The following is a 72,089-nucleotide window of genomic DNA, read 5'->3' as shown; positions in this document are numbered from 1 at the left end:
CAGATCCTAGAAGTACCCTCTGATGTCAGGTGTACCTAGCCTAGAAGAGATTCCAATTACTCATCTTCAGTGTTCAGTCAAAAAGAGTTCTGCCAGCTCTCATTAAACCCTTAGGTTATATCTTTCAGTCAATCAATCCATCATCTTCCCATTGCTATTCATATTATAGACCTTCATCATCTCGATTAGATTATTGCTCCTCTCGCAAAGTAAAATATGAGTCAGTAGAATCACACAGAAACCATCACAGCCTTATGTGTTTGTGTATTTTGTAGGTCTTGTCTAAAATATCAGCCATGTGTCTGTCAAGATAAGCATGTGAGGTGCTGCAGCAGGAAAACAAAAGGACAGATCAAAAGGCGTACAAGTCTTCATTAGAGGGATGGCCACAAACTAGCATTTAAGATTTCCCTTTTAGAGATTCTTGGTATGGCACACTAGTCAAGTAAAACACACAAACAATTATGAGATAAAATTTAAAAATTATCAAGTTTAATTTGATTGTAACTATTGCTGTTTCTTGACTGAATATTTTGTGATTAGCTATGCTTACATTCTCACGCATATAGGAGGGAAGTTAAAGAAATCATATATAAAATTCTAGATTACTAGAGTAAATACACTAAGAGAAAGGGCCTATACTACTTAATTTAAATTCTAGATTAAATAGTATAGTTTTAAAGGAGCTTTTAATTTTTGTTTTATTTATTTAAATGCTTGTCTGCACGTATATATAATACAAGTCCATCTGGTGGCCACAGAAGCCCAAACTGGCATTGGATGCCCTGGAATTGGAGTTATAGATGGGTATAATCCACCATGAGGGCGCCTAGACCTGAACCCGGGTTCTCTGCAAGAGCAGTAAGCATTCTTAACTAGTAACTTTGTCTCCAGCTCCCACAACTAATATATTAATTCCTTTTGCATCTTATACCAAGAGGGCATTCTTCAATTGTTACAAAGATTGTACACACTTTCCACAGACTATTTTTAGATATGTTGAGTAATTATTAAGAAAATTGTTTATGGAAATAGAAGGCCCTGGATCTGATTGTGAAGACATTGGCATTTAGAATCAGAAAAAGTGTGTTACATAGAGATCATGTGTTATTAAAAATATAAACTATATCTCAGTGTCTCGGGAATGGCTGCTTTCACCAGTCTGTGTCAGGGAATTAATTTTCAGTCATATACCCCTGCTGATACATCTGAAACCTGAGAAAGTCCAATTTCCTTCCTTCATATGTGTCTAATAGCGTATGAATAGTTCAAGTGTCTGAGCAAAGTCAGAGTGTGAACTGCAGACTCACTTCCTAGGGACAGGGAGGACAGTGACTTCCACCTGCTGCTGGCAGAAAGGCTTGCATCTTCTTCTCCTCAGGAGAAGTTTTCACACCTGGCTGAGGTGCAAATTGGAGTCAGAACAGAAGGGCCCAATGGGAATAGTATGGACTACTGGGCATAGCGCAGTAGTCTGCACACCCTCACCTCTACAAACCACACAAATGATAAAAAACAAAAAACAAAAACCAAAAAAAACAAACAAAACAAAAACAAAAGCAAAAAACGCCACCCTGTGTTGCTGGGGAGAGGATGGGGCAGCTCTAGCCCTTGCTAGACTGATCACTCCCTCTTTTCACTCTTGGCATAGCTCCAGGTTACAAACTGTTCCAAAGGTGGAAAAAAAATCCATTTAGAAGTTTAGAAGGAAATAAGAGAGAGGAAATGCACGGTTTGAAAGCCACCACAAATTTGTTCCCCAGATAAACAAACTTGGAGAGTGGGGAGAGAGCTGTGTCCACAACAGCATGCCTCCAGATGCTGAGGCTATACTGATTGGAGAAAACTTGGCCATCAACAGCTCTTAAGTAGGTAGACACTGTGTATCCCGTTCAGGCCTCCTATACTCTGGAAATCATAGAGATTGTGTGTTCTGAAAAAAAAATTACCAATTAAATGTTTTCTTAGCTGAGCAAAATCTTAGTTCAGATACTTCTGACAAGCAAAGTTATGTTGTAACTTGCAAATCTTTTATATCAGGAGGTAAGAGTCATGGAGGGAGACAAGAGAGCAGATTTAAGAGAGAAAGCCAACAAGAATCTCATAAAAATCATTATTAGCTACCTCTGGAAGAGTAAGTTAATATTATTGGAACATACTACACAAGGTATACTATAGCCTTATGCTACAGTTCATTCAGATCACACTCTTCTGTATGTGCTATGAAGTGGGGATCTTCCATCCAGTGCTCTATTGTTTAGAAATTCAAACTGGGTTGCTGAGGTTCTCCACTGAGTCCAGCTGAACACACTTATTTTCTAAACTCAGTACTAGCATGAAGTATACACCAGGGCACACAGTATCTAAAGACAATGATCATAATAAGTGCAGGTTTTTTGCCACTCCTGGGTGTCCCACAGCATGACTGGCTGCTCTTGGTCTGCTTGTTATGATCAGGTGTGAGCTTCATGTCAATACCCACTATAATTTTCCCAGCTTAGGATGCTCTTCAGTGGGACTCCAGCCATAAATAATAATGAAGGAACTTTCGTCTCTTTGTGCCTGGGTAGTAAGGCCTTTCCCTTATCCTAAGGTTCATTTGTAGTGTGCTTTTATTATCTACTTAACAGTATGTTCAGAGAAATGAGAAGTTCTATAATAACTTGGTGGATATATTAATCCATTATATAAACTTGATACCCTCTTTAACATATAAGGCTTAACTTAGGGCAGCAAATAACAGCCAGAAGGCATGTTTTTGTTTGGAGGAAGGTGTGATCATTGTGGAGATGTGAATATTCCTAAAAGAATCTCTTATGAGGTGCCTGTAATATGAAACGCAGGAGAGAATAATAGTGTCTTCCTTGTAAAGGGTCTGTTATATTTGGTAGGTTCTCCCAGCTATAGGCCCTAAGAATCCTAACAATAAATAGGCCACAATAATACAATAGCGGCATTCATATTTTGAGAGTAAATAAAAGCTGTCTAATTGGCTCATATAACTATAACAATACTAAGAGAAACTTTGGTTAAATGTCCAATAATATAATTCTTCTGGAAGGACATGAGGGGAAATGGAGCATAATAGAAAACTAAAGCATATACTTTTAGTAGCTGTGTGAGTTCAAATTACAGAACAGCCTCAAATTACAGACAGTACAATGCCTATTTTAGATTTAAAACTTCTTTTCATTCTACCTCATTCTACTTCATAGATAATACAGATATTTTCTGTATCTGTATTATCCAAATACACATATTAAGGTCAATTCCTAATCTTAGGTATACCTTTATTTTCATTAATTTTATTATAGTAACCACTGAAAATGTTTAACAAAATGAGTAAATTTTATCTTCTCCTAAGTATACACTTCTGTGTGAGAACTGTATATACCCATTAGATTTTCTTCATATATAAGTAAGGTGAGGAATTAGAAATATATTTTCTTCCTTTGACTTTGCAGACTTCAGTTTGGGAGAGAGAGAGAGAGAGAGAGAGAGAGAGAGAGAGAGAGAGAGAGAGAGAGAGATTCTGCCATTCAAATCCAAGCCCACAAACTCACAAACTCACCTTTTTTTTTAAGACATATTCTTATGTACAGACACATAAAAGCCACATCCCAGTCTCCAGTAAAGATAGATGGTACAGCTTCAAGATTAATATTACCAGGGAAAGAAGCTAGGGATATGCCAACAGAGGATTAGCAATAGAGATAGAGAGACCAGTGTGAAAATGCTATCCACAGAGAGAAGACATGCTGAGAAGAGGGAACTCTAGTGGCTTGGAGGACCGTCATGTGTTCATCTTAGTAACAGTACTCAAAGTCAGTGCTGAGGAACCGCTGGTAACTGAGTTTATATAACCTGATAGACACATGCAAGTGCTTTTAAAAATGGCATCCTTTAAAAGACAAATTGTTATTAAGCTGTGAAAAATACTATGTTATGTGTTAATCTGGCACTGATAACATTTGCTAATTAGAGCTATTAATTTTATATTGTTAATGTATGCCATGATATTCCTTACTAAAGAATAGATGTCATGAAAATATTCTCCAGCTTACACAGAACCTAGAATTTATAAATATATATAATTATACAGCTAACCAAACAGGACTTCCCACAATGTTTGCTCTTAGGTCAGATATCCAAGTACTGGATACATTCACTCCCATAGGGATTAGCTCTTTATTTCTCATAGTTGATATCACTTAATCACTGATAGTGACCAAATATGGGTTGATCATCCTACCTCAGCATACTCACCTACTATTTGAGGTTCCTAATCACTGAGCTCGCTATACCCTAGGGAACATATACTGAACAGGAACAGCAAACCACAGCCAGGGATACTGTGGTTCAAATTAAAATGCTGTTTTGTTGTTGTTCATCATTATGTGTGTTGAATACTGTGCCTTTACCTAAGGGATTATGTGAGGTTTGTAATATTTATAAAGAGAACAGCGACTCATCTCAGGGCCATTTCAAGACTATGTATTATTTATTTCTTGATCTACCCCCTCCACTGTTCAATATCTTTTAAGAAATGTAATTAATAAAACATTCCAATTTGAACAGTGTGCATTCTATCCACAAAACACAGTTATTTGGCCCTTCTCTGTGCAGGCATCGATGGTGAAATCACTTATTACCAGAAACCAAAGAGTCAACCTCAGAAATTTTGAATTAAAAGATTTGAGGGGAAAGGGTTCATTAAATTTTTCACTTCTTTTCCTAAGTGAGGCTTCTCAATTAAGCATAAAGAGACTGAGAAATAGGGGGACTCACACATAAAAAAAAAAAAAAAGGTGTGTCAAGCTTAGTTAGAACACTAGTTAAAGTCTTTCATTCAAGAGCTGTCAGGAAATCATTATCATCCCTTTCCCCTCTTTTCTCTGAGTTTCTTTTTTTTTGTGACTGAGTTTTAATGTATTATTAATAAAAGAAAAGGAATGAGGAATGTGTGACTGTTATTGTACAGCTGCAGTGATTCCAGGTTTGGGTGGAAGCATTAGGCGGTACTTCATCCATCTTTAATCAACATAGGTGCTAGAGAATAGATTTGTCAATACTGGGAGCTGAGCAGGGTGTGGAAGACAGCCGTTAGAGTGGCTCACTTAGCCCACTACATAAGACAAAGGATGCATGGAAATACAGACAGCTACAGTTCAGACATAAAATGTTGTTCCTGTCTTGTTTGGGTTCAGAACTGAAACGAAACACGAAAGATAATGAAAGGCTGTTTGCTACCTTGTAAACTTCTCTGTCCTTTTACATTTTCCAAGAAAAGAAATGTTCCTATTCTCATGACCACTACCCTAAAATTCATAGTCATCATCATCATTACCACCGATCGCCAAAACACCATCACCACCACAGTACCACCACCATCTTTATCATATCATCATCATCATTATCATCACCATGATTAAAATATGATGGCCTAGAAAGGCAGCAAGAAAGTCAAAGTAGTGTCTCTTTTCCTTATATTAAAAAAAAATCATTGTTTTTTAAAATGAGCTATAAGGTTCTTTTTTTTTTCAGTTTTTAATTTATCCCTTAATCTTGTTTTACAGTCCAGACTTTATCCCCTTCCTGGTTCACCCTCTAACTGTTTCACATCCCATAGCCCCCTTTGCCCCAGTTTCTAAGAGGACACCCCTACCTCCAACCCCCACCCCAGCAGATCTCCCTACGCCCTTGGACCTCAAGTCCCTTGAGGGTTAGGTGCATCTTCTCTGACTGAGTCCAGACCCAGCAGTCCTCTGCTGAATATGTGTTGGGGGCCTCCTATCAGCTGGTGTATTCTGCCTAGTTGGTGGCTCAATGTCTGAGAGATCTTGGGGGTCCAGACTAGTTGAGACTGTTGGTCTTCCTATAGGGTTAGAGAGATGGCTCAGAGGTTAAGTGCATTGACTGCTCTTCCAGGGGTGCTAAGTTCAATTCCCAGCAATCATATGGTGGCTCAAAACCATCTATAATGGGATCTGATGCCATCTTCTGGTATGTCTGAAGCCAGTGACAGAAAAATAATTCTTTACTTTTTTATTGTTTTTTAAATTATTTTTTTATTTTTTACACTCCAAATTTTATTCCCTACCTCCCGGTCCACCCTCCAATATTCAACATCCCATACCTCCTCCCTGGCCCCCTGTCTCCACGAGAATATTCCCACCTCCCACCCCACCAGACCTCTAAACTCCCTAGGGATTCCAGTCTCTTGAGGGTTAGGTGCATCATCTCTGATTGAACACAGACTAGGCAGTCCTCTGCTATATATGTGCTGGGGGCCTCATAACAGCTGATGTATGCTGCCTGTTTGGTGGTCCAGTGTTTGAGAAATCTAGGAGGTCCAGGTTAATTGAGACTGCTGGTCTTCCTACAGGATTGCCATCCTCCTCAGCTTCTTTCAACCTTTCTCTAATTCAAAAAGGGGTCAGCTGCTTCTGCCCATTGATTGAGTGCAAATACTGGCATCTGACTCTTTCAGCTGCGTGTTGGGTCTTTCAGAGGGCAATAATGATAGGACTCTTTTTGTGAGTGCTCCATAGCCTCAGTAATAGTGTCAGGCCTTGGAACCCCCCTTAAACTAGATCCCACTTTTGGCCTGTCTCTGGAGCTTCTTTTCGTCAGACTCCTCTCCGTTTCCATCGTATATAGTTCTTTCAGATAGGATCAATTATGGATCAGAGTGTTGACTGGGATAGCAATCCCCTCCCTTATTTAATGCCCTGTCTTCCTGCTGGAGGTGGACTCTATAAAAACCCTCTCCCCTCTGTCAGGCATTTCATCTAAGGTCCCTCTGTTTAAGTCCTGAGAGTCTCTCACCTCCCAGGTCTCGGTACATTCTGGAGGGTCTCACTACAAAAACTCATTCTTAAAAGAAATCTTGAATTCTTTTTGTATATTTTGTATATTTCAATAGCTGAATCTATGGCAGTGATTCTCAACCTGTGGGTCATAACTCCATTGGGTTATATCAGATATCCTGCATAATATGTACTTATACTGTGATTCATAACAGTACCAACTTACAGTTATGAAATAGCAACGAAAATGTGGGGTCACCACAACATAAGGAACTGTATTAAAAAGTCACAGCATTAGGAAGCTTGAGACCCACTGGTCTAGGATATGAAACTGCAAGTCTACCATCACTCCCAATGAGTCTTAGAATCTTAGAAAAATTTAAATTCCCTTTATCTTCCCAAGTGCATATTTATTTTTTTATTTTATTTTGCTCGTGCTGTCATAGTCCACCTTCTTCCTTTGCTTTCTCTTTTAATTACATATCACATTTATTTGAATATTAAACAAAAGAGAATTTGTGCCATATTTTGGATTTCAACACTTTAAAAGTTAATAGGTTCGTAAAACATAGTAAAAGTTTATTTACAAAAAATAGTTTGAAACCATTTTTCCTCTAGAATATTTCATTTAGCCTGAAGAACTATAGTTACTCTACTGCACTTTGAAATAACCAGCTTATTATTACTATGTAGATGTATTATAGTAGTCATTAACACTTCTTAGCTATTATGCGAGTATGACTTAGAAGACCAGGAGTCCTGTGGGCAGAATATAGACAATATAAGATGACAAGTCTTAGACGTAAAGGTGCTTATGTTTCAGATTACCAGCCTGAAGGTAAACCAACCTCAGTTTAAAAAGGTGAGGCAAAGAAGATTGCTGATAACAAATAAAGAACCAGACTAGGTTTTTGTTGTCATTATTATCTTTTTCGTGTCAGTTTCTCAGTATACTATATGCTAAACCAAGTTACGATTTCATTAATTTCCATGAAGCCATGCTCATTTAAACATATAGCTATGATGAATATTTTGGTTATATTTCTTAGTGAAATTATTTTGATAAATATTTACTCCTGAGACACTTTTACATCTATAGTCTTTAACCCCAACTTCACTGTACCCTCTGCCTTTGACATAGATATACCAGATCACTAGGAAAATAAGCAAGAACCCTACTACTTTCTAGAAATATGCCTTTTTTCTTCCATTTTTTTAAAAAATGGGTTTCTCTGTGTGGCCCTGGCTTCCCTAGAACTCACTCTGTAGAGCAGGCTGACCTTGAACTGAGATATGCTGCCTTTGCCTGCTGAGTGTTAGGATTAAAGACATGTGTTACTACTGCCTGACTATTTTTTTAAGTTTTATTTTTTGTGATTAACTCAGTAAGAGTAACTATTGTCCTAAAAAATCAGATCATCTTCTTATTTTAATTTATTTTTACTACAACAATGAACAGTAAATTAAAAAATTGTAACTCTTATAGTAAAAATGTGTGTGTGTGTGTGTGTGTGTGTGTGTGTGTGTGTGTGTGTGTGTATGATCATGCAGAGAAAATAAAGCAGAACTACAGGCTTCTGTCAACATTAGGTAGTAGGCCAGACATTGTCAAACTAGGTGGGGATGTAGTGTAAGCACCTGAGCTGATGGTCCTAAGCAGGACTCAAGTTCAGCTTCACTAAGCACACCTCATGTGAGTATGTCTTCCCCACTAACCACAGCACTCCCAGGCTTGTGCTGGACACTTGCTGTGATGATCCCGCTTGGCAGAGAACATTTTTTTCTTCTTCATTCTTGCTTTTCATGTATGCAATCCTGACTTAGCTAGTCAAGATTTGTCTGAGAGAAGGGGCCATGATTAATATTTCTCAAAACCATCAAAGACATGGCCTGACTCACTGTAAATGTTCAAAAAAGAATTTGGTTAAATAGATGTTTCCAGAAGAAGTACTTTTCTCAATGAAAATTAATAAGCATTGGGTATCTAACTTCAAGATGAAGACATCAGATTTGTAGAGGCAGAGTTCTCATCAGTGTCTCTTTACAGATTTAGTTTCAACAAAAAAGACAAGGGCATTCCTTTTGACAACATGTATTCTGTCTAGGTCTAGCCTTTCCAAGGTCACCAATGTGTGCACAAGGTCATCAGTATTTCAAGTATTTGAAGGCAATAATTCATGGTTTGGCTTTATCCATACCAGTGCTTTGAATCTGACTCCTTTTCTTATTCTCTTTACAGCTTACTTTGTTTATCTGTAAAATGAAGATTGAGGCTTTTAAATTCCAAGAGTCTGCATGGAAAAACTGAAGAAGGACCCATGAGAGTCTTTCCACAAGCCATGATGTAGATAGACTACCCACATATTAAGAATTGTTAGATGAGGTGGCTTTCTTTCTTTTACCCAGTTCTACTGTCTCTTTATTTAATAAAGCAAATACATTCTCCCCATTCAACACCCAGAGTCTTCTCAGATTTTCCACTATAGTCTAACTTATCCATTTGCCTCAGTTATCACTGAGCTCCTCCCTAAGACAAACTTGAAAGAAAGTGAGCTTTATTTGGACTATCTGGCACAAAGGTCATGCAACTATGAGATTTTATGATAATCTGTCCTTTTTCTTTGTCAATAAGGAGCAATAAAAAAAGCAAAAAGAATGGATAATTTGAAAGTGAGAGTAACTAGATCAAAAAGTGAAGCAGGAGTGAACATTCCTAAGATTTCACATTAATCCACGCTATGATTCCTTGAAACACTTGTCCAAAGTCTCACCCCTTTTAATTTATATTTATAAACTTATTTTTAATAGTCTGTTTATGGGGGTCATGGTGATACTTACAAAGAACTAGTGTTTATGTTGTTTCTATTCAGAAAAGTGTCACACATGAGGAAGCACAGTGTCTTTTGGCTTGCCCCTAGTCACTGCCTTCTGGGTTCTTAGGCCATAGAGTACAAAAAATATTTTGAACAGCAAAAGGGTAAACCATTAGAATGTGGTCTTCACTAGAGTATCAGCTACTTTGTTCTAAATCCTTAATCATAAGGTGGGAAATAATTGAGTGAATACAAGTTTTATTAGAGTCTATGCATAAAGTGATATGAATACACAAAATATCCTCTTGTGAGAGTTCCAGAAAAGTTTTTGAGAGCAAGCAATGCTTAAGCCAGATATTAAAGATGAAACAGTTAGTTGGGTTGAAAGCAACACCTAGCAAGTGGAAATGCATTCAGAGTATTGGAAGCGACTGGCTACGATGCTGAAGTCATGCACAGGATGCATGCAGCAGCACAGGTCGCATGTTAAAAAATGAAATGGGTAAAAGTTAGGTTATATATATATATATATATATATATATATATATATATATATATGTGCATATATATATACCTACAGAAAGGTCACTGAATGATTATAAATGTCAAAGAGGAACTTTGTGTACTTCATCTTTAATTATGTCCTAGTGGATATATAGGAGAAAGGATTCAGAATTTGACACAGGGGGTGTTATGAGAAAGGATGCTCAAACCAGAGATGATTCTTTAGAGACTATGTCAGAAGTAATAAAAATTATGATAAAAACCTGCACTCAGAAGTTATTAGGGATGATGGTACTGATTCCAGGATACGTGCAGTGCTATAGGATATGAAACTTGTTCAATTTCATTTTGGGGGTGAATAAGATGAAAAACAAAAGATGATTACCAAGATTCTGGCTGAGAGATGGGGTGAATAATAATGCCATCCAATGAGTTCTGGAACACTACTAGAATACATCACAGGATCAACAATAAGGTGAAATTAAAATATGAAATGCTACATTTTATGTGATATACTTAATCAGAAATATCTGTCATAAGTTCACATATTCAAACTTAAAACCATAAAACAAGTTATGGCTAGCACTATAGATGTAAGTATTATTAACCACAGAAGTCAGGATGTGAATCACAAGAGTAAATTTCATTTCTGGAAAGTAGGGAGTGAAGAGGTTTATGTATCCAGGATTATACACTTAGCATAATAGCATATAAGACACGGGGTAGAAAATAGTTACCAGTGACAAGGGCTGATCAAAACTGTCAAGTCTATTAGAGTTAATTAATAAAATGATAAAGTCAATAGTATATATTGTTCATAGAAGACACACATATAATAATAATAATAATAATAATAATAATAATAATAATAATAATAATAGGCTTTTAAAGAAGAGAGCATAGAAGATTGAGCTAAGAGCAGCAGTGTAGTGAAGCTATTGATGATCTGTCCATAGCTGGTTAGACTGGCCTGTCAGATTTGGTAGTCAGTCCTTTGTCTGGATGGTTATCATGTCTGGACCACATCTGACCTCCTGGTTATTTGACGATAATCCCAGATGAACACATCTACCTTTTTCTCCACACATACTTTTCTGTGTACAGAATTTGTTTTAAATATCCAATTGTGATTGGCAGTGGTTATTGTAACTACTGTTTATTCTCTGTATCTAGACCAATGATTGCTTGATTAATTTAAGACCCAGAAAGTCTGATTCAAAATCTTGATACCTAAATTATTCAAAAAAAAGCATCCAGTCTAGGATATTTTGTTTGTTTGCTTGTTTGTTTGTTTGTTTGTTTTACTTTTAAATACCCAGCTTATCACTAGCCAACCACTGATTCAGTTACCATTATTTTGAGACTGTTTTCTTGTTTGGCAATGCATAGGGTGTAGGGAAGAAGTAGATTAATGTTCCTGTTATATTGAGTCCATGGCACATCCACGGCTTAAACTAGCTATTACCACATTCCCAAATTGTTTCTATATTGTCTTTGGGCCTCATATTTTCTACAGGGAAACATGACCAAACATCCTTCCCAGCTCACTGCAGTCACAGTCTCCACAATCAAGACAGTCTCAACATGTACTGATGTAATTTACCATGTATATGACGTTGGTGGAGATAATTCCCAAAATATAAAAGACAAGTGATGAGCTAGGTGATTTTTATCAGGGGACCTAGATTTTAGGGCATGGGATTGGATGGAAGTTTTTACAGATGAACTGGGTGCTTGATGCACAAATGTACAGAGTTCTCCTGAGGAGTACAAGGGCTCCTGAAAACATAGCATTAGCTTTAATATGAGCAAGCTTTGGCCTCCCAACAGATGGACAGATCTGGATATAGGATAATTATTCTCTGACCTTTGTGACTACAACATGTCCTCAAAGGTGTTGCAATATGGTGTAAAATAGTTGTCTTATCACCATCCAAAGGTTTAAGCAATATCTGAAGGTCTCATGATAAAGTCAGTGCCACGTTGATGTGCCACCTCTGTTTGTAACCTATCCTCAAGAAGCAGAGAAAAGTGAACACTCATGTTTCAATAGCTCCTTGGTTTTCTGCAGCCAAAAACTGGAGGCCACCTATTTCCTCTACAGTGGATCTTCCCCCCTTTGTGTTTTTTAATAAGGTTAATTTCTCACAGGCACACCCAGAGGATAACCTGACTTCAACAGTCCCTCCCAGACGCGTCTAAAGCTTGTCTCCTAGGTGTCTGCAGAGCCTGAAAGTGGACAATCGACATTAGTCATCACAGGGAGGGATGAACTCAGGCCGGGGGTGGAAGGTTGTGAAGGTAAGTTTATTGATGGTGGCTGTTTTATTTCCTTTTGCATGAGAGTCCTTAGTTGAATGGGACAGGTGAGAACCACACAACAGTAAGTTAGCTGCAGATAAGAAATTTCAAGCATCCCTTAAGATTCTGTGACAGAAGTCACCTACTTTAATAACTTCCACACTTTATTTTTCACTTTTTCCATAACCAAGCTTATTTGTGTTATAGATGAATCTGCCAAAGGTAAACTAACAACATTCAATGCAAAAAGGAATTATTTTGCTAAAAATATAGACAGCCTACCTTATAATATGCAGCAAGGCTATACAATTGTATGCACAATCTTCTACAATCACTCTCCTTTTGGTGATGAGCCTATAGTGGCCACTGAGTAAAGTACTTGTGGGCTGAAGGGTTTAAGTGTAAATATCTTGGCCAAATATCATCATTGTCTCCTTTGGAAGTTATTTTCCTCATTCAGAATCCTGGGCACCAACATTCCACATGATGATATTATCCATTAATGAAAAACTAGATTGGATATTCATCTCTCATTTCTAAGACAGTCTATATGCATTAACTATTTTTTACTGTAATTTGCTTTTTTGTGTGGAAGATGGAGAAGTTAATGGGCAGCTAATTCACTTTGATGACCATGCTGGTGTACTTGAGGGATTTTTTTTTTTTTTTTTGCACATTACCACATTTTTTGATATATTTATTTTTTGCCTTGACTGGTTTGCATACAGACAGTTATTACAAGCTGGCAGGATTTGCTGTCCTCTGCCCTGCTTAGATGATGATGATGTAGAAATTCATGCTTGCTCAGTCCTTACCAACAACGACAATAACAATGCATATGCAGTGTGTATTTTCCTAGCACAGCAAAGAAAGGAGAAACCCAAGAGAGCCTACACAGCTACCAGAGCATTTCCTGGGAAACTAGAACAAAGTGCTGTAATTTCAAAGATGCTGTCAAAGGTATCATGCCTTGCAGAGAGGTGCTGAAGAGCATATCCACTAGATATAAACCTCTGTTAGGTCAGCTGGGGGACTCCTCCCTAACAGAGGTCAAAGAATACTGCTTTCCAACTCCTTAATACCAAGGAACTCAGTCCCCAGTGGACATATTCCAACAGCACTCAGCTACTTCCATTCCCAACTCCAGGGCAGAAGACCAGGAGAAACCAGTCTCTTACGTAGGGCTGGCATTCTCTCTCATTTTTGAAGTCAGACATTTATGATGAGTGACATTTGGAGAATGCTGAAGTCCCAGAGATTTTGTATGATATAGGAACTCATTAGTAAATGTTTTACATTTCAAGATTTGCATGGCAGAGGATGGAGATATTTTCAAGAATGTATATAGTACTGATCAGGAAGAGATTTCTAACATCAAGGGAAGATATAGAAAGATTGTCAAACAGCTTCTGCCCTAGGCTGCTGAATGGGAATGGGAACCAGGGTAAATGACCATTCCATTTACAGACATTTGTTATTCAGTTCTTCTATGAACATATGACCTCACATGGGATAAATAGCATTTATATTATCAAAGGTCAACCTCAAAGCTTAACAAATTTTAATCACTTTGCTTTGTCATATTTAAACTGCAAATGGTCTTCCCTAATTGTATTAAAATGACCCGGGTCATTTATCAATCAGCTTGTCCTTACACCAAGCACCAACCATTTATATTCTCAGGGGATATCAAAGCCCTGACCTAAGAATACTCTAATTCTACATCATAAGCAAGGTTCTAGTGAATATATACTTTATTTTTTGACATTTTGTATTGTATGTTTTATTTATTTACATTTCAAATGTTATCCCCTTTCCCGTCCCGCCCCCCAGAAAACCCCTATCCCACCCTCTCCTCCTGCTTCTATGAGGGTGTGCCCCCACCCATCTACCCACTCCTGCCTCTCTGCCCTCGAATTACCCTATACCGGGGCACCGAGCCTTCACGGGACCAAGGGCCTCTTCTCCCATTGATGTTGGGCATCAACGGATACACACTTCTATGCATGCAATTGTGCACAGAATCTGCATCTTTCCTGAGAATTTCCCAGAGGTTCCAGATAGCTGCAAACTCTGAACTATGCTATGCAGACCAGGCAATGATGCTTATATGAGTGAAGATGTGACCTGAACACGTTCCATTATCTTCTTACTCAGCACAGTGTCAGGCACAGAATTCATAGGAAACAGACTGCATTTTACTAGTATATTGACACAGAACTACAGTAGCAATTATCTTCCCTGCTGTTTTAAAGAAGTTTCCTAATAAACAAACTAAATTGCATGGTGGTTAATTGACTAGTTAAAATCCACATGCTCACTTTCCATGCTCTTACTCCTCCTTTATCACATGCAATCTTCTATGCTGCATATTTGCTGCCCTGCATATCATTAGGCACCAAGACGTTTACCTTATTATCCATCATTCAAATGACCTGAGCTATAAGGATAAACTTTCTTGAGCAGAAGCATCATGTAATATCTAAACTTGACATCTGAGCCATCTTTATTTTTTTTTAATTCAATTACAGTGTAACTGGAAAAGATAACACCAATTAGAAATGTAACATATAAAAGTGATTAATATCCATGAGTACTAACCAGTCCTATGAAAGCTAGTCTCCACCCCTACTCAGTTTTACCTCCCATCAGACACTCAATCATAGTTATTATATCCCTTTAAATTCCAAATCTGCAAACTTGGCACTTGTGGTTTGATTTATTACCCAAAGTCCAAGCTCTGCTGAGCCCCTCTGGGTCATCATTGATAAGGTATCTGTGAGGTCACCATCAAATCTCAACGAGATACAAGCTGACAGAGTGGCACAAAGAAAAAATCTAGGGGACAAATAGCATTCTCTTCCAATGTTGAGCCTACTGCATTTGGCAAAAATAAGGAAATAAATTACATCAGGATAGATTGTTATCTCTTATAGGTTTTCTTTTTGCTTGTTTGTTTTAATGCAATTGAGAAATTATGTCTTCCTGAATGAAAATCCTTGTTCGTAGCATCCATCTGCTTTCTAGTCAAAGCCCAGGGTTGACACTCATCATTAGAGGGAATAAAGGTCATTGTAAATTAATGAGATTTTTATTAGAACTAGAGGAAAGTGAGCAAGGATAGAGACTCAGAGTTTTACTAGAGGAAAGGAAAGACATAGATATGGGTAAAGATTGAGGCTGTAATAAGTTAATCTACTCTAAACTTCCTGGCAGGTGACACACATGCACACACACAAATGTAATATGCCCTAAGCAGTTCAATGGCTGGACTATTCCCAAACTACACGTTGCTAACGCCACCTCTTCGATATTCCTGAATTCTTACTTACTATATTTCATCTCTGCTGCACCAGAGCCAATGGAGAAGGGGCCCTTGGGGATGCTCTTCCCCGATTTTTACATGGTTGTATGGTTTCTTTCCTGCAGCAGCTCTCAGGTTTGCTCTGTCTGCTTCCCTTGTCATGGTGATTCTAAAACCCCCTCCTTCACATGGTTCCCTTTCAAGGGAAATCTAAAATCCACCTCTGTCTCCCTTGCCAGCCAATGGCCACCAGCAACTTTATTTACCAATTAAAACTAGGTAGGGACAGGGACAGTCAAGAATCTCACATGGAGACTTAGGAATTCTCATGTAATTTGGGAACCTGACTGGCATAATGTAAGCAATACACCAAATCCACAACAAAAACAGCCATTACATCCATGTCAACCGGAAGGGATTGGTTTTGTTTGGAGCAATTTCAGTGATCCCTAGTTAACACAGCGCTGGCTTTCAGAACACCTCACTGAAACTTCTTAATTTAGTAAACACTATGGATCAAAAATTTTATTTTTGTTATTGAGAAAAATAAATTTTTATTTTAGATTTTTTTCTCTAAAAGTTAGCAGGTCAGTCAGGGAAAAAAAAATTAAATATGGAGAAATATTTAGGCAGAAGCTCCTCGTGGAGTGGCATCAGGATTAAGTATAGCTTGTATAAGCACCTGAGAAAGGATGGGCTTTCAGACAGGTTTTCGAAGGAGATAAATCTTGAACTCTGTAAGGGAATTAAGTCCACAAGGGTTCCTGTGGACTGAGTATGGGAAAGCAGTAGGACCTCGATGGGAGAGAAGAGGGAGCAGAAGCCCACTCTGCCCAGTTCAAAGGCTGCAGTCTTGGGAGTTATTTAAAATGTAAGTGAGCACCATGAACTGCGATGTGTATATTTATTGGATAAACAGCATGCTCAAGAAGTGACACAGAGTGGAAGTTAAAGTATACACAATGAATAAGTATATGGATGAATGGGAAGAGGTGGACTTTTCAGCTTGTAATGACCTCCCTATAGGTCCTTACCACTACATGACCAGATACTAAGCATCTATGATCTGACATAAGGAACAGTTGACCAAGTCTGGCTGTTCTGTGATTTATTTCCAATTTGTCTACTTACCAGATAGTTGGCCTTGCACTATTGGTTATAGCAACAGTGTTCCCCTTGCCTTTAGCATCTCTGGGATAAATAATATACACCTCTCACTATTTCTGTGAATATGCATCAGGCAGGGCTGGCAAATGTTTCAATTTCGAGACATTATAACTTGTTATTGAAATTAGGCACACTAGGAAAGATAACTGACCTAGAAATAATGTCTTTCTACAAGTGAATCTCATTGATAAGGTGAAACAGTTTAAATTAGATAGATTCTAATTTATGGAAACAATCACTATAGTATTGTGATGGCCGTTCCTGATATATACAGAGATGTGGTTCCTGTTTTAAGTTACTCAGAAAACAGATTTTCTGCTAGCAATTTGGACATAATATCAAACATTTGGAATAAGAGGAAAAAACATATAAGTTCCTTTTTTTTTAATCGCTCTCCATAATTTGCCCTTTGAAACAGTCTTATGTAGCTCTGCCTGGAGTTGAACTTCTTACATATTCTGAGCTAGCTTTGAACTTCTGATCTTCCTGCTTCTACTTCCTGAGTGCAAGGCTTGCACATGTGCATGGCCATGCTTGACTTGCTCCTACATATTTCACACTGAACCTGGAGCACGTGTCACTCTTCTGAGATTATGCATTTTACTACAGGAATAACAAGTATTAAAAAATGACTATTAAGTAATAGGCTTCTCCTTGGATTAGAATCAGGATTTTTCCTCAAAAGTTTCAAATAGTCAGCCTAATGCAAACTAGAAATAGTCTACAGTCCTTGACAAGTTTCTGGATATCGGAGTTCTTCACAATTGTTACTCTCTTTGCTGCTCCTATTATACTCCAAACATTCTTTGGTACCCCCTCTCTGAACTTTCCTTTCCCATTCCTGCATGTCTCCCCACTTTTATTTTTTTCTTTTTTTCTTTTCTTTCCCTTTCAGTATTTACTAATAAATTTTGCTGTGTCTTAGCTTCTTGTTTGGATATATTAAATCAACTTTTTAAATTAAAAATGATATACAAATAATTGGGGCTGACCACTTGGAAATAGATACTCTGTCAGAGAGCCCATTCATAGAGAAAACTGATTTTTCCACTCTTAAGAGCCATTGATTACATATAACTCTTCATTTAAAATTGTGTCTGTGTTGTGTTTTTAAATATGATCAAAACTAAGTAAATTCAGGAGACTTACACACACACATTCACACACAAAGAGAGGGGGGCATGAATTTGAGAGGGAGTCATATGACAATTAAAATCTTGGAAGGGATTAGAAATGACGTAAATTCAGTACTGATGTATGTAACATTCAAAAGAATGACTTTAAATGCAGTCTCCTTGATGGTTTGAAAACCAGTTTCCCGTCACTGTCCAGACATCAGTATGGCTGTGTCCGCGATGGCATTCCTAGATAAGAGCTATATTAGAATAGGGAGCCTCTGTAATCAGATTGCCACACATGCATTATGCAGAAAATGGAGTACCTGAACTGGTTTCCTGTAAGGAGATGGAACTCTGCTCAGCTGCCTGAAGCTGAAACGTCAGTTGTTTAATACCTTCAGATGTAACCCAATCATTGCTTGACAAAATTTTCTGGCCCAGTCAATTTGATACATAAAAGTAACCTTCAAGGTTTTAAAGATACAAAATTATCAGTCTGTAGTCAGTGACTCAAATGTTCCAAACATAGGAATACATGCCAATCATTCAGCATATATGTTATGTCAATACACTGACAGGTGTCTTCTTAGGTCCACTTTGTTGTAAAAGATATCATCTTTAATACCCAATTTTTATTACACCCGTCCCTTCACAAATGTGGCTTGAATATAGAGAATTAGTCTAAAACACCCAATTTTCACATCTTGTGTCTTATTAATCTTTTGCTGACCACGCAGCACCTATTCTGAGGCTCCAGTGGAGATAACAAAACCACTCTCAGCAGTAGCTCATTAAAGGCCAAAGAGAAATATCTAGAAACTGCTATGTGAACACTTCATCCATCAGCCTCCATGCCAGAGCTCTGCATCACGGTTCCTTTCCCCTGCCTCGTGAGCCTGTCTTGTGTTGGAGCCAGTGGGTGATATGTCTAGGCATATCTATTGTCATCTTCAGAGTTCTTTTCTTTATTATTAGCAATATAAGAGATGATAGAATTGTTTTCTGATGTTTCTTGAATCTTTTTATCCAAGAAAACAGGACGATAACATAAATGTTGGGAGGGAAAACTACAACTAACGAGCTAGAGCTGTGATTTTTTTTATAATGCTGCATCATTGATTTGAGTGGTTTCTCAATTTGCCCAGGCAGCCATGTGAGTGTCTCAGATATTGCATTCTCCAATGTGAGGTTTGTTTTCTCAATAAATACATGATGATTAGTTCATTTACATATTTGATGATTTGAGGCCTGTATTTGATATATTACATATCTCAGACTGGCCTCAACCTTGTAGTCCTCTTCACTTAGCCTCAAGAAGACTGAAAGAGATCACATGCATTTACCTCTGTGCCTGGTAAACTAAGAATTCTTTGAAAAGTGATGGAATCAATTTGAGAATCTCAGTATGACTGACAAGTGTTCTATTAGTGTGCCACATCCCCATCTGCTTTAATATATATATTAAAAGTGTGTGTGTGTGTTTCACATTGTTTTCCATGATAGCTTACTTAACACAGTAATGTGAGACACCAACAATATAGTCAATTTCTTCTTCCTGATGATGGAGCATCAGGAGGAAACAAAGCCCTTAGATAATAACCAGAAGGAAGTGTTAAAGTATTGAAATACTTCCCTTCCTGACTTCCTTTCCTTCAATAGAATCGAGGTTTGAACCCTACACTAATGGTCTAGTAACAATTCAAACAATATGAACATTCTATGTAACTGTCAGGATATTTTAACACTCTAAGTTTCATACATGCTATCCAAATTTCACCATAAATATTTTATATCAAACCTGTTATCAGGTGTGAACCCCTTAATTTCATTGAGTTCTGACTTAAGCCCTAACACAGACTTGATGATCTTAGAGAATACATTTCTTTAATTCTCAAAGTCAAAAGGCAACAATCATGCTTTCATTTACTTGCTTTACTTATATTTATTTTTGACAAAACCTTGTCTATAAATGAGCACTGTTGAATCAGCACTACGCACATATTCAGAGGGAATCACACAAGTAAGTAAGGTCTACTTGAATGAATGCCATGACCAATGTTACTATCAGATGTCCCTAGTTATAGCAGCTGAAATATGTTCCTTATTTATTTACTATTTATTCATCTTATAATTATAGGTGGAACAACAATATGAACTAACCAGTACCCCCCGGAGCTTGTGTCTCTAGCTGCATATGTATCAGAAGATGGCCTAGTTGGCCATCAGTGGAAAGAGAGGTCCATTGGTCGTGCAAACTTTATATGCCCCAGTACAGGGGAATGCCAGGGCCAAGAAGTGGGAGTGGGTGGGTAGGGGAGTGGCGGGGGGAGGGTATGGGGAACTTTTGGGATAGCACTGGAAATGTAAATGAAGAAAATACCTAACAATACATACATACATACATACATACATACATACATACATACATACATACATAAAAGAAAGGCAGGAAAGAGACTCCAGGGAGGAAAGTGGAGGACAGAACTAATGCTTAGTAGCTTATACCTCAGAGTTTGCTCAACTACCTAGGCATGGTACCATCTAGAACAGTGACCTTGGCTCTCATATATCAATCATCAATGAAGAATATGCCCCACAGGCTTACCCAAAGGCCAGTCTTGTTGGGGAAAGTTCTCCATTAATGTTTCCCTTTGCAAAGTAACTTTAGCTTGGGTCAAATTGAAATAAAACCAGATGTCATAGAAGAAAGCAACCCAAGCCCATGAACCTGCTTGAGATGAAAAATGGATAAGCAACATCGTAAAGATGAACTCAACCACTGCTACCATCGTGGGCTTTGTCTCTGCAGACATGAGGGTAGCATCTTACTAAATGACTGAGATACCAGGTCAAATAACTTAGTATAGTGTTTGTTAAATATAAATGTGTATTCAGTCACAGTCATATGGACCTATTAAGACTAGCAAGTGAAAGACAGGAAGTATTCTTCTAGATAAGCATACTAAATCAATAATTGGTCCATTCCACTTGTCTTCACAAGATGATAATCCCGTTTCCTTCTTCTGGTTTAGCTTATAAGGGGCCATCATGTATGTACTTATTTGTGAAGTTGTTTAATAGAATATCTGTCTACCAGAAGTTACATGTATGCCTATAGTTCATGTTAAGAATCAAATAAACTACCACCAGAAATTATGAGTATAGGTTGAGTGCAGGCATTGAAAACCAAAATACGTGCAAAGGAGAGTAAAAGGGATGCATGCTAGAAGCCAAAGTAAAGGATAGAGATGAAAGGCAGGACATTGCAAATGGTGCTGTCACAGTCCGATGGTCTAAGTTGTGATATAGAGATGTGTGTAGAACATTCTCCAAGAGCATACCTTATCCATGGTTTCTATTGTATTAAACAAGTTAGGCGAAAACAAGCTTAAGTAACATTTCAAGAACAAAGCAAGCACAGGGGTGCAAAGAGCAGCTTCTCAACTCTTTGTGCACAGCAATATGTGTGCTTAGTGGTTTGTTTGCACAACGGTATGTATTTCAAAATGTGTTATGGCTTAAGGTTTTTCATCCCAAGATCTTCTCAGTGCATGTTTTCATGTAAGCATGGAAATCTAAATGTGTGTTCATGTTTTATGCCAAAATAATATATTTGACTTCCTGTCATCTGTCATCTGAGAGATTGGAGCTGAAGATTCAATGCCAAAGATTGTCTAGACCAGTAGTCTTCAACCTTACTCATGCTGTGACTTTTTACTACAGTTCCTTATTTTGGGATGACCTCCAATAACAAATTTATTGTTGCTACTTTATAAGTTTGCTACTGTTATGAATCATAAGTATCTGTGATTTCTGAAAGTCTTATGTGACCCCTGTGAAAGGGTTGTTTGACCAGAATTGGTCTTGAAACACAAATTGTGAACTGCTGCCCTAGAGCAACTTGTTCCATTCTACAAGGTTACAGTTGGCCTTGGCTGAACTCCCAAGTCTTCATGCCCAGAACTGTCATCAACTTAAGCTGAAATCAGCAATTGAAAGCATTCCCAACGATCTCTAGAAAAGGGGTTAGAGTTGTATGGGTACATAGTTTTACCCTGCCTTTGTTATTGTTATGTGCTTGTTAGCTTGCAGGGTCTACTTGGGTTTCCCAGATTTTTCTGAGATTTTTGTTTAGATCATTGGAGATTTCCACTGAGTTCTAATTATTAATATTACAGAGATCTCTTCTATACCTTTTTAGCTTTTGTTTAATGGCAATTCTATAAACACTGTACAACACTGAACCCAAGACAATGATGTTTTCATAATGAATGGATGCGTAGATGATAGATAGGTATGCATATAGGTAGATAAGTAGGTAGATAAATAGATGATAGATGATAGATACATAAAGATACACATGTGGATCATAGACAACAATGAGATACTAAAAACATAAATTTATACATATGAGACTTTTCTATTGCTCTGATAGAATATCCAGCAAAAAGCATCTTAGGGGAGAAAGGATTTTGGTGTGGCTTTGTTGTTTGTTTGCCTGTGTGTTATACTTACAGGGAACTAGAGGCCATTATGGCAGGAAAGATGTGGCACCAACAGAAATATAATAGCAGGAAGCTGATTAATCACAGGAAGCTGAGTAAAAAGAGCAAGTTGCGGGGGAGGGGGTAATTATAAAAGCCCAATCCCCATTGCCAATGAGGGACTTCCTCCAGCAACTCTCTTCCTTCTAAACTTCCCATCTCCTGTCCAAACAGCACCAGCACTGTAGAACCTCATGATGAACATTTCATATTCAAACCACAACAGTAACCATTCTGGAGCAACTTCTGACATATGCCTCCAACACAGCCAACTTCTCATTTTCATTGCATTGCATTGTTATTGTGCCTTTAAAGAGCATTATCCTTTGGCAGAAAAACTACTGTCATTTAAAACAAAAAAGATCTCTCAACCAGATCGCCACCATCATGGACACGAGTTGGGTGCAGCCCATTAAGGTGGCTAGGGTAACCAAAGTGCTGGGCAGGAACGGTTCGCAGGGACAGTGCATGCAGGTGCGAGTGGAATTTATGGATGACACCAGCCACTCTATCATCGGAAATGTCAAAGGTCCTTTTGAGAGGTTGACCTGCTCACCTTATTGGAGTCAGAAAGAGAAGCCCGAAGGTTGTGCTGACCTTGCTGCTGGGTTCTGGATATCCACTACTTAGCCCACAGAATGACCTGCAACTGTTAAATAAAGCATTTATATTAAAAGAAAAAAATGAAACAAAAAACATTGAGAAATGTTAGTCATATCTTCTACAATAAAACATTCATATAACTACTTGTTTGTTTTCATTTGTTAAGCGAATCATGTATGGATAAAATGACCTTGCATTGTATTTGTAAACTATTTCTTGTGGGTCTTCTCTTTCTTCATTTGCTGTTTTCTTTCTTTTATTGTTAAAAACAAATTTGGGGGAATCCATTCTCAGTGTCCTCTTTATCCAACTCTTTCCTTAAGGATCCCAATGAGGTTGCTTTCTTTTTCTCATACAGTTTCTGCAGATTTTAAGAAGCTTGGAAAATGCTCTCAGCTCTTTGTGTAAATTATTAAATACAGAAAACTGGTCTGCATCTCTCCATAGATTTGCCTAGGTCTCTTTTTCCACTACTAAGGTAGCATGGTGGAAAGGATGGCCATAGTGCTAATAGTTTACAGAAAGAAAAAGGAAGACCAGATATCTTTGAGGGGAACTAAGGGTCTTACTTGTATCTACACTCAGAGGTGTTCTTGGAAGAGCACAGGATAAATTTCTAAATAGAATAAATGAGTGCAGAAGATTGTTTGGGGTCTTCTGTTTTTAAGAAAAATTTATCTCTAAGTAAAGGCATTCTCATTCATGCATCTTTGTATTCATATTAGGATACCAAAGTGTCAGACATGACATGCAGTGTATGCCAACAGCAATTTGGAGGAGTGAGCAAATGACAGGAAGTGGGAAAGAAACAAGGAGAGTTCATACAAACCACTGTCTTAACATAAAATGATTTGAACGAGTGTAATTACAGTGTTGGCAGTGCATTTTCCAATCAGAGATGATCCTCTAGATTCCATAAGAATTGGAAGAAAGGAAATTATAAGCACACATTAAAATATAGTTTCTTGGGTTTACTAGTAATTGCAGTTGCACCTAAATTGGGGCGAAAAACAGGTATTACTCTTGTTGGAAACATTTTAAGTCATTGGAAAATAGTATAATGCCAAAATACAAGAAAACAACTTGTCTTTCATGCTTATATTAGAAGCTGTCCTCAAACAGTGAGAAGCTCAGGAAACCCTTTTATCTGTAAGACAATCATGGGAGAAATATGAAGTATATAAACAGAAAATAAATAATGTACACTTGGCCAAGAAGGCACATTGTATGGGCCATTTTAGACACAGAAAAATCAGAAATAGTAGCAGTAATAAGTGTGCTGTAATGAAATGCCTGATGCTAAGCGTTGATTAAACTATAAAGAAATAACTCTGGCAGAAATAGTGATATTAATCTCATAGCAAGTAAAGGATTCACATAAACTCCACAATGAGAAAAGACCAAGTAGGAGAAACTGTGACCTCTTACTTTTGCTTCCAAACTTACATAATTCACTAGGGTGTGAAAAAGTGTGTATAGTGAATATTTAATCATTTTCTACAATTTTGTCCTTTTCTATTATTTCCTATCAGTGATAAATTATGTCAGTCAGCCATAAAAAATGTTTTAAAGACATCAGTGATTATATCTCATAAATAACCAAGAACTTTTACTTCTTCAGGCATCAATGGGAGGAGAGGCCCTTGGTCCTGTGAAGGCTCAATGGCCTAGTGTAGGAGAATGCCAGGGCTGGGAAGCAGGGATCGGTGGGTGGGTAGGGGAACACCCTCATAGAAGCAGGAGGAAGGCGGATGGGATAGAAGGCTTCCTGGAGAGAAACTGGGAATAGGGATAACATTTGAAATTTAAATAAAGAAAATATCCAATAAAAATGTGTATTCTTAAAGTTTGTGAGTAATCTATAAATTGTAATTAAGTTTTTAAATTATAATTTTAATTAAATATTTTTTAAAAGTATAAACACATGCATGTCTGTCTTTCTGCTACTTATAACTCATCATCCTTCTCATTCACTCTATCCCCAGACACATGTGGTCCTTCAGTGAAACATCTATTTCCTGATGCTGGATTCATAACGCTATGACCTCTGACAGGCCTACTGGTCTCCAGATGCCCTGCCTGGTTGCTAAATTATACATATAGAATTAGTGGAGAGAAGATTTAAATGTCCCTAGTTCAATGTTACCATAGGAAACAGCCATTTGTGACTCATTGATATTTGTTTGGGGGAATGATATGGGTATGTGGTACATGTATGTAGGGGTGCATATATCTGATGGTATATAGCCAGATTAAAACATAACTCCTCACCCTACTCCCTCGAGGAAGGTTTCTCATTTAACCTTTCACTTTGCATACAAAATAGCATTCTGCAAGCTAAAAGGATCCTTTTTTATGTTTTGTTTTTGTTTTGTTTTGTTTTGTTTTGTTTTGTTTTGTTTTTTTCCTGTACCTGAGGACTGGGGTTACAGATATATGTGGTCATGTGGTCTGGCCGTGATTTTTATATGGTGCTAGAGATCCAGACTCAGGTCTTCATGCTTACAACAAATATGCTCTTGTCTTCTGAGCCAGGTCTCCATCCATCCTCTATATAGTCTTACCTAAGTTCTGCGTGTAGTTTAGAAGGAAATAAATGTCCATCCTTTACTCTCTCACACCATCCCATTTTCTGTTATTTCTGGTCATGTGGGTAAAAGACGCTTTACCAATTCACTTGATTAAACTTTTGTGTAAACTTTCAGAGTCACTTGATTTAAACATGACATAGATTAAACATGTCGGTAGGGTTTTATTTGGGAAACAACTAGTCATCACCTGGTGTTGTTAACTCCTCTACATATATATGTACAGGAAATATATGCATCCCTCAAATTTCACATGGGTTTCTCATATATTTTTATATAATCACAGCAACTTAAAGATTTTTTTTTCCTTTTCTCTGTGTGTTGTCATGATTTTGAAGGTTTTTAAGAGTTTATTTTGGTCGTTACCTAAAAGTAACTATAACTTTCTATAAATAACACTTGTTTTATAAGTAAAATCTATTAATCAAGAGTAAAAATTTATATCTTATTTCCTCTTTCCCATTTTTAAACCACCTTATTTAATTGAATTATGCTAAAGGAATTATTGCCAATAATATTTCCCTGCATTTGCTTGGTGTTAGCATTCTAATATTCTAAGTGCTTAATATTCTTTCTGTAAGGACAATCCCTACACGTGTTATACCTCAGTTGCATAATTAAATTAGTTTGATGACATTTGACTGCAGACCTGATTTTAATTTTCAGTGAGGTAATGGTTTAGAAATGGTTGGTGAAGAGTTTCTTTATCTTAGTCCTCAGATGTTTGCACTGAGTCCCCCAGGAAAAGTCGTACCAACATAACAATTTCAATGATCATCCTAAGAGAATACACGTATGTTTAAAATTTGCATCCCTATCCCATGACAGGGGCCAGTGTTTGTAGAGGAATTCGAATACTTTTTAGTAACAGGAAGAATCTAAAGGCAATAACATGGAATATTTGTTGAATAATAAGGTTCAGAAATAGGCTACCACCGTATTTGAAGCTCTTCCACTTACTATCTAAGGTATCTAATATATTCTGTTAAATGGAGATTAAAAAGTTGTATGTTTCATGAAGATTATAAAGGAAATAAACATTTAGAATGGTTTGGTCATATAGTATATACTCAAGGAAATATACTTATTATGCCATTATGATTCTTAACAGTTGCTGGTTGGTTTGACTGCAAAATAGCAGCTAGTTTCTTGAATTTTCAGCCTTAAGATCAATAATAACATTAAATGGGATTATTTTGTCTGTGTACTATGATGTCTATTAAATGTCTTTATCCCTGTCTTTTGTCTCCTGGATTTTCTTTCTTTGAGTAAACATGTTGAGTTATATATATTTTTAACTATGATATATTTTGTGTGTACATTTTAGTGACTGTTTTCTCTTAGCCTCATATATATAATGCTAAAATGTGTTTATTAAAGGAATATATATTCGGAGGAAGGTACAGTTTGAGAAATGTTCACAGTCTGCTCACATGTGCAGTCAGGGTCCAAATCACAGAGTAAATAAACAGTCCTGAAGCTTAAAAGCTGTTCTCGCTCCCATCACTTCCCATCACATCCAAGTGAGGCTGTTCCCTGTCTCCAAACATTGCAAATGAGTGCATCCTTGTGTCTTTTTACACTGAACAATCACAATCATACAAAATGGTGGGTTTTTGTGGTTTGATAATTGGAAATTTGTCTTGCTGAGCTTTTTAAAATGAACATCAATTTAAATAATCCAATAAACGTAGAGCTTAATAAATAAATGGAGAAACTATAAAATTACATATGATCAAAATAAGGGTGAACTGCTAACCACCTTAATTTATTTGTGATATGTTTAAATAATTATCTCCTAAAATAGTGTTTATTTTTAAAGAAAAATATTCTGATAATCAGTATATTTCTAGTTGTCCTGCCTATCTCGCCTAACTTCTATTTAGTTATAAGAAGTTTTATCCAGTAGCATTCACCTGTTGTCTTCCTGACAATATAACTTATTCTCTGGATTGTCTACAAAGGCATGTTTCTGTTGATCCCCCAAACTCTTTTTTTTTTCCTCTCCATCTCTTTGTTTCAGAGCTCTCCTCTGGGTTCTTCTACTATGTTTGAATCCTCTTTGTTCCCGATGTCTGTCTGTGCAGGCATGTGTCTTGCACTCAGTACATGCCATGGGAATAATACAAGTTCTTCAAAACATACTTGTGTCTGAGCATAAAACAAGGTACCACAAAGTCATCATTAGCAACAGGAACATAAGCTATTGGAAACATTATTTTAGGTGTGCATCTTCAGTAATATAATGCTACAAGTAAGGATGGTTTATAGAACTCTATAAAAAAACTTGGATTTCTTGGATGACATTAGAAAGCACAGAGCAGTAACTGAGGGGATGACTTGGAGTTGTGGATGGGTTGTGTAAAACCAAGATGAGTTTCTAATAGTTCACCTGGGTGACCATTTATGATGTAGAAATTGTTCCCATTCAAGAAAGATTCACAAAGCATTTTAAAAGAATAGGCAAAGGAGAATTTATTAGGCAGAAAGTAGAGGACCCAGGTAAATAAAGTGGGTTCTTCAGTCCACATAGGAACATATTAAACAGATCAGGCTTGAATTTATCCTGTTAGTATTCAGAGCATCAAGAGAATAACAGGAGATGGTGTGGTTTGGGACAGATCACTGCTAATGATTGACTTGAAATACAAAAGACTTAAGGAAGAAATATTTTTGAGCTGTTGTCTCTTAAGGACTGCCAACCATCTTCCTATTATCTTTTCCTAATATACCAGTTTTAGATGGGTGATACACTCTGTCCAGACTACATCTTCCACTCACAGGTTTGACTGACAGGTTGAGTAAAGGACATCCATAATGGTAGATGGTGGAGTCAATTTGTAATCATCTGATGCTGTGGGAACCTAAGGATCAACCAAATGGTTTTCCTTCCCAGGAGGAACTTCTCTGACTCTTCTTAGCACTAATTTTACATCTTGGATTTTTAAATGCCTGCTATTCAAGTATACGATTTTATTCTCACTAGACACATTTGCTTTTTGTTTCTTGAAGAAGGTTAAAGACTCTGTGTGTAGTTTCTATAAAGACCTCTTCTCCCTTGCTAAGATAAAATTTGATGTAACTTTAAAACTACCATTACATTTCTCTGCAAGGTTCAAGGATAAGACATTTTAATCTGTTCACTCATGCTCCTTATAAATCTAATCACTCTTGTTTTATTTACTTTAGCTTATATTTTCCTATACTAAATCCTAAAGTTTACCTACGTTGATGAAGAACTTCCTGCTTTTCTAGATAAGCAGCCTAGCTCTACATAGGGAATAGAGTGAGCTAAGTCCATCAGCTAAAGAGCTGTGGTTCACCATTCCTTTGCTCCTAGTACTTTTGAGTCCTGACATACAAGTTCTAGTCAAACACCCTTTTTTTTTCTTCTTTTTTTTTTTAATTAGGCATTTTCCTCATTTACATTTTCAATGCTATCCCAAAGGTCCCCCATACCCACCCCCCCCCAATCCCCTACCCACCCACTCCCCCTTTTTGGCCCTGGCATTCCCCTGTACTGGGGCATATAAAGTTTGCAAGTCCAATGGGCCTCTCTTTGCAGTGATGGCCGACTAGGCCATCTTTTGATACATATGCAGCTAAAGACAAGAGCTCCCGGGTACTGGTTAGTTCATATTGTTGTTCCACCTATAGGGTTGCAGTTCCCTTTAGCTCCTTGGGTAATTTCTCTAGCTCCTACATTAGGGGCCGTGTGACCCATCCAATAGCTGACTGTGATCATCCACATCTGTGTTTGCTAGGCCCCGGCATAGTCTCACAAGAGAGAGCTATATCTGGGTCCTTTCAGCAAAATCTTCCTAGTGTATGCAATGGTGTCAGCATTTGGAAGCTGATTATGGGATGGATCCCTGCATATGGCAATCAGTAGATGGTCCATCCTTTTGTCACAGCTCCAAATTTTGTCTCTGTAACTCCTTCCATGGGTGTTTTGTTCCCATTTCTAAGAAAGGGTAAAGTGTCCACGCTTTGGTCTTCATTCTTCTTGAATTTCATGCATTTGGCAAGTTGTATCTTATATCTTGGGTATCCTAAGTTTCTGGGCTAATATCACTTATCGGTGAGTACATATCATTTGAGTTCTTTTGTGATTGGGTTACCTCACTCAGGATGATGCCCTCCAGGTCCATCCATTTGCCTAGGAATTTCATAAATTCATTCTTTTTAATAGCTGAGTAGTACTCCATTGTGTAAATGTACCACATTTTCTGTATTCATTCCTCTGTTGAGGGGCATCTGGGTTCTTTCCAGCTTCTGGCTATTATAAATAAGGCTGCTATGAACATAGTGGAGCATGTGTCCTTTTTACCAGTTGAAACATCTTCTGGATATATGCTCAGGAGAGGTATTGCAGGATACTCTGGTAGTACTATGTCCAATTTTCTGAGGAACCGGCAGACTGATTTCCAGAGTGGTTGTACAAGCTTGCAATCCCACCAACAATGGAGGAGTGTTCCTCTTTCTGCACATACTCGACAGCATCTGCTGTCACCTGAGTTTTTGATCTTTGCCATTCTGACTGGTATGAGGTGGAATCTCAGGGTTTTGGACTACAAGCATTCAGATGCAATAAATCTTTCATTCTATAACTTGACTTTGATTGTGGTATTTCCTCACAACAATAGAACCCATAACTAAAATACCTTCACTTTATTCAGATATAAATTTCCCAACACTAAGCTCCAGCAGCCTCTTCCCATAACCAACAATCTATGCAATGGCTATTCTATTTAAATCTTTGTAAATATCCAGACTTACATGACTCCATCTCTCTACTTTCCTTACTTTAATCTCAGTGCAGACAGGATCACATCTGTAAACCTTCTTTGCTTTTGAACTGAGAGGTCACTGCCTCTTCCTTCCAGATATTGATCATTTGAGAACTCAACAAATGTACCATGTGTCCTTAGAAATATTTTAAGTGTCACAAAGACACACAAAAATGTTAACGTGTCCACAGTGAGGTAACAATGTGATCAAGAAGCCCCGAAATCACAACCTATTCATACTACAAAGAAGAGCAGCAAATGGTTAATATAAATTTAATGCTTTGAATGCTAACTGGCAATCAGCATGGGAACAATTAGAAATACTAAAGAATTAAAACAAATCAATTTTATCGAATTTACTTCAGATCATATGGCTGACAGCTAAGTGCATTGTGGTAGATGTTTCTTTCTTCACCGTTAATATAACCAGTGGGTCAGTTTTCACCACACTCAAACCCAGCATAGCAGCTGATGAGTCCATTGGGTGGGAATGCCAGGAAGTACATTTTAGGGAAAACAAATGACAGCAAACAGACACTGTACCCAGTGGAAATGTCCATAGAAACAATTTCTAGTTCAATTAATAATTCAGTATAATTTACAGACAATCCTTCTTCCATTGCTTCACCATGTAATGATTATTTAGACAATGAAGCACAACATTTTTAATTGCTAACATTAGAAAATATCAGTCAGCATGCTCAAAACTACCACTTGAGTGGTCCTGAGTAGAGACAAGAATGCCACACAGCCCTGGTTACTCTGGCCAAGACAAAGTGATATTTGCGCTACACTTTTTGGAACCTTTACTTCTTCAGAGCTATAATTTTGTGTTTTTTTTTTGTCACTGGCGACATTGAGGGCAGTGCTACTTATGATATTCTTATGTGACTCAGTGACCCTTCTGATTGCTTTTACACATGCAATTAGAGCTTACAGTAATATCCTAATTATGATGATACGAAAAAAGGTGCAAGTGCCTTTTATGGACTATGTACTATGGGGATTGCATGCAGAGACCATTTTCTTCTGATCATAATCATCAAGAAGAGAAAAGAAAGGATACTTTAGAGATCAGCAGCCCTGCATTCAGATATGGGATTTAATAATCTCACCTAAAATAAATCGGCTTTGTTAATTCATCCTCCAAATAGCAAATGCAGTTATGGTCGTGTGTTAGAGACAGGCTGAACTGAGCATCATCCAATGGTTATTACCTAGATTATCTTTGGCATGGTCATCATTTTTCTTTAATGTATATCTGTGTTCTGTAAAATTTGGATGGCAAATATGGGCACCTCCAGGATTATTACATAGATGGTAATAAATGTTATTTATTATTGCTATATAATAAAATATACATTTATCCTGTAAGTATCTCATTGTTGTCTATGATTAAATCTCATTCAAAACAGGTACTACAGATTTCCAAGTGTTTCCTTTCAGGTGACATTAATATTGCCTCAGGCTTGTCAGGAAAATGATTTTTACAGAAATTCACTTTTTATTTGTACTGTCTCAAAGCCTAAATGTTCATCATTCAATGATCTATTTCTGCACTCAAGAACCATATAAGACTAATTTAGTTTAAAGGAAATAAAAGTAAAAATGTAATTCCTCAGTCATACTAGCCACAGCTTAATGTTGAACCATAAAGCCTGGTTAGTGGCTGGAGACTTTTAAGAACTCTATTGTTCAGGATTGTGTAGAGAAAAAAATATTTATTGAGCAATAGACAACATTTATTCTAATTTTTATTATTAAAATATGACTAGTCTTGGCAATTTTTCAATATTTACATGTTTGGATCAAAATATACTTAGATCCTCATCTAAAATGCTATTTTGACCCAGAGAAAGGCATAAAGATGAAAGCTCTTGGACTCATCTAGACCTTTCCTTCTTGAACATGTTCAACTTCAGTGTCATGTGCACACACTCATGGCATACATAATCAAGTCAGATTAACACCCATGAAAGAAGACACTCCATGTCTCTAGACCTTGCCATTTTAATTAGTGCTTTACTATTTGGAGTTAGATAAGGATATTGGTGTGACTAACCTCACTCACAAGGGAAAGACCTCAGCCTGGGAAACAACGCCTCGAGTTGAGATGAGAAATCAATCTCTGAGTGAGCGATAGGAAGGAGATTGTCTGAAATGTCTCTTTCACCTCTTGTTCATCTCTCCCTCTTCTATAGCAGGAACAGACAGACCTTAGAAAATGCCAGGTAAAGTATTGCGGTAAAAGATCAGTACTTCCCATCTAAAATGGACCAAAGTACCATTGCATGTACATGCACACATGCTCACAGATTCTTTATTTAATCAAACAAACAATAACACCCAAAGAAGCCAGAGAATCTATCAGAAACTGATCTTGTTTTCCAAATGAAGGCAAAACTCATCACTTCCCAGGTTAGAACAGCTGAGACCCATCAACTACCAGAAAACAATTTGTTCAGAGTAGAAGCTGTCACCAGCTATTACCACGTGGAACATGAAGAGCTGCTGCACACCTCAGCTTCGTGATGCAGCAGGCATGTTCCCATTCCACTTGACAGCTGTGGACATTGGAATAATACAAAACATAACCTAATCAACAGACTGTGAAAAATCTGAAAGCTAAAGACAGATGTTCAACTACTCTCGCCACCTTTCATATTTAATTATATTTATGCATGTGCATGCAGTGGGGTGGGGCAAGAATTATGTCAACTCCTTTAAGACATCCTTTCTTACTGCTAACTTAATGATGGAGAGGCTTAGGACTCTCCAATACCATTCTCAAGTGTCCCAAATTTAACCTCTTGGTGGCTCATGAGCCTTGGTCAGTCTGTGTTTCACCTGTCAATCTGCAACACAATTCTTCATTCCAGGAACTCCATGTTCACTTCTGCTGTCCCTTTTCAGGTTACTCTACCCATGGTGCCACTGCATCAGCAGTATCTTGATGGTGTCAGCATGCATCATCTGTTCCCAAACAGAGTGATATTGAGTAATCTATTTTATATCTAAATGGAAAAGCAAATAAATGCATATATTTTTCTTTTCTTTGTCCAAGCAATACAGAACTCAAAAAAGTATCTCAGAAGTGAAAAAGAACACTACCACATCTAATAAGAACCAACTCTTTTATGCCATATATATATATATATATATATATATATATATATATATATATATATATAGTGGAGGTAACAATTAGCCTGCCTGTACACAACAGAAACACACACACACACACACACACACACACACACACACAATGACTGAAAGGCATATTTTACTTCCTTATTAGTGACTTAAAAGATAATGATGGAATTATGGAAATCTGGTGAATTCCCTATAGTCTAGTCTATTACAACCACTTCAGAATGCTGGTCCAGTATAGAGTTAAGAAAACCTGGGACTAGAGGAGATTTGTTATGATTTTGATATGAAGTATCTCCACAAGGCTCATGTACTGGGTGACTAGCTTGGTAGTAGCTGATAGAGCTCTTTGTAACATTAGCATGTGGGACCTGGTAGGGAAAATTTGGTCTTTGGGGATGTGTTTTCAAAAGTCATGCTTTACTTCTGGCCTCTCCTCACTGTCTCTGCTTCCTGTCCATTCTGAGACAATCAGTGTTCTTCCTAGGATGCAGCCACTGTTATAACATTCTGCATCACAAGGTTCACAGAAAGCACAGAACCAAATGATCAGATACTGAACCCATTGCACGCAGGAGCTAAGATCAATCTGTCTTCTCCAACCTTGTTCTTTCTGTTGCCACAATGATGACACTTGTAACTGACACAGAGAATTGGTACCAGATAACTTGTACATAACAATGGTATTTTGGTTAGGAAACATCAGAAATTGTATGTGGGAGGCACTGGAAAAGGACTCTAGTGTTTCAAAAATACTTTAATGGCCATTGGTAGCAGGGACGAGAATGTTACAGTCCTGATAGAAATTTTGCCAGTAATGATTGCACTCATTAGGTTTCAAATGGAAATGAAGGCTCTATTGGAAAATGAACTAGAAGCAAAAGTGTTCTCTGACTATGTGTGTGTGTGTGTGTGTGTGTGTGTGTGTGTGTGTGTGTGTGTAGTGTATAGAGCCTTTTAAAATCAGACTGAATTTAAAAGTAATGGATGAGTTGAGTCATTATGGCAGACAAAACTCCCCAAACAGTAGAGCATTCCGATTGTGGCATCCTGATATGGTTTGAATATTAAATGTTTCCCTTTACCCTCCTGTTTTAAGGACTTGATCCTCAGCTGAAAATACTATTTGGGGAAGTTCTTTAAGTTTTGCTAGGTGAGAAAGAACTGGAAGAAGGAAATCATTGCAGGTATAGTTTGGAGGTCAAACTGTTTCTTCCTTACTCACAGTCTCTTCCTGTGCATCAGTAGGTGATCATTCTCCTGGACTACACATGGACCATGGGTAGAAAGGAGCAGGGGATGAGTTGTAGCACCACAATGAATACTTTTACTTCCCCTCAGCCAAAAAACTAAACAGACTGATCTCCTGAACCTCCTGAAGATTAAATGGTAGGAGTTTTACAAATGAGATGTAGTCAGAATTTGGGCTAAATTGATACAGGTTTGATAAAGTGTATTTGAGACCTCACTTTGGATAACCTCATTTTAAACCAGTGTCCCCACACCTAAGGTACAATTCCTTCCAGTTCCTATAACTTCACAGACATGAGCCAACCCCATGAAATAATAGGATTCACAGAGAATTGTTCTTCTAAGAGTTGGCAGGCATAATTTTAAGCAAGGAGACGTTGATCTGTGAGTGATTTGCATAGCTTACATTCAGGTAAAAGTGTCCCACACTAACAAACTTTATGAGTAAAGCAGGCCCATGGGGTTAATATTCATTTTGCTCAACATAAACAATTAAATTTCAATTCTCACATGACAACTGGGTTGGGTTTGGGTTCTGTCACCTTTTCATAGTGTGATCTGGAGCATTAATTTTAAATCATGTTGTTTCAGCTTCCTTGTCATTAAAGCAGGAGTAGTATAGATTCTCTTTACAGACCAGCAGTAAGAAATAAGCAAGGCAATTAATTTTAGCCATTTTGTCTATTGGAAATTGTACTCAGCTTGTGCACCACTGTGTTTATTTGGTGTGTAAATTCTTTCTAATCTAGAGGTCAATGGGAACAAGGGAATACAAAACATACTTATCCGGTATACATATCATAATCAGTCCCATCAAAAATTGTTCTTGGTAAAATACAAAGTATATTGATTTAAATTAAATGATTGAAGATATATGCAGGAGTGCAGAGAATATTGTGGACAAAATTCTTGATGTGATGATTTATATTGCATGTTATAAAAAAAGATAGCCGTGATGAGTGGCCACCGAGGAACATGTACTCTGTGAGAATTGTCCCCGGTTAGCTTTAGTGAAATCATGCAGGTGGGTCAGAACTGGCTGACCCCATCTCCCTCCAGTGGCAGGCTGAACTGCTGACCTAGTTTGACCTAATGGATTGTTTGTCCTAGAAGCTGGAATTGGAACACAGAGAACCTAGTCAATCTCTGTCAGACACCTGAACTGGGGGTGGGGGGGGGGGGTGAGTGTACAGTGTTGGTTGGAGCGCTCTGTGCAGGCTGAAGCAGATATGTGCCCAAAGAAAGTTAATAGAGAAAGAAAAATAAAACTCATTTCAGAAGCCAGAGAACTGTGACCAAACCAGGAAGTTACTGCTTATTATTTATAAGGTTATATGACCTGAATCAAGATGCCTAACATCTCTGTATTCCGTTTCTTCTCATTGTGATGACTGGGTGACATGTGAGGTACTTGGAAGGGGTTCTGGGATCTAGTTCACTCTCTATAATGAATGCTTCCTTTAGTTACAAATTTCCTCATTCTCCAGTGTCATATGTCTACATCCCTCTGGGTTGGCGATGTGCATCGCCAACAAATCTACAAGTCAGAGCAACAGGTAGGAGGACATCTTGTTCCCTGGCAATTTTCTTCTTTCCTAACTGATCTTGTACCAGGCTAGTTTGTGCTTCTGAATTCCCTGAAGTATTCCAATAAATTATCCTCTTTGAAATTTTCTATTAATGTTGGTTTAATGCCTCAGCTCTTGTAACACATAATCTCCAAGGAAGAAACAGCACTTTGTGCTATCCTGTGGGATAGTTTGAACAAAATGTTCTCGATATTTTGGTGAGTGATCAGCCTTTCCTGCATTTCTCATATATAGAAGTTGCCTCTGTATTTGTGAAGTGCTTCAGCATTCTATGAAAATGGCAATAATCAAAGGGAGTGCAGGGCAGGAGAGTAATATGAAACTCACAGATCATAAAGATGCCTCCAAATTATTATTATAATCTACATCTAAAACCATTTCTGTTTCATGGCTCCCCTTGGTAAAAAAAAAAAAAAGAAAAACCCTCACAATTCAGTTAGGTAGTTTCTAGATGTGGTTGCTATCGAAAGAGACTCAAAACATATCCCCTAAGACCCTCTTATGGGTAAGACTGACATAATCATAAGAAATAAAAATGCTATTAAATAGACTATAAATTTCAAAATGATACAGAAATGCAATAACCATACTGAAATGTGAAGAAAATAATAAAAGCAAACAAAAACTAAGTAGACCCCCCCCCCCCCGCCGCCAGTAGAGATCAAAATGGAAAAGTGCTGATGACCGAGAATTCCCAATCCAGCCTGGCTCAGGGAAAACATGGTTTATGGGGTCCAGATAAATGCACGTGATATCTAAACTGCAATGCTCATAAATCATTAAGGATTTAAATAAAAGCATTCCAAAATAGAGATATTATTTCCCATATACAAAATAAACGCACTTTCTTAGACATAGTAAAATGAAAATGTTTGTAATACATATGAACACAGCCCATAAATCTAACCCACAGGTAATTTCTGGCTTTGTAGCAATGTGGTAATCTGCAAAGTACTGCAAAACTAGATTTCCCTGAAACAAGTAATAAAATCAATTAAGAAAGTTTAGTCTTCACTGTTAAACCTAACCAAGCAAATAAAATCTGGAGTTCTTTGCAAATTCCTCAGAGATGCTCTGATCATTGCCTCCTCGGCACTATTATTAAAAGCATTTGTTTTAGTGAAGGTACTTCTCTACGCTACCCTAAAGCATACGCTAGCATGGATTTATAATCAGTTATGCAAGGTAAGCTGTTATGAGTGACAATTATAACATTGTTTCCACAAAAGCAGTTATATGAGGTGGCTCCTACAAAAAAAATGCCCTTCTTGGAATACCATAGTCTCAAGGTAATTGGCACCCAGAATATAAACCATGGAGCACTGTGATTATACTCCCAATTACATCCTCATGTACTAGATGCTGTGTACCCACAGGCTCTGCCCTTGATATCACTGCCAAGATTGACTTAACTTTGTTCATACAACAATGTATTCCCTTTTAGAGAATGAAAAGTGCCACTTATATCTCATTAACAAAACTTTTGCTTTCTGGATTGCCCGTAGTTAAGGCATTGAGGCATTTATCTGGGCAATAACACATGAGGCAAAATTTTGGGGGTGAAAAATAATAATTTTCTTTCAAAAAATCTATATACATCTTTTTACCATCACCATTCATTTCCTAATGAGAGAACAAGCACATAGAGTAGAAAATAAAATTTAGGAATATTTGAGCAAAAAGATAGGAGTGCCCCAATCCTAAATGGCACCAGTGAACTGCTGAGCAAATCCTTAAAATATTACCCCTGAATTACATAACCAAATAGATATTTTAATAACCACACTGTCTAAGCTATTTTCCCCCTATGAGTTGTCAAAATCTTCTCATTCATTATTAATAACACATCTTTTTCTGTCCTCACAACTGTCATTGTCTAGGGCTTTAGATGAAGTTGTCAGGCCCTCAAATTGCTAATGAGATCAAGTTTAAGGTCCGGCTCACTGGGCATTATTTCAATGGCACTTTGCATTATCTCTTGGATTGTTCATGAATCCTTAGAAAGTGGGTACCACAGTTCTAGGAGGAGGAACCTATGGTAGAGGACTTTTAACTTCTTGGCTTAATTCACACAACTAGTAAGTAAGAAGTCTGGGTATGGAATCTGAGGAAGCGTTCAAAGCCCTGACTCCAAAGTCACTCCTTTTTATACCTCTTAAGTTCCATCAATATTTCATTTATTCAAGATCAAGTCTCAGCTCATTGTTACAAATGAAAAGCGAGTCTGCAGAGATGACTAGCTCTGACAGGGCTTTGAATAGCCAGAGGAATATAATGCTTTCCTCCCGGTGTGATTCTGTAGAATGTGGTGAGAGTTGTTGGGCTCATGGCATTATAGTCACATTGGTATCCCTGCTTCTTTTACCTCAGGTCTAAAATTGGCCAGGCAAAGGCAGGAGGATTCTCTTTCAGAGCTAGTAAGTACATGAAAAGTATAGAGCATTTTTATAAAAGGGCTTTAACACACTTCCATGGATGAGAGAGCTCTGGCTTTCTGCTCTCATAGTTTAAGATGGCAAATTGTCCATGTTTTCTATATGTTGCAATGGCCATAGCGCAGGTCACATGGGCGCTTGTCAATTTAACTTGCTGCTAAGCTTTGGAAATTATGGTTATATGCTTATATAGTTCTATATTCATATGATCACATAACTACTTATTGATGATTTAAAAGACGGAGCGCTCCTTTGTGTCCTCTCAGAACTGAAGTAGATAGAGTCAGGCTGAGAGGTCGAGTGAAGACCTGTGAGAACAAGTAAAAGAAAGCTGTAGTAGACAAGACAATATATTAGAGCTGACGTGTAAGCCCGCAAGCCAGTTTGACTATTATTCTGAGTTTCAGGTGGATCTAGAAGGCTCAAAACCATGAGTAAAGCCTTCACATGCTTCATTCTTTTTTTTTTAAATATTTTTATTATAACGTATTTTCCTCAATTACATTTAAAATGCTATCATCCCAAAAGTCCCCCATACCCACCCCCCACTTCCCTACCCACCCACTCCCACTTTTTGGCCCTGGCGTTCCCCTGTACTGGGGCATATACAGTTTGCATGTCCAATGGGCCTCTCTTTCCAGCAATGGCTGACTAGGTCATCTTTTGATACATATGCAGCTAGAGCTAAGAGCTCCAGGGTACTGGTTAGTTCATAATGTTGTTGCACCTGCAGGGTTGCAGATCTCCTTAGCTCCTTGGATACTTTCTCTAGCTCCTCCATTGGGGGCGCTGTGCTCCATCCAACAGCTGACTGTGAGCATCTACTTATGTGTTTGCTAGGCCCCGGCTCATTAAACCTTAGATCTAGTAAACCAAGGACCTAATGAAGACACACATGCCTGTTTCTACTCTGCCTCGCACCTTTTCTAATCTGAAGGAGCTCTCCCAGGAGAAGAGAATGAGAGGCTTCACACAGTTCAGATGGGGTGATAACGCTCTAGCACCTGGATTTCTATAGTCAACACCCATTCCATTTATGAGCCAAGTCTTCTCTTTATGCACAATGGTGGTGTATTCCAGCTCACAAAGCATTTTTTGACCAATCAAGTAAAATTGGTCAGAGGCCCAATATTGATAAGCTCTAATAATATTGAGTATTTACCCAGCAGCAATGAGACTCAGAATGAATCTAATAGCCGCAGGTTTTCCTGGATACTCTTCACCTCATGCTCTGAAATTTCATATTTTATATTTTATGTGTGTGTGTGTTGTGCTGAATTCTTTGCTAAATTCTTTCTCCCCTCTTTCCTTTCTTCCTTCATTCCTTCCTTCCATTTTTCTTCTTTTCTTTCTTTATGCCTGCCTAAATGCCTACTTGCCTACTATCTTGCTTCTTTTGTCCCTCTGGCTTGGCTTTCGGCCCTCATGTTCCTAGAGGTCAGTCGGGAACTCCCTTATCTAAGAAAAGAACTCCAAGACGAAATTGGTTAGAGCAGAAACAAGCATGTTCCCCCAGGCTCCTAACAGCTCTCTTTTAAGGGCCTTCTGAAAGGAATTTAGCCACTGCAAATCATCCTGCTTCCACAGATAGAAAATTAGCCAAGGGGGAAATACTACCAGAATGGAGAGCTTCGTGGTGTCGTACTGCATTACAGAGAGAACACTTGAGGACCCAAATCATTGCAGCAGCATAACTACTCTAGGCCCCAGAGTCGCACGTGTTTTAGAACATGTCCCAAGTACAGCAGATTCTGGCACAAAGAACATTTTTATTTGATTGTCTAAAGAAACAGAATACCAGTTTTAGGGGGGAAATCCACTTATTAGGATAGAGATGTATAAAATAATTCTATTCACATTTCTGCCCCAAAAATGGGAAAAGGAAGTTGTATATCATAAATAACACCACTTTGTAAATCCCTTCAGATCTGCACAATGCTTTAGAAGTTCTTATTGCACAGGTCTGACCTCCTACCCAGACTAAATCACTGCCAAGTGCTATGTCCACAATAGGGGGCTGGCTGTTAATTAGTTTTAAAGGCTGCTGTAATTTCTGTAGCAGTGCAAGGAAGTGTACAAACCCAGCAATATACAAAAATACCTTTTTTTTTTAATGGTCTATGCAGGCTGAGATTTTATGAGCGTCCCATGGCTGTATGAAAGTGAAGCTCTATGCAGATGCATAAAAAGAAGGCTGTTAAATGTGACTGGGATGAAGGCGCTGTCTACGTTGCTGCTGGAATGCAGTCGTTCTACATTTCTGTGGATGGGAAAAAAGGCTGACTTTATGTGTGATGTGCTTCAAGAATGAGGCAGGGGGGGTTGGTGAGATGGCTCAGTTGGTAAGAGTACCCGACTGCTCTTCCGAAGGTCCAGAGTTCAAATCCCAGCAACCACATGGTGGCTCACAACCATCTGTAACGAGATCTGACACCCTCTTCTGGAGTGTCTGAAGACAGCTACAGTGTACTTTACTTATAATAAATAAATAAATCTTTTAAAAAAAAAAGAATGAGGCAGGGGGTTCTGTTTCTCTTCTGCATATGGCTCCAGCTTTGGCACTGCCATTAGTGTCTTCAGAGGGCAAAGGTTTTCATCTTTAAGCACAGGAAATGAAAGATAGAAACACTGAGAATTTTAGCATCACACAAATGAAAAGGGCTAAAGAATGTCTTCCCTATGACCCTCTTCATATTTCCAAGCAAAGAAATTGAGATCAGGGACAATTTACATAAAAATAGATACACTGTAACTAAATGTATACACTGTAAAATTACCTTTTAACTGCAAGTTTAAAATAAATAAAGATAAACTTGAAAATGCAATAAAATAAAGGAGATTCACATCTTCAGAGCCCTGAGCCAAAGTTTTAGGGCCAATAAAATCCTAATATGTTTATTTATAAATACAAAAATTATATTAAATTTGAATCATAATTTAACAAGAATTTATTAATCTTCTACTAAGTACAATAGATTATGTAGTGGAAACTGGGAACCCTGAATGATCTTAGCACTTAATGAATTTGTTTGCTTTCAATAATTGATACAGGTCTACAATAGTCATTTTGTTTATTGATGTAATAAATTCCCTTCACCAACACAGAGTAAGGGATGAAAAATGTAGTTTTGGCTCACAGTTCAAAGGAATCGAGCTTCCTGATAGAGCTATAGTAACAGGAGCTGAGAAAGTGGATTACATTTCAGTCATGGCCAGGAAGGAGAATGCAAGGGATATGACTACCCAGCAAGTTTGGTCCTAGACCATAGCACATGAATGGTGTTCTTCAGTCAGGGTGGTTTTCCCCACTGTAGTTAACCTAAACTAGACGTCCCAGAGACCTATCTCTTCATCACAATTCTAGATCTTGTCAGGTTGCCAACTAATGTATAATCTGTATACAATAAGAGGCATAGACCTTAACTATAGAGTTTGATGAGTAGGTGACAAATATAAAAATACATATAAGACTGTCAATCAATTTATGGAGAGATAAATTTATATCTACATATTTTCTTCCTGCTGTAATAAGATTCTATGCCCTTGAGGCTAGGCAATCTTCATTTTCTTCACATTTCCATAAGATAGCATCTAACATTCCACAGAGCGCATCACATCTGTTCTATAACTGCAAATATGCAGCGAATTCCTGTTCCAGAAGAGTAGTAAGAGCTACACAGGAGATAGGATTCCGATTTTCTCTTCATATACCCTCCAAAAAAATTTGTATTGTCTTATACTCATGCACAGAGAACTAACTAGTCAACAGTTCAAGCAAATGTCAGAAGAATGTATTTACCACTAATCCATGATACTTCTCCACATTCCTTTAGTCCAGAGAATATAGCCTCCCATGACTGAAATTGAGTTGTCTGTGAGTTCTAAAATCTATAAAAATGTCCATTAGTTTGTCTCATGGAGAAATCTTAGTTTTCTGGAGGAATATACTCACCTGTGTGTTTTTTATGTACCAGCTGATGAACCTGTACCTATATCCATATTGTCAGAATTTATTGGATTCTATGCATTAAAACAAAAGAAAAATGAAGAGGTTTTTGACTTTGAGACTGTGAGTTTGGAAGTAGTTGAGGTGGGAGACAGAAAAAAATACTTTCATTCAAAATAATATTTGTCTTTTAGACTTTAATGGTATAATTGACATATTAAGTAACCATAATTTATAATATAATAAAATTAAGATAAGCAAATATATAAACTATTTTAACATGTAAATAATAAGAAACAACCAAATTAACTTTTGAGGCAGTAGGTGAGATTCCAAGGAACGGTAGGCACATGCCAGCACGGAATTCTACCTGACCGATCTCAACCCAGGCTCTGTGCTGTGTCCTCCTCCTCGGTTGACCATTACTCTAACATTCATCTAGCATTCACCAAGCCTCAAAACATCTGTGCTTTTCATATTTATAATTATGTACTATTTACTTCCTTAAGGCATATCAAATAATACATAGGACTTGGCAAATTCAGAAAACAAAACAAAACAAATATACCCCTATTTGTCACAAATCATCACCCATTTTCCTTTTAAATTCTTTCCATAGATAAATGCACTGATAACTTCTATCCTGGCGTGATATTTATACTTTTTGTTTCTTATCACTGCCAAATTCTATTATTAAAACAGAGACTAGTATTATCAAAAGAAAATAAAATGATAAATATGCAAATAAATATAATATTTCACTTCAGCTACATAGCTTATTTTAGTCTTTTAATTAGAACATAATTGGGAAACTTTGAGCACAGTCAAAAGAAGGAAAGTGGCTTCCTCAGAGCCTGAGTGAGGTGGTAGCACTTAGCATCTGTGCAGCAAGCAGACATCCAGGAAGTTGGCTTTTGAAGAGTCAAGCCATTTTCACAAATGAATAGGGTATGATATGTAGTAGGATGCTTCACCAAGCCAACTGCTACATGGACACATAAACCCAGAAAATATAGGATTATTTTTAAATTAAAATGTGAAGCACTAATATACTATATAATTCAACATTTTACCAATATAATGATTTCTTTACTCTCAGAGTAAGGAAAGCTAATTAAAAGTCTCAATTCAGGAGTATATTTTAGAAAGATGGTAAGCAAAGAAATAATGTCATTAATAAGTAATGTGTCCTTGAAATCAAATATGAAAAGCACTAACAGAAGAATAGACAAATGATCCATGAACAAAAGCAAATTATTTTAAATGGAAAACATAAATGTAATGTCACTAAAACCGGTGTGAAGGAATGCTTAACTTCTCTGGGAAGTACAGAAAATGCATACTGAAATGTGTAGGTAGTCTATTCTTTATCATTTCAAGGTCGAAAATGGTGCAATGAGACAAGCTTTTCTAAATGTTTCTGTGATGAGGATAAAAATGACATTCTGTATCCTGTAAATCACTGTGAGGATTTTTTTTTAAAAATAAGAACATTAAACTTACTTGGGTTCTACAAAATATTCCACTTCCCCAAATTTATCTTAAAGAGAACAAAAAACTCTTTAAATGTATAAAATGGTGCAAACTGTGTTTATAAGTGTAAGAGAGATATGTGCATGCCAATAGCAGGAGATGGTTGATTCATATCTGCATGTTCATGTAAAAATAAACACAATAGGGAAGCTCCTAATTCTTCAAATAATATAGACAAGAGATCAAACAAACAAACAAACAAACACCATGGCCACACTAATAATCAATTGTCAAAGAGAGGCAGGGAAGGTATCAGAAAGGGCATACCTTTCTTTTCCATTTGTTAATATCAACCCAGACTCTGGCTATTATGTTAGAAACATTTTTGATGCAAAGGAAATATTAAGAACGTACAGGCTTGACAAAACAACGTTTGTTTTTTTTTTCTCCTCCTAAGTTTCTTGTTTAGACTTGACTGAAATGCTAAAGCTAGTTATCTGTTGAAAATAATATACTAATTTGCCTCTAATAATTACATGGAACATCTATCTGAAACAAGTATCATGAAATATTCAGATGATTGAAAGAAAAAAGGGGTTTAGTATGTAGGAAACCAGGTCAGCTTACTACAGTAATCCATCACAGAGACTGTCTGGTCAAACCAGGGTACGCACTGAGCTTCAGCTCAAATGGAGCATGCGCAAAACTGAAGGAAAAAAGTACCTGTTTCTCTGGCAGTTTGTGGTCATCTGTCAGCAAGTACTTAACTCCGGAAGTAAACGGAGCCTCAAGAATTTTAGTGCAAAACGAGCACAAGTCCATAAGGCATGTGACAGGGCACAAGGTGACTGTCTAGGGAGATGATATGAGGGCATATAGAGAGTGAGCTCAAAAGAGCCTGGTGGGCTATGGGTGGTGAGTTACAGAAAGCGAAGAAGCCATGTTGTACCCATGTGCCCTCTTCTGTGTTGTTTATGCTGACAACAGGTTGTGAACAAGCTTGACCATCCTGGAGGGTTGGTTAGAGGCAGTAGAAAGATAACGAATGTGATGGTAACATGACTCAGAAATGAAACAGGCCATTCTATCAAATTAAGGTTTAAAGAACAAATAAAAACTATTTAAGAGGTTATCTTTGGGCTCAAATCTCTAGTTACATGTTACTATTTTATTTAGCATCTAGTTAATGCTTAAAGTGATCATATGATAATATGATTTAGACCACAATAGTTCACCAGTTCTACAGAAACTTTTGTAAGCTCTGTTCTAGTTCCATGCTCAACAGCATGACTAAAAGCAACTTAGGGGAAGAAAGGGTCTCTGTTTGGCTTGTAATTACAGGTTTCATTCTGTCATATTGAGAGTCATGGCAGGGATCATGCAGGGAATTATATCACATTCACAGTCATCAGCAGAGAAAATGAATGGGTCTTTGCTTTGCTGATCTCTGCTAGTTTTTGCTTGTCTTTTATAGTTCAGAATTGCATGTGTAGACAATATGTTATCTACAATGAATGAGCTTAGTCTTTCTACATGCTGTCAATACCCTCTTAGAGACAAAGGGGAGGGATGAGGGGGTGGAGGGTTTGCGAAACTGAGACCAGGAAGGTGGACAACATTTGAAATGTAAATAAATAAAATAATAGTTTTTTTTCTAAAAATCCCACATCTTTACAAATGAAGATATTAAAGCTAACTGTATAGGGAACACAAAAATAAAATAAAATAAAAATAAAAATAAAAATAATCAGCATGGCATCTTTAAATACTTCTCATCCTCTGAGAAGAAATCAAACAGACCAGGACCAGGACATAAATAACATCATGGTACCATTACCAGCTACAGACTAAGGCTAAAGCTTTCAGGAGATGACCTTATATATATGAAGTAACAATGTATGGAAACACTCTGTCCTAATGAAACTCTGCCTATGGGATAGTTAGGATCTCTCCATCAGGAATATCTGAACAGATGTAAGAGGCTGTCTGTCTGTTTTTGTTTGTAGATATTTTCTTTATGTACATTTCAAATGTTATCCCCTTTCCTAGTTTCACCTCCAAAAACTCCCTATCCTTTCACTCCCTCCCCCTGCTCACCAACCCACCTACTCCTACTTCCTGGTCCTGGCAGTCCCCTATACTGGGGCATATAACCTTCACAGGACCAAGGCCTGTCCTTCCATTGATGACTGACTAGGCCATCCTTTGCTACATCTGCAGCTAGAGCCATGCATATAGAGCTGCCTCCTAAGAGGCTCTGCCAGTGCCTGACAACTACGGAAGTGGATACTTACAGCCATCCAGTGGATGGAGTACAGGGTCTCCATTGAAGGAGCTACAGAAAGTACCCAGGGACATAAAGGGGTTTGCAGCCCCATAGGAGGAACAACAATATGAACTAACTAGTATCTCCAGAGCTCCCAGGGACTAAGCCACCAACCAAAGAAAACACATAGTGGGACTCATGGCTGTAGCCTATTTGTTTGTAATAAGCATACATGGCACATATTTGAAAATATGTACATTTGTTTTCTGTTACTTTTCAGCCCTCTTGTTTTCTTGTTTTGCTATAGTAATTATATAATTCCTGAAAAGAAGCCTATATGCTTTGTTTAAGTTTTTTAAGGGGGATATGAAGACTAGTATCATAGGTCTGTGTGTGTGTGTGTGTGTGTGTGTGTGTAACAACAAATAATGAAAAAAGGAGTCCAAGAATTTTATGGTCTGTTAAGTTTTTTTAAATTTTATTTTAATTAGGTATTTTCTTCATTTACATTTACAATGCTACCCCGAAAGTCCCCCATACCCTCCCCCCAACTCCCGAAGTTCAGAGACAGAGGCAGGTAGATCTCTGAAGATGAGACCAGCCTGGTTAACAGAGTGAGTTCTAGGACAACCAGGGCTAAACAGAGAAACTCTGTGTTAAAAAAAGAATGAATGAATGAATGGATGGATGGATGGATGGATGGATGGATGGATGGATGAATGAATGAATGAATGAATGAAAGAATAAAACAATCTTATTTTTCTTCTTTGGCAATGAATTTTCTCCAAACAAGTAAGCAGGAGGCAACATGTAAACTCATCAGCTTGCAAGGTTTCAGGCAGAAATGGGGCTGAAAAGTGGTCCTGAGTTGAAAACCTGGATTGTAACTTCCAAGCTATCCTTGTGAACCATTTCCTAGAAATTCATGGGACTTGAACCTTGAATATGGACCTGCTACAGATATGCACACATCCAGGTATTTTGGAGAGGAAATTCAGCTCTGAGCATCCTGACCAGTTTAATCCTGTTGTAATGATGACCCAGTTCTCTGTGCACCCATGAGTTTCTGCATACCAATTTAAACAACATAGGTTCTTCTGCTTTCTGCCCACCCTCATGCCAATGAATGAAGGAGGAACCTGTCACTTCCCCACTTCCTAATTTAGGAAAAATGTCAGGGTTTTGGAATCAGGGGAAAGGCACACAGGTGCTACATTTTGTAAACAGAAAGACTAAAGTCAGCCAATATTCACAGCTCTCTTTCTGGGGGCATGGCTGGGATTCACATTCCTCCTCATGCATTCAGATATCAAAGAGTGCCAGATGAAATTGCTTCTTTGGTCTGGATATTCACCTGTTAGAACAGATTTCATCTAAAATGAGGGATTTCTACAGATCTCTCTTCTCCCTTTTTGCACTTAGTTTTCATGTAAATGACTTGCTAACTCCCAATCTCATTAACTGAAATATGTGAGATTTGTCTTCCTTTTTTTTTCCTGTTTCTAACACGGTAAAAATGATATTTAAATTATGAAAAAATATTCCTAGCAAAGGCTAAAGTCACAGCATGCAGGTGATCAGGGACACGGCCATCTGCATTCCATCATTCTTTAAAACAACTAAGGGGAACGCCAATGGCCCCTATATATTTTTCATAGACATAAAAGAAACATCTTTGAAACTCAAAGGTGATAATTTCAATCAGATCATGCTGAGCTGTCCTCTCCAAAGTTGTTGCATCTCAACTGTTCCTAGACTCCTTTAGGTGACTAACCACAGCAGGTGTTTTCTAAAACTCTCCACATGGGTACAGTTTTCTATAGCATAGGGAGAAAGTAGTGTCGGCATTAGACTGTTTCCTCATTCAACTTGGGGATTGCAGAGTTGTTGAGAAAGTAGAGGGAAACCCAAATTACAGTCCAGATTTTGAAATCACCTTTGCAAGGTTCAAACACGTAGACAGATAATCTTCCCACTAATCTAACCTTAGTTATAAATCACTTTATACATGTCAATTCATGACTTTCACATGTGAGACTCTGAGGAAGCCACCCCCAAAGCCTTTAGTAATTATCATGAACTCATTGTTTTTGGCTCATCTGGCTGCATTCTTTTTCATACTTTAAAAAAAAAATCACTATTTGAGAATTTCATACACAAATTTAATATATTTGGCTCAAATCCACTGATCCCCTTTCTCTACAACTCCAAAATATATGTACTCTCTTCTTATTCCAATGAATCAACTTAGTGTTGCCCATATGTAGGATCATCACTAGAATAGTTGCAGTGTATTAGGCATTGCACACAAAGTATAGCAACATTCTGAGCTCCAGCACCTATCAGCTACTATAGTTCCTCTACTGTGATGAGAATCCCTTCCCACATACTCAGAAACATATCAGCGTGTGTGTGTGTGTGTGTGTGTGTGTAGACTTCAGATTTCTATAAACTTTTGTATTCTTCCCCTATCTCCTCCCAGATCCACCCCTTAAGCTATCACTCTCATACCATTTTTTTTTAGAATAATCTACCAAAGCAACTTTTTGTAGCACATACACTGATGTGTATGAAGCCATTTAGTGGGGCATGATAACCTAACATGGGCTACACCCTTAAAGAGAATTGACTTTCCTTTCCCAAGAGGGAATCAACTGTCATTGGCTCCTCAGTTAGGGATGAGGGGGTAATTCCATCAATATTCCATGCTGATATCTTGATTGCCTTGATTTTGTGCAGGTCTTGGACTTCAGCCTAGAATTCAGTACCTCCTCTCATATAACCCATATCATTCCCACCTCTCTCTTTTTCTCATGAGTGCTCACTACTGATTTTGAGTGAGAAAACACTATTTTGTGGTCTAGAAAAGTACACATTGTATAATTCATAAAACTAAAGATATTAAGACAAAGAGTGCTCAGTTGGATTATACTTAACACAAAAAGAGCCTTTTATTGCAACAAAGTATAATTATATCCCAGTTGGTTTAGCATGATTAATGCTTCTTGTGAATGTTTTACATGATCTTGAGAATCACCTCCACCTCTTGTCTTCAAGTGCTGAACAATTGTTGTAACAAGAATTTATTGAATAACTTCAGTGTTTTCAACTCTCTGCCATGCTGTTCTTCATTTTCTATTCTTAGGAAGTTGTCAATTATTGTTATTCTGGAGGTGGGGAAACTGAGAACCAAAGGAGATAAGTGATCTGCCCAAGGATATGCACTTAATGAGTGGACAAAGATTCCAGTTTAGGTTGTACAAACCAGTTGTCAAGGGGAGCTTTCAGTGGAAGACATACTTTATTAGAATAAAGGTCGAGAAATGATCTAGGCTCATGATATTTGCTTATCTTTCCAGCTCCCTCCCCTTTATTAACTACAACTTAGATCATTTATGTCCTCCAGTGCTCTATTTCTCTACTACTAAACCCCATGGGGCCATGGATAAGTACTTACTCCTATTTTATTTCTAATCATCTACTTGTTTTACAATAAATGAAAAACTATGTATGCCTAGTATTGTAAAAACATCTGCAAAAATATGGTTGAGAAGTATAAAAGTCAAGTTGTCCAAGGTTACAGTCCAAATGATTACTCAAGCACGAACCTTTGAATAATCATGCAATCAGACTAGACCCATATTCCAGGTCTTCATGACAATTCTCAGAAAAGAATGTCTTTATTCTCAAGAAGCTTAAGTTCTGATCAGGTTGCATCTTCCAGTGCACTTCTGAGGGGCTAATCCAAGCCACAGATGATGTAAATAAAACATTCAGTTTCCTTGCTGAAATGCTACCCTGCTATACTTCATGCAATAATGCAGCGCTTTGTAACAAGCTTTATAATGAGGCTATGAATTAAAGTGATGCATGGCTTTTCAGAGGGACAATATGCATCACAACAGTCTGTATTAACAATTTAAAACCATATAATGTGCTTTATAAGCTAATAAAGTATCTGCATCTAAATGATTTATCAAATATGAATAATGCATCCAGAAATAACTTACAGGAACAGGGCCAGCCTCCACTGTTCCTTACTGGCTGTCTTTCTCCATAGTTGAAACTGAACATATATGGGCTATGAGTTTTGAGCTCTAAACACCAGACTATGCTCTTCTGATGTATGCTATGGTTTTCTCCAAAGTTATCTACTCTCTTACCCCCCCCCCCCCAAATTTCAACCACCTTTTATGCTACTTCCTATTTCTGCTTCAGTCTCTACACTATTATCTTCCCTCTAAACCTCTCCCCCTTTAAGTTGTTACTATCCCCTTATCATTATTTTTCTGAGACTTGATACATAAACACTGTATTATCATCATCTCCCCTGGACTCTCTTTTCTCCTAATCTTCACATACCTCACCATTCTCTCTAAAACTCATGGCCTGTTATTAATTATTGTTGTTATAAACACACACACACACACACACACACACACACACACACACACACACACAGATACACACAACATGTTCTGTCACTTGATTGTTGTTTGTATGTATATATGTTTAGTGTTGACAACTTTGGATTAGATAACCCACCAGAGGCTCATCACTGTAGAGTGCTTATCCTTCTCTCAACAGCCATCAATTGCCTATAGCTGTCCACACATGGATAGTGCCCTATGAGATTTCTCCTATGCAAATTGGTACTGTTATTCTTCAGGTCTTGTTTAGTTAACCATGTTTTTGACATTTCATGAATAAAGCTTTCCTGTGATATATCATATATGGTATTGTATATCATATATTTACTATATACATATATGTTTCATATATAAAATATATTTATATGCCTTTGAATATATGTAAAACAATTTTCCAGAAGAATTTCTGGTCTTCTAAATCTTACAATCTTTCTTCTGCCTTTTCTATAATATTCCCTGAGCCACATGTAGAGTTTTGCTGCAGTTTTATCAATTGGGACTAGGCACTACATGATCTGTTTCACTTTGCAATTTGAGCAATTCTTCAGTTCTCTAATGGAAAATCATTTCATCTGCTGGGAAAAGAGCATCTTTGATGAGTGATGAAAGCTATACCAGGAAAGTAAAGGGAGACTGTGGTGGGAAGGGGTTCAAGAGGGGACTAGAAAGACTAGGTGCTGTGACTGGGGATACTGGGAAAGAGGGAGAAAGTTTAATGTGGTAAGCATAGAGAGGGTAATACAGAATAAAAGTAGAAGATGGCGGAGGTGTATATATCACTAAGGGTATTTGAAAAAGCCATAGAAAATATTATTTCATATTATCGTACCTTAAATTTAGTATACACACACACTCACACACACATATATACACATACACCCATATGTTATGCCATTTGAGGTTATTATGCTCCTCCCCTCCCCACCAAAACATAGATTATCTAACAGAACCCCAGTGTTATACATGGAAAACCTCCATTCAAGTTGTTGGCTAGAAGAATCCAAGAGTAGTCAAAAACAATATGAATATTGCCAATGCACTTGGGTGCCTCCAAGAAGTTAAGGTAAAGACCATATTACTGAAGACACTACATACCTCAGACATAGGACATGGAAGAATTAAAATGGATCTATCATGGAAGCCAACTCCTGACAACTAGCTCATATAATACCAGAAGGAGCTCTGGTAACTTGTCAAGAGCAAAAAGTAATAAATAATATTACATGTCTATAATACTTTCAAAATACAACAATGTACAGATGGCAAGATGTCTTGAAAGGTGCTATAGGCTGGACATGGTGGTGTATGCCTTTAATTCCAGCACTCGGGAGGCAGTGGCAGGCAGATTTCTGAGTTCAAAACCAGTCTGGTCTACAAAGTGAGTTCCAGGACAGCCAGGGCTACACAGAGAAACCCTGTCTCGAATAACAACAACAACAACAACAAAAAAAAAGGTGCTATAGTGATATTTATATCCTGGTATAACCAATAGCCACCCAACTAGACTTAAGGCCCATTCAACAGGAGGAAGAAATTCATGACTGATTCTATAAACTTAGATTACCACCATGGCTGATGAGAACCTAATACTGTCATTTTCCTAAAGCAGTATAATTTCTAACTTCATTCTAAATATGTATTTTTATGCCCACAGACAAATGTAGTCTCAATGCAACATATGTTATAGATGTCATGGAGAATTATAGAATATTTCCATGTAAGAGGAGTTATATGTAGTGGATATGGCTGTCAAAAAATAATCCCATCAGATGTGAGAACTTTGATGGCTCTTAGCCCAGAAAGAGAACAGATCTAATGCTTTGTAGACTTTTAGACATATTCACATATCAGAATAAACTTTGCTCCTATCCCTATACAAGCAAACTTTCATACTCAGATCTTAGTCTGCTAAATTCATCTTCATGAATTCTAACAGAATTTATGAAACCTCAAAGCAAGGTATAACCAAGTCTAATTTTCTTGAAGAAATTTAGCCTTAGAAATGAATATATATGAATACCAAATAGAAACACAATGAGAAATTTGTGAAAGACCATGTTCCTATTTAACAGGGAACCAGATAAATCATGAGGACGTCATCAGACAGCCAAATAATCTAAATATCAAAAGATTATGAGCTCTTAATAGGCGATAAAAGACTAAAAGGTGCTATAAACTAGCAGAAAATAACTACGGAACTACATTCATTGGGGGCAAGGTATTTAAGAAAATGTGTTCTGAAAATTTATAAAACATGTGCAGGGCCTGACAGATGGATTAAGGTCTGAAAGAATCTGAGCTACAGACTGATGCTGCAACGGAGAATCCTACTCTCACAGAGAATGAAAAGGAAGCAATATGCCAATGGGGCCTTATACTATGCAGGAGTATAAAAAGAAAAGACGTTTTATGGGCACACTTGGAAAAGTTTGAACAGAAGAGAACATGAAGTAGAAAGACCTGGAGAACCTCAGAGACTGTGCTACAAAGGAGAAGCAAAGGCACCAAGAATTCCTCAGCAGACCCCTAAAGCCCAACCTGTAACTTAGACTCCAGAGAAAAAATGGCAATGAATTTCTGAAAGATGAAAAGATATCTTAGTAATCACCAAGACTTTCTGAAGAGAAAAACTAAATATGGCTACCAAGACTTTGAAAGCAGAGGTGAACTAAAGCAATTAAAACCAGGAGGAGTTCAACCAGATGTATTAAAGACTAAATTCAGTAAACTCCTTCAAGTATTTTTCTGAGAGAACAGAAGACCCAATAGAACCCAAAAGGTTTCCATGCGATAAAACTGAATATCATTAAGCAGGTCAGCCCGAAACAAATAGACACACAGACATAGTCAGTCACAGACAGACATACACACACACACACACACACACACACACACACACACACACACATCTAAAGTGAATTATGAGAATGGGGATTTTATTATCAATCTAGCAGAAATGATAAAAGGAAAAATATTATGAACAACAATACAAAAGTAAATTAGAAACACAAAGGAAATTGAATTGTTGGAAAAACAGATATTACTGTGCATGAATCAAAAAAAAAATCTAGGAGTCTGAGTCAATAATCCCTAATATCTAACACAAAAATTAGTATCTTTTCTTCCTTCTGAAAAACTTGGAAATAGTAGAAAGAGAAGAAACCTGAAATTGTTTACGCAGACTAGAATGACATGGTAGAAAGCTGGAAAAAGGCATGAAAAAAAACAAGGACAGTCAGTATGTTACTATACATGAACAACAACAAAAACTTCAATGAATACTAACAAATAAAGTCAATTAACATACATAATATTTAATGAACTGTGACCAAGTATGACTGATTTTCTGTAAAGAATCAATGATTGTGATACATCAACCGTTTACAATATGGTCATCTAAATTGATGGACACAAGTGTTATGTAAACCAAAACCTTTTCAACACAACACAGAAAATGGGGTAGAACAGAACTCCTTAAGCAAAGACATCCTACATTCATGAATTTTTAAAGTAGTCATCATTGTTAAGATGTTGATGTTATCCAAGGTCATCAGCATTAATAACACAGTTATCATTTTTTTGAGAAGTAGAAAAGATAATTCTAAAAGTGAACTGAGTGGACAAGCAAAACAAGTTAAGAAGGGTGTTGAGGACTCATACTTCCCAATTCTGATATATACTTCACAACTGCAGTAATTAAATACTGTGGTTCTGCCATAGGGATAGAGAAAGAGACCAGAGATGAGTGGGAGAGAGCTGTAAAGGCATTAATATGCATATAAGTCTGTGGTCTACAGTTTTTCCTCATTTTTTAAAACTCTCATCAGTTGGTAGATTGGTCTTCATGTTTATTGTTAATTTTAGATATTTGTGCTCAATTGTGTCTATTTTTCAGGAAGTGTTTTTTTAATTTCATATATTTTTTCTCTTTCATGTTATTTTATTAGATATTTTCTTTATTTACATTTCAAATGTTATCCCCTTTCCTAGTTTCCCCTCTGAAAATACCCTATCCCCTTCCCCCTCCACCTGCTTCCCAACCCACCCACTCCTGCATCCTGGCCCTGGCATTCCTCTATACTGGGGCATAGAGCCTCTTCTCTCATTGATGACCAACTGGCTACCCTCTGCTACATATGCAGGTAAATGGATGGATCTGGAGGATATCATCCTGCGTGAGGTAACTCAATCACAAAAGAACACACATGATATGCACTCACTGATAAGTGGATTTTAGCCCAGAAACTCAGAATACCAAAGATATAATTTGCAAAATACATTAAACTCAAGAAGAAGAAAAACCAAAGTATACTTCAATCTTTCTTAGAAAGGGGAACAATATAAACATGGAAGAAGTTACAGAGACATAGTTCAGAGCAGAAACTGAAGGAATGACCATCCAGAGACTACCCTACCTGGGGATCCATCCCATAGACAACCACCAAACCTAGACACTATTGCAGATGCCAACAAGATTTTGCTGACAGAAGCCTGATATAGCTGCCTCCTGAGAGGCTCTGCCAGTGCCTGGCAAATATAGAAGTGGATGCTCACAGTCATCCATTGGATGGAACACAGGGTCCCCAATGAAGGAGCTAGAGAAAGTACCCAAGGAGCTGAAAGGGTTTGCAGCCCGATAGGAGGAACAACAATATGAACTAACCAGTACCCCAAGTGCTCCCTTGGACTAAACCACCAATCAAAGAAAACATATGGTGGGAATCGTGTCTCTATCTGCATATGTAGCAGGAAGGTTTTACTCTATGTAATAATTTATTAACTTTATTCCAAAGAATCATCTCTTTATCTTTTGGTTTATTATTTTCTCCCAAGAAAATACTGGAAAACTGGGCTTGTCATTTTTAACAGCTGACCAGGCACTTCTTGAAGAATGATTAGTTGAGACTACTCAAATATACTTAGGCTCATCAGCAGATGTTGGAGCAATAGAATAGCCACTTACAAAAGAATCAAGTTATACTCTCAATTCCAAATGACAGGCACAAATGAACTATACATAGACTTCTGGCTAGCATTTATGTTTAAATCATGAAAACAATGGAAGAAAACACAAGAGTAAATTCACATAGCCTTGTCATGCATCAATGGGAGGAGAGATCCTTGGTCCTATGAAGGTTCCATAGATGCCCCAGTTTAGGGGAATTAAGGGCAGGGAGGTGTGAGTGGGTCGGTGGATGGAGAAACACCCTCATAGAAGCAGAAGGAGGTGGAATGGGATAGGGTGTTTCTAGGAAGGAGGTAAACCAGGAAAGGGGATAGCATATGAAATGTAAATAAATAAAATATCCACTAAAAAAAAGGAATTTGGTGAATGAATGACAGAACTCTAAACCACCTACTTTTAAAAATATCCATTGATTAAAGAGGCATTTTTGGTCTTCAGAAGTATTTTCCAAAAGTTAATCAAATGCTGAAAATACCCAACATTATTAAGAAAAAGTAGAAATTGAATAACTATGATGTAGCACTGCTTGAACACAAGAAGAACTATCATAAAAAGTGGGAAATCACAAACCTTGGCTAGGTAGGAGTAAAACCAGATTCTTCACATTACAGATGAAACTACAATGTGGTCCAGAAAACATACAGAAAAGTTCGTGGTTCACCAAAAACATTAATAATTATCATGTAAACGTAATTTTCAGGATTTATCTTAAAAAATTAAAAACAAATGCTCACAAGAATAAATGTACATAACAGGGCCATATTCACAAAGCAAGCAAACACATAGTAAGAAGAAATGATCTCTCTCTCTCTCTTTCTCTCTCTCTCTCTCTCTCTCTCTCTCTCTCTCTTTGTGTGTGTGTGTGTAATCCTTTCTTCATAAAAAATAACAATAAAAGGCAATAAAATACACCACGGAAAGACCTGCAAAACATGCTAAGCATGAGTAGATAAACATTATACACTCTAAGATAATTACAACATCTCTCCCTTCCCTTTACTTCCCCTAAACCTCCCTATATTCCTCTCCCCACTCTTCTGTAAATACATAACCTGCCTATTCACTAAGTTTAGTTACAAGTTTAGTTACATGCATGTATGCATATGCATATATATTCTGTAATAGCACCTGTTCATTTCATACAATATTACCTATATAAATTTTTTAGGGTTGCTCCTTTAAAAATGCATCACAAACTAGAATCGAAGAAAAATAGAAAACATTGTCAATTTTGATGTAGGTTATCTATAAGAAATATACTTAGCATCATATTTACTGGCACTAAATTATTAAATGTGTTTCCACTACGTTTGAGAAAAGCTGTTACCTCGTTTGATTTCTACTAAGTATTATTACACTGTGAGTTCTGTACATTAAAACAAGAGACGGGAACAAGTCATACAAATGAGCCAAGAACAACTGAATAATCATTCTTCAGTGGTGGTTATTTTGTATGCATAAAATACAAAATGTACAGAAATATTCAAGGGTGAATAATTGAATTTAGCAAGGTAGGATACGTGGTTAATGAACAAAAATTAATTATATTTCTTTGAACAGACAATCCCTGACTTAATATTTTTCTGACATGTTGGTGATGCAAAAGCTATAAGCATCATAAAGAAGATGCATTTGTAGAAAACTTCCCAACTTAGCAATGTGTAGATGCTGCCCACCAAACTAAACCATGGGCTACCAGTTGACTCTCAGTTGGTGGGGAACTCATCCCGACTTTCTAATTTTCTGTTGCTAATTTGTAATGCTTGGTAAATAAAGTACATGTTAAATTTATGACATAGTTTACAAATCGTGGACATATTGGGATATAAGTGCCTCACAAGTTTAAAATATCTGCAAAATCCACCAAATATTTATAAATTATATGTTAGTTTGTGTTTTAACACTTTCTCAAAGACCCACAAGCCAAATAATTAATCGGGTGTAAGAGATGTCTGACTTCAAACTTGAAAATCACCTAATATGATAGGAAAACCTAAAGCTCTCAGTAGGTAGAAATATATGTCATGTATATGGAGGAAGACTGAGAATTGTTAAGACATCAATTCTCATGCAATTTTCTATAAATAAATTCCAATTGCAGTTAAGCTCCACTAGGCTTTTGTTGTTGTTCCTGAAGAACCTGTTAAGCTGATTATAAGCTTTATAGGGAAAAGCATATTATCTGAAGTACCCAAGAATAATTTGAAAAATAAAAAAGATCTAAATTGAAGGGTTTATATTACCTGATTTTAAATATTAGTATCCTAGTGACAATGACAGTTTGTATGAGTGATGGGAATTTGCAGTTATCTATAAATATTCATTCAATTAAATTTTGCCAAATTTCAAGACAGTTAAGTAGGAAAAGAAAACATTTTTAAAGTTTTGAAGCATGTTGGAATTTCCACAATTTTGTTTATAACTAATAAATGTTATTAGTTATGATTTCTAGATGATTATAAATACTAAATGTGTTTAAGATGAATTGTAAATGTCAATATCGTAATGTAAATATTAGAACAGTAATTAATTAAAAGATATGTCCCAAGGAATTTGTTCATGATATTAGGAAATTAAAAGAAACATTTAAACAAAATACCCTAGAAAGTCAGAAAACATTTAAAAAGAATAAAATGTTATTAAATTTACATTCTCTCCTTTCCAAAAGGCAAAGATTGAAAGTGTAAAAACAGTCCACAGACTGAAAAGCCCCTATTATATACTATATACATATGTATGTGTTAAATTTTTTAAATAACTAATAAAGAACTACAAATCTATAGGTGAAGGGAGGACAAGGGTGATCAAGAACAAAAGGAAAGACAGAAGGAGAGGAAGAGATAATCGATAGAAATAAAAGTTAACAAAGAAACACTTGTGCACAGAATGAGTCATCTGGAAGCAGGATTAAACCCACGGGAATGGCGACGTCGCTCTGTGGGCAGAACACATGTCTACTCTTCAAAGAGGCCTGAGTTTTACTTTTAGCACACAGGGCCTTGTTGTAGTTCCAGAATTCAGGAGGTGAAAATGGCAGATGAGGAGCTCAAGGCTTTTCTCAGCTACCTAGTGGGTCCTGGGCTAGCTGGGACCATAGGAGAGACTGGGTCAAATGAATTAAAAACCTAATCATAACCACAAAGATTCACTTTTCCACTGTGTATTGCTGAAGTAGGAGGAGAGAGATGAATAAATTCAAGTATTTAGAAGCCCATATAAACAAGTATAATTACCTTGTTGGTGAGAATATGAAATGGTAGAGGCATGTTGAAGGACTGTTAGCAGTTACTTGTAAATTCTCTTAGTTGGCTACTCTACTTCTATGCCTTTGTCCATAAGAACCCATGCACACTTCTCACAAAATACCCTCTTAGCATCCTTATTCAAAATGTCACCAAGCTAAATATAACCCAAATACTCTCAAGAGGAGAATGCCTGCGCATTTGTAGTGCATTAATATGTTTGAGTGCTAAAGGTGTATAAAAGTGAATTACTTGTAATGGCAACCTAAGAATGAATTTAAAAAATAAAGTAAAACAAGCCCGTTGAGCCAAAGAAATCAGATAGGAAAGGGTAAACACAATATAACGCCAATGCACCTGAAACTCAAGATTGGCAAGGACAACTGTGCGGTTCCTGAAATAAACATTGCTTCATGATTAGCTGTATAAGAGGAGAGGGGTAAAAGGCATATGAGAGGTGTTTAAATGTTATTTATTTATTTATTTTTTATGGTGGTTATATCATGCATTGAATTGTAAGAAATGATGCGTCTTGGAGCCAAAGAAATGGCTCAGCAGCCGGGCAGTCAGAGCATAATCCCAGCACTTGGGAGGCAGAGGCAGGAGCATTTCTGAGTTCGAGGCCAGCCTGGTCTACAGAGTGAGTTTCAGGACAGCCAGGGCTACAGAGAAACCCTGTCTCAAAAAACCAAAAAAAAAAAGAGAGAGAGAGAGAGAAAGAGAGAGAGAGAGAGAGAGAGAGAGAGAGAGAGAGAGACTCAGCAGTAGGAGGACTCACCACTTTTCCAGAGGTCAGATTTCAGTTTGTAGTTCCCCTGTGGGTTCATGGCAGCCTGCAATCCAAGTTCCAGGTCATGCAATACTTTCTTCTATCCTCCACAGATAGCTGCACATGTGGCACATACTCCTGCAGACACATAAACAAAGTAAGTCTTAAAAACTGAAAACATCTAAGATCTATACATTTTATTACATGTGAATTATACTCCACTAAAAACTGCTCAGTTAAAAAAGTAAAATCACCACAACACTAAATAAGAGCCACTACTTAGCTTTATCTTTCTTATGAAATTGCCCCATGAGGCAGGGTGGTTGAGATCACAAGGTCTGCAACACAATGTCAGTTAACATTTCAAAGAAATACTTTTTGTCTGTTCAAAATAAATGCACTAGTGCATTTAACATTTACTAAGGACTTAGTCCTTTGCAGGGAAGAAAAGAAACAGAAGCTTAGCCAACCTGCCTAATGTCACAGTAAACAGGGGATACAGGAATTAAGCTAAATACTTCCAGAGTCTCCTTCATTTGCCACTGATCTTGCCTCCCTTCACCAACCAGATGTTCCTAAAAACGGAGATGGGGGAAGGTGGTGCTTGAAATTCAAAAAGGAAACAGAAAAATCAACTCAGAGAGATGTCATCAAATTTCTCCAATGAATCATTCAAACCATTTAGAAATCAGAAAAAAAAATGCAATATAAGCATCAATGTAATAGCAGGAAGCTCTCTTCAGTGTAGAAAAAAAAAGGAATAATGCTACATGCTGGGGAAGATGTGGTCAGATAAGAATTCCAGTACACCGAATATTTCAAGGTCCTCAGACACTGTGGAAATTATGCTCATGGTCCTTCATGAAATTAAGTGGGCATATGCTTTATAATTATAATTAATCACTTCCGTTCCTGAGCACATATTGCAGAGAATTTCAATGAAGGGCCTACACAAAATCTCTCTCTCTCTCCCTCTCTCCCTCTCCCTCCCTCCCTCCCTCTCTCTCTCTCTCTTTTTCTCTTTCTCTCTCTGTGGTGTGTGTGTGCACATATGCACGCATGCATTTACTGTAACTAATGATAAATAGTAGGAGGATGGATAAACAATATGTCGTGTAGGTAGCCAATGTAACAAACTATATGAAGTCTGTAGACTCTAAATGTACATAAGTAAAACTATACATTCCAAGTGACATTTTACAATATTTTACAATATGAGTATTTGTATGTATCCTGATGGACATATATACTTTACATTGACCATTAGATAGCAACTAAAATAGCTCAGATATCAAAGAAAAAAATAAAAATAAAATAAATAGTAGCTTGTCATATTATTAATTAACTTTTGGGACACACATCACACACACACACACACACACACACACACACACACACACACACACGCACACGCACACAAACACACACACACACTCATACACATACACATATTCACACACACACACACACACTCATACACATACACACATTTACACACACACACTCATACACATACACACATTCACAAACACACACGCACACACACGCACGCGCGCGCACACTCACTCACACACACACACACACACACACACACACACACAGGAAGCTGAGACTAGGCTGAATATTTGAACCCCTTCAGAAACAAGCTTTATCTTTATTCAAGTATTTGGCAAATACTTCTAGAGAGGATATTACACCTCCACGCATGAGTTTCATATTATGTTTTTTTGTGTGCATATGCAGTGCTTGTGCTTTTCTGGAGAAAGCTCTTTTATGGGGCTCAGGAAAAAGAAAACTGAAAATCTTTACTTCCAGCTTCGAACTAGAGTTGTAAGTCCATCCTATCCCTGGGGAGTCTTGATATGCAGGGTACCAACCAACTCTTTGTAGACTTAGATCACATTTTGCTCAGCTCAATCTAAAGATGCTATCTGGAAACCCCTGGGTAGAGAAAAGGTCTGAGATGGGCTCACACTTCTTTTACTACCCACGTTGTAAGATGATTTGTGAAATACAGCTTCTAACGAGACTTGCCCAAATCAAAATGCGAAGTGTTTGCCTGCCCTGTAACTCTTCTGCTGTGCTGTCCGGGCTGATGGGGGTCTTCAGACATGTCTCCAGCTTTATACAACAAAGTACCGTAAGTGGTCACTTGTGTTGAACCTAGCTTACGTCAATTCAGATCTTACATTGCACTTCTGAGCACTGACCAGACATAAAATTGGCTTTAGTTGAGACTGCTTTTGTTTGAGATGGGTACCATTTAATAAATGCCAATGTTGCTTATAAAACCACTCACTATTCAGATAAGGGCAAACAAACAACACAGTCAAATGAATGGTTGAATGAACACCATATTTCATGCTCAACTTGGTGATAAGCATGAGATTGAATGGATTCTTTTTTCTTGAAAGCCACTAGAAGAAACAGAAACCAGAAAAATCAAGTGCAAAGAAATATAATGGGTGACCTACAAACTGGCAGGGAAACCAAACATCCTTAAGCAAGTTCTTAATAAAGACGGCATGAAATCATTGCTTTAAAACTCCAGCTGGAGACAGTGACAGGCTCCCATCAAGAAGTCCTACCAACTTTTAAGTAGCATTAGAAAAGCCCCCTCATATGCTATCACTGTAGTTCATATTGATTCATTCTCTGTAGTTGAATTATCTTTAAAAAATTTATGGTGCATTTTTATCACAATAGCCAAGCATGCATGTCATTAGTGCGCCGAGCAAAGAGTGCAAGACAAGAGGAGAGTGATGGCTTTTCAATTATTGATGCAAATGAATTGCCAAGTGTAGCTAGTTTAAGAATTACAATAAAGAGCAAAAGTCAAATCTCTGGCATTGTGAGTGTGTGAGCACACACCCTTTCCCCTGCCCCACCCCCCACTAAACTAACTCATATTTCATTTTAGCAGTAAGTGAGTATGGCAATTAAGTTACTTAAAATTTCAGACGCTTCTAGAATTTTATATTATGAGGTGAAACTTGGAAACCAATTAGCATTTTAAAAAGGGAGTATACTCAGAATTTCAAATTTAGAAGGTGCTTTAGAGATTATTTAATCCACCCCTATCCTTGGCTGTCTCTTGCTGTCTCTCCATTGATGTCACTAGCCTTTGCTTAGATAGAGCCTGTGGACTAGAGAATAATGACCAGTGCTGCTCACAGACTGGAAGATGCTTCAAGAAAACAGCCTTAAATTAACAAATGAAACATTATTTGTACATGACGATACAGTTTTACCATTTGCTTCATTAGCTCACCTCTGAATTCGGGTTATACTGATCAAACTACTCTGCCTAAGTAGCATTTATTTTATCTCCAGATTAGCAAAGATGTCTGTCTTACTTGATAGTGCTGGCATAGGGAATGAAGCCATTGTATGCATTATAAAATTATTTGGCTCATGCTAGAGCTCCTTGCCATGTTTGTTCCAGAACAGTCAAAGATTCGTTGTTTTCCAAATGCCTTGACCAAAAACTGGACCATGTTACTGTTGGTCATCAATAAGTACCACTCAACAGTCAGTTAGACCTGGTGTAGTGTACCATTAGGAACTTCGTACGTTAGTTTTTATAACAGTGATTGAAATGCTTGAAAGAAAGTTCTTAAGGAGAGATTTACTTGATTCATTGTACACGAGCATTCAACTCATGGACTGATTTGCCTCATTCACTTGGCCGAACACAGTGCTAGTGGATCTGAAAAAAGAAGAGAGTTCACTTTACACTAAACAGTCACCAGAGATACAGCCAGGGAGGAGATAAAGACATGAGTCTTATAATAACCATTTCTCATTGATCTATTTCCTCTAGGTTGGCCCCCATCTCCTAAAATGCTCATAGCCTTCTAAAAGAGTGCCAAAATCTGAGAAACAACCATAAAACACATGGAATTAAGGAGATATTTCATATGCAAACTTCAACAGACACACTTGATATTCCCTTAATCCATTCACCATTGCTTTAAGCACTATTCCCAAACTCATTTCTGTTATAAAGTTACACACCTGTCTATTCATTTATCATTTTGTAGATGCTATTAATGTCTACTTAATGAAGACCTTAAAGTCACATATGACCTATGCCATATTCTCACATACCCACTTACAACTAAGATATTCAGTTTTATTAGATATTTATTTACATTTCAAATGTTATCCCCTTTCCTTGTTTCCCCTCTGAAAACTCCCTTTCCCCTTCCCCCTCCCCTTGCTCATCAACCCACCCACTCCCACTTCCTGGCCCTGGCATTCCTCCACACTGGGGCATAGAGCCATCACAGGACCAAGGGCCTCTCCTCCATTGATAAGCAACTAGGCCATCCTCTGCTACATGTGCAGCTGGAGCCATGAGTCCCACCATGTGTATTCTTTGGTTGGTGGTTTAGTTCCTGGGAGCTCTAAAGGTTTCTGGTTAGTTCAAGTTGATGTTCCTCCTACGGGGCTGCAAACCCCTTCAGCTCCTTGGATCCTTGCCCTTTTCCTTCCAGTCATAGGGTGTATTCGTTCATGGTCAACTATTGTCATGTACAAGTTTTTATGAGATTCCTTTCACCAATACCAAATCCAAGCTATAGTCAAGTATCCATTCTGTTTTGCATATTCACATACAAAATATATTTACTGGGCATGTCAACTCAGATGTTACACTGAAGCATCCTGTTTGGCAAATCTCAAACAGGATTCCAATATCCATCCATCCCTTATAGTTTCATGTCTTTTGCTGTGACAAACACCTCAAGGAAAAGCATCACAGGGATACAAAAGGGATTATTTGACTTACAATTCCAAGTCCGATTTCCTCATTTCAGTAGTGTCAAGGCAGGGATGCAGGCAGCTCATCACATTACTTTGACAGACAGGAGCAAAATGAGACTATGGATGTTTTTCCAGTTGTTTGTTTGCACTAATTAAGCTCGTTTCTGTCTTAAAAAGTCCATGATTGCATGTCTAGGCTATAATATACACTATAGGGTTGGGTCTTCCTATATCACTTAACAACCAGGACAATTGTTTATGAGCACCCTCAGAGGCCAGCCTATTTTAGGCATTCCCTCAATGCAAACTATTTTCTAAGTTTGTTCTAGGTTAAGAGTAGTTTACAGCAAAAACTAACTAGGGCTCCAGGCTCAACTAAAACACCAGTAATCTCTTTGTGGATCTACCTAATTACACAATCCCTATATAATCTTATCATTTTTTGAGATATTCCTATGCACATAATGTGCATCCAATTGAAAATTCATGTCAGTTTTACCTTTTAAATTCTTTCTTGAATCCATTTACTTATCTCTAACCTTATGTCTAATTATCCTAATTCAGTCTGTCTCTATCATGAGACCTACTTCAGTAGCATCATGATTGGTCTTCTAGACTCCTGTCTTGCTTTTCTAAAATCTAATTTCTAATGCCAACCTGAGAGTCATATTTCTGAAGTACTTAACTGACAACATTCAAAGGGTAAACCTTTTAGAATTTGCCTCTGCTTACCCTGTAAGCCACGTTTTGCTGCATTAGCCTCTCACCCATTATCCTGCTGACAGGATGAGACTCATGAACTTCCACTCTGTTCCCTTAAGAGATTTGGATCCATTTGTCTTCTTATCTTTTCTGCTGGCTTCTGTGACTCATCCTTGATGTATCAGCCACTTGGGATCTTCATGACACTCCACACTGCATTGGATATCCCTCTCCTATTTGCATATCATCAACCATAGTCTTATTTTTTTTTTCCTTTCCAAATTTAAGTGTGGTTATTGACAGGAGGGTAGTCCAACGGATACATGGAAAGAAAACCATAGAATGTTCTAGAAAGAGTGGGCATGGGAACATGACTAGAAGATTTACATGTCTGTGTCTTGAACAGAAATCTGTATGTGGTCACTGGTAAGAGTTTAATAACAAAAATGCCATAGTCAATGATCCCTGAGGAGGATAACCTACTGTATAAATGTTTTTTGAAGAAAACTAAGGCCAAGAAAAGGTGGGTAAATTGGGTATACAGAAAATAACTTGGAAAGAAGAAGAAAGAAGGTTTTTTAGTTGTACTTTTGTTTTGTTTTATTATGGTTTGGTTTGATTTTATCTACTTTTTTTTGAGCTATACTTAATCATAAAGAGAAGTGACTGTATGGAGTTAGTAAGGATACCAACATATGAACAGTGAATCAGGGACATGACAGCTATTATGATATTAAAACTTCACTGATTAAAAAATTTTCCTAGTAGGATAGATGTGTTTGATGAAGGATATGAGTGTAAAAACAAAACAAAGCAGTCTGCCAAGCTTTGGCAGCAACCTATAAAACAGGAAACAATTTTAATAGTAAGTCTCATAAGATCAACATGGGCTGAATTTGGCCTTTTAACAAATCCTTTGTATCAGGTAAATTGCACAGAATAGCCCCAGTGTATTGTGTAAGTGATAAAGGACCTTTTGTCCTGAGTGCCACCTCATATCAAAACCTGGAGATTCCTTGATTCATAAATACTGCTGGGTTTATTTTCATTCAGGTTAATCACCTGTTGGTTGACTTCAGTTCTGGGTCATTACACTCACTGTCCTTTTAAAAACAACACATGGGTCAGTGACTATGATTAAGTTGTCTATATTAATAAGTGGTTATCTCAAGGATAATTATGGTTTCTGCAGAATGATTTGTAGAAAAGGAAAATGTCTTTAAATAGTTTCAGAGTTATTTCTGTCCTCACCTTTGATATGCCTTGTGTGCTGAAACTTCTCTGGGTGGTAGGTAGGATTTCTGTTTCCATACTTAAAGCAATACATCAACTCACTATTTTACTTCAATAGAAGGACCACATACTATGCCACTTAATGGTAAAGTCAAAGAGTCACTGGATTATAATCTCACCAGCCCCAATGAATATATTTTTGCAATATTCTTATATTAGGATCTGATATAAAGAGCTTCTTATATTTTTAATACATATGAATTTGTTCATTTGCATTCTTCTTTGACAGCAAGCAATATCACTTACTGTTTGTCTGGCAGCTTTTATTTCCTTAACGAATATCAGAAATGAAATTAGATAGTAGAGAGGAAAGCAAAACAAAAACTAGAAAATACACATAAGAAACATAATAAAGAACCTAATATGTATCTTATGTAATACAATACTATAATACCTAGTGCTTACCTAATCAAAAGCCAGATTAACACATGGCCTTTCAGCCTTTATATTGTTTATTTTATATTCTTTTATTGCTGTTGTTTTTCCTAAGTGAACTGCCCCTTTCTTGTTTGGCAGTTTGATAGATATACTGAAGATTCTGAGGGGAAGTGACTGTTATAATGAACAAGTGACATCTTCCCAGAAGCATAAACAATATGTGTGAGCCTTTGTCAAGTTTTATGACCTCAAGAACCTGACCATTAAGAAAACAATGACTGGCTCAAATTGATACCTATCCATGGGCAAGCACCAAACCCTAACACTGATACTCTTTTATGCTTGCAGACAGGAGCCTAGCATAACTGTCTTCTGAGAGGCTCCACCCAGAAGCCAATGGAAAGAAATACAGAGACCCACAACCAAACTCTAGATAGAGCTCAGGGAGTCTTATGAAAGGATCAGGGGAAGGATGGAGGGATCCAAAGAAAACAGAGTCTCCACAGGAAAACCAACAGTGTCAACTAATCTGGACCCTTGGGGGTTCCCAGAAACTATAGCGCCAACCAAAGAGTGAGATTCCCTACACCCAACACAGGCAAATATGTAACAGATGTGCAGCTCAGTCTTTGTGCAGGTCCCCACCAACTGGAGGGGGCTGTCCTTGACTGTGCTGCCTGCCTGTGGATCCAAGTCTCCTAAGTAGGCTGCCTTGTCTGACCTCAGAGGATGCACCTAGTTCTGCAGTGACTTGATATGCCAGGGTTGGGCTGGGCTGTGGTGAGGTGGAATCTGGATGGGGTGCTATCTAGAGGCAGTCTCCTCTGAGGAGGGAAGTAGGGAATAAGGGAAGTATTTGAGTAAGGTGGTATTGGGAGGAGGGGGGCTGATATTGGGATGTAAAGTAATTAAATAAATACATTTTTAAATACTAATGATACAGCTGAATGTTATTTAGTGGTAACCTTTTGGTAATATGGTGACTACTCAAAAATTTCAGAGGTGTCTCAATACCTACACACCACAGGAAGCCTTATAGATGCTAGAAATACAGAAAAGATCAACTTGTAGGAGTCTTTGCTGTCAGCTTCCCATATTAATTCAGAAAAGCTATAACAGCTAGTTACAGGGCCAGTGTGGGTGGAAGTAAGACTCTAAAAATAGCAAATGTGATGAGTTAATAGGAAGGATAAGAGCCAGGTATGGAATATGCTGGTGTTGGCAAAAGGACAGGGATGCAATGTAGCAAACTTCACCAAAGGTATAGCACATCCAATAAACCTTTGAAAAGAGCAGTATTTTTTTCTAGATAGAGGACAACATTATTATATAAATGATCACTCAAATTCATCAAAGCCACCAGCAATCTGAGGGGCAAAAAGAATAAAGGCTTTGGAGCCCTGAATGCCAGTGTCTAGGGTGCTTACCTCCTTAATAGTGGAAATGGTGAACAAGTATATTTCCAGAAGATTTCCATGTAATAAGGATCAAGACAACTTTGTAACTGACGAACTGACAAAATGTTTCATAATGCAAGTATCAGGGTAGATACTGACTGTTAGCAGAGTGGTTGAAATACATCTGTGCAGATAAAAGCAGATGGCTTCTGAGAAGAGCTGATGTCTGTTTGGACACTAGGATCCAGGGAGAGGCTTTGGGACACTCGGGCAGGTGTCTATAGACTATGGTGAGAAGGTTTCAAAGATACTTGGCTGCTGGGCTCAAGTTGGATTCGAAACAGAATGGAAGTGAAACAAGTGATAAATCTAAGGGATATAAATCAAGTCCTATTGTGCTGAATCACAGGTTAAGAAGATAGGAAAGAGTGGTAGCCAGGGAAACAAAGAGGACTGGTGACTCCCAATGTAAGAGCATCATTTAAAGATAAACTGGACCATGTAAAGTATCACAGTCTCTGCACATGTCAAGGAAGATGAAATCTGTACAGAAGCAGGAGAGGATCCTTGGGGTAGGACAGTTCTTATCAGAAAAGTAGTTGAGTCCATCCATTTTATAAAACAATACTCCTGGAATAAGTCCTTCATTCTGTACATTAGGGCAGGGAATTGATGACTTCATCAGCTCTGAAAGCTTAAGGTTCTCAAGTCTGTCTCTTTGGAGATTGCATTTTAAACTCATGACTTCTGACGGATAGTTACATCCCAGCAACCTATAAATTAGAAGTTAAAGGATACAGGGATTTTTGATTCAGCATTTGGTAAAAAACAGAACAATTGTTAAGCATGAAGTGGTAAATTCACACACATCATATACATGCCAGTGTGCTCAAATCATAAATGTGAACAAAAATACAGCATGCTCTAAAATAGTGTGCTGTTATAGGGGGTTAGTGCAATGTCACTAAAGCCTAATTTCATTCATAATGACTACCCAGTCATAGACTCACAAAACACATCTTTCATGGAATCCCATATGTATATTTTAAGGCAGTGAATGAACTATAGGAAATCAACCAAGACTTGACGTTCTCAGATTTACCCAGATCTCCAAACCTACAAAGAGTTTTCAGGAGAGCAAGCATAAATCCCTAAGTGCCACACCCTAGCAACTTTGGAGTTAACACTGGCCAGATAAGTCCCATGCAGAATCTCTTTGCTGCCCACATAGGCTCCTACTTAATGAGGACTGCTCTCCCTGTTTAAATTCTAAAGTTTGTTTCTTGTTGAAAACAAAGAGAGCAGAACACAAGCGAGCTAAGTGCTGACAAGTCCTTGGAGGCATGCGGTTCTCTTGTTCTACAACAGCTTTCTGTAGCTTTTGTGGAGTTACCAAGGTTCATTCAAGGCACAAATAAAAGGCTTAGTTCTGTAGTGACTATTCTATTCACATTTAAAGAAAAAAATCAAGAAAACAGAAACAACTTTAAAAGTCTAAATGTTTGGTTCCGGGCAATATGTTACTTTACATCATCCTCCAATCAATCTTAAAAATATACTTTAACTTTTAAAATACAAAGCCATCACATATCAAAGGAAGAAAGCATTGCCTATAAAAAATAAACCTTAACAAATGAATCCATGATCTTAAACTGTTTAGAGTTCTTTTTTATAAGGAAAGAAAAAAATCAATGTCATTGAAAATACCTGTTCAGATTTCTCAGACAAACCTCTTTGCTTCTGTATAAACTGGTATCTCAGAAAATGCTCTCATTGCATATAATAAAAGAACAGGGGCTGTTTCAATATTTTTTAGTCACAAATGTATCCCTAATACCTACATAGATATTCTGTCTGCACACTGCCTAATGCTCTACCAATACTTCCCTAAAGATTCAGAAATGATTTTTATCCGTTATCCCCATCCCTGTCAGACAAATTGAGCACTCATTCTGTGAAATACATACAAAACAGTCTTCAGATTTAGGGGCTCACATAACTATGGCTGTGCCTGCCCCTCTCATTCTCTTCAGCCCTTCTGGCTTACAAGCTAAGTAGCTCATTCACCTACCAACCCTTAACTATGCATTCTCCCAGAGAAACTTCATAATCCACCTGCCCAACAAGAATGAAACCATGCATATATAAACACATTCATAATTTTCATTTGTATTAGAGGTTTTCAACCTGTGGGTCTTGGCCCCTTTGGGAATCAAACCGCCTTCCACAGGGGTCATATGTCAGATAACCTGCATATCAGGTATTCATATCATGATTTATAACAGTAGCAAATTTGCAGTTATGAAGCAGCAAGGAAATAATTGTATGGTTGGGGGGTCACCATAACGTTAGGTGTTTAAAGGGTTTCAGAAATATGACAGATGGGAAGCACAGATTTAAAGCTTTTACTGTTACTGTTACTGTGTCCATATGATGAGGACTCATGCAGTCCAGTGTTGGGATAGATGTCTGAAGACAACTCTGCATGGTCATGTCTATCACTCTTCCTTTCCTGGCCTGTGAAGTTCCAACTCAGGCCATCAAGTGTGTGAAGCTTGTGCCCTAACCACTTAGCATCCTTTTGTCCCATGTAATATACATGTTCAAGAAAGTGGAAGAGCTATTTATCATTTTTCTCACCTGTTTTACCATTTTAGAAGCCTTCTTCTTTGAGGACATAGATATTCTGTTTACCGTCATTATTATTTTAAGTGTTTTCACTATTTGTCTAACATTGATAAATGGCATTTTGCTCTTTAATTGACTCTTGATATTTCACACAAAGCTCCTGATTTCTTTTTAATGTATAAACTTTGGATTTTGGACATATTATCAAAAATTATTAAGAGACTATGGAATATCCACATTCCCTGCATCCCATTTGCATTATTTTGGTATGGTGGATCAGGTACCTTACTCCTAGTTGAAATGGATAATTTGCTCCAATTTTTAGTTCTTATTCAATGTTTTTAAATTAATTGATTTGGAGGAATTCATGTGCCACTGAGCATGTGTAGAAGTAAAGGGCAAGTCATGGGAGTCTATTCTTTCCTTGCATCATGTGATGGAAGTCATGGGAGCATGTGTAGAAGTAAAAGGAAGTCATGGGAGTCTATTCTTTTCTTCCATCATGTGAGTCTTAGAGACCAAAAGGCAGCAACAGGTAGAAATGTGTCTCCATATGGTTGCTACAGATTAGACCAATATGGTCTGGAAGAGGAGTTGGTGCTCTTAACTTCTGAGATCAGGCTTTTCTTGAAGTGTCTTCTGTGTGAGAGGCATGTTACACATATGATTAAACTATCTTTTGCAATTTTTGGAGAAAGATCCCAGAAATAGATTAAAACTGTCATTGGTTCACACCAGGAAGCTATGCCATCAATTCAAGTGATGATAAGTTAGCAATGTTAACTTCCATCCCTTGGTGTGATGGTCATTTGACTGCCATTGTGCCGTCATTGGTGTCTCCATGATGACATTCATCTAACAAGCCT

General features: G+C 37.5%; 1 pseudogene; it reads left to right on the top strand.

Moving 5' to 3' along the window:
• Positions 1-22,214: 22,214 nt before the first annotated feature.
• Positions 22,215-23,156, top strand: Gm46311 (annotated as a pseudogene).
• Positions 23,157-72,089: the final 48,933 nt, after the last annotated feature.

The sequence above is a fragment of the Mus musculus genome, chromosome 12 (genome assembly GCF_000001635.26).
Source record: "Mus musculus strain C57BL/6J chromosome 12, GRCm38.p6 C57BL/6J".
NCBI classification, from domain to species: domain Eukaryota; kingdom Metazoa; phylum Chordata; class Mammalia; order Rodentia; family Muridae; genus Mus; species Mus musculus.
This window is presented reverse-complemented; position numbering and strand designations above follow the sequence as displayed.